Source organism: Centroberyx affinis, unplaced genomic scaffold (genome assembly GCF_046629955.1).
Source record: "Centroberyx affinis isolate AG114_WGS23_722 - 3 ecotype Tasmania unplaced genomic scaffold, CSIRO-AGI_Caff_v1 ptg005379l_1, whole genome shotgun sequence".
In the NCBI taxonomy this organism is placed as follows: domain Eukaryota; kingdom Metazoa; phylum Chordata; class Actinopteri; order Beryciformes; family Berycidae; genus Centroberyx; species Centroberyx affinis.
Window position 1 is genome coordinate 187312 of NW_027282687.1, and position 70971 is coordinate 258282.

A 70971-nucleotide genomic window follows, 5' to 3' on the forward strand; every position below is an offset into this window, starting at 1 on the left:
AACCTTGTGATCCTTTTCCAACAATGACAAAAGATCTTGTCATTAGGAGAAAAGATTGCTTTATTAGGAGAAAACCTCAATGAAATAAAAGGAGGGATGTTCTGCATATTTGGTGCAAGATGCATCATGTGCAGCAAGTGAAGGTCTTGGTGAAAGCTCTGGCCACAGATGAGAAGAACCTGATGACGGGATGTTTAGGCTTCTTTGGAAGCAGGGGAGACGAGTCATTCTCTGTGACGACCACTTCATTGCCAGAGACAGATTTCTCATGGCCACAGGTTGGAGCATCACTGCTGCATTTTCTGGCCTTCTTTGATTTGCAGCAAAGCTTCCTCAGTCTTCTCAGGAAACTGAAGGTTTTTCCTTCAGTCTTGGAGGAATCAGCTGTGGGAGAAGTATGCAACTGCAGCTGAGTTGTCAAGGCCTTGACAACAGCATTATCGAAGGCCAGATCCTGAGATGCCATGGCGGCCTGCAGCGCATTTGCAGAGCCAAACTCCTGACAAAGTTCATTGAAAGCAGCCTTGTAGATCTTTTTAATACCAGACGTGTGGCTGGGAACACTAATAATGTCATTCAATTCTGCCGCTGTCTTCTTTGACAGACGTTTGATTATTTCATCAAAGTCCACCTGGCAAAGTGATGCCTGGGCACTGCTAGTGATTTGCATTAGCAGCATCACAAGCAGACAAGTGACCAAGTGGTTGTGCCTGAATTCTGAATCAGCTGAGGCACCATCACATGCCACTTTAAATGGTGAATCCGAATTGGCAGCAAACTCTCCAGGCTGAGAACCTTGGACCCATGGACCAGATTCTGAGCTGTCAATTTCAGAACACTGTGGGAGTGGGTGTAATTCTTCAATGAGTGCCACTGCATCAGTGCTGTCAGAGCTGTCCTCCGAAGTTGCTGACAAGTTTTTTACTGGGTGTTGATTGTTCAGCACTTTTGAGAACAAATTGTCCATGGCAGTTAAGGCAGCAGACATCTGGTTGGCAAGGAGATCTGTGTCCACGACTGAGTATCGTACATCAGTGTCACTGTGGCTAGTTTGCTTCATTGAACTCATGGGGAACCAGATGGTCCCTTGATGCAAGAAACGCCTGACTTCATCCGCTGTCATTACATAAAGGATTTCAAGTGAAGAAAAGTTTGACTCGGTGGCTTTCTCTTTCGTCATGACCTTAAAAATTACACTGTCAGACAGACTCTCCCCAGACTTTCCCTTTAGTTTTGGGGGAATTTGGTAGGTCTCTCCACTTATCAAAAGAGTGTAGATGTTATCGGTGAGGTCCTGTGAAAGTCTGCTGAGCTCACCACTGTGGATGACATGCTCCAGCCTCCTGGAGAAAGATGAAGCACAGTATGTTTGTGCCCCCACCTTTCCATCCTCTGGCTGGAATATCTCCTCCACCAGAGTGTCAACACTGTCAATGATAGCCTGCATGTTGTCATTACTTGAGTGGGAAGACTGATCACTGACTGTAGTAGTGCTGACAGAAGCAGAAACCACACGTGGGGTCTTGGCATACACAGGTAAACCACCTGGTAAAAAGTCCAATGAATTCCATGAACTTTGAGAGCTCTGAAGGAGTGATACCGTGGGCCAAGAAGACATGGCTGACAGTGGTCTGTGTGACTCACTGGCAATGTCCTCTATACCTTCTTGTGATGTCAAGTTAACAATCACAATGGCATTTCTAAGGCCCATGTATGGCATATGACGCTTGCTCTGAAGTTCCTTCACCATCTGCAAGATGTAATTTTTGGCAAACTTGGAAAATCTGCTTTTACATGACAATGATAGCGCTGACTCTGCTTTGTCCTCGACATTCACATTGTCTTCAGTGTTGGCCTGCCAACACTGCTGTCGCGTGCAGCCACTCCTCGCTTTACCCACACATTTCTTCAATATGGTAGCAACATGAACTACCATATCCCGCAGAGCACTGGTGCAAGACATGCAGCCACTTACAAAAACCACGGGCACCTCAGTCTGCAAAACAGGGGTCTGGATGGCCACAGACAGGGCAGAGTTCACCTTCTGTGCCACCTCTTTCCCAACCAACTGGGTAAGTTCCACAGAGCTCACAGATCTCTGCACCCGGACTGCTAGAGCATCAGCAAAACATTCCCGAAGCGAATCTCCGAGGCTTTCATGAATGTGTGCGTCAGGCACGCTCAAGAAATCCATGACTGTCTGTGAAGCTACAGTCTGCCCAGAGAGAGAAGAGCTCTTAGACAGCGGGGAAATGTCACCATACTTCCCAATGTAACTGTAAGCCAAAGGCAATACAGCATCCAGGATAGACGTGGAGACCAACTGAACAATCTCCATGCACATGTTGCCCAGCACAGTCCTGATGACACAGTCAACAGTGCCAGCTGCCATCATTCTCCACTGCTCTGGAGTCAGTTTCTCTAAAAATTTGGTGACCAGAGGGCAGAGGGCCTCTGGTCTAATTATGGGGATTTCCATATGGAATAGCCTATAATATGTCTATGGATAATATGTCTGGGATCCTACTTGGTCTTGGGCTTTATCCTGCTGATTTTCCACAGCATCCAATGAAATCACTTCACTCCTAAGGTCGCTTGTAACTCGGTTCAGTCACTCGCTGAACGCACCTATGACTTTGCTGCATGCCTTTATTGTAGGCCCCGTGCCTACGTCAAAAACAACGAACCACGTCATAGTCCGTCTGGCCATAACAGGCAGGTTCAAACATTTCCCATTCAGGGAGAACCCGTCGGATGTCGCCACTAGACATTGGTGGCAATGAGCCAAAGTAGCGAGTTTTGCGGGTATTCCAGATTTTGAGTGATTTGATTACTTTCATCTCCGTAGTACATCATGGTGAATAATTATTTTAAGAAAAAGGTAGTATTTATTTTTTATTATATTTATTTTTATGGTTTTGTGAAGGGTAGTTGGCTAGCGTAACAAGTTACTGTACTCTCCCGTTCTGACTCCGACTGCTGACCGCATCGAGAGAAGCGGCTTTAACGTTACTAACTTAAGGTTACAGCTAATGTAGTCCAGTATAAAACACAGGCTGCCAAACAGATCACAAAATGACAGTAACCTACTTATCAAGAGTGTTAGCTAACACGCGGTAGGACAGAGTCACTTACTATGAACAAAGCTACAGGTGCTGGCTGTGTCAGATATCCATCAGTCATGTCCACAGATGATCGCTATTCACTCGTGTCATTGAAGGGTTGAAGGGTTTTTGTAGGCCACCACACTTCACTTAAGAAAAATGTTTGGTTGTCAGACTACAACATTTTGAAATGAGAAGAAAGATAACAACTTTGGCAGCAGCTGCTGGCGATTTGAAATAAAAAGGATCATCATCTTCCCGGACCTGTACGCGGAGAGAGAGAGTATGGAGCCTCAAGTTACGCTGCATGAACCTACGGAGCGGCTTCATTCATCCGTCTACGCTGGTCTTTACCTTCAAGGAGAGGAGGTAGGACCTTTACCATGATCCGGAATGAGCATATTAAAGCCAGCTCCACTCAGGCCAGCCAAGTACAGCCAACGAGTCTTAATTCAACATTGAGTAGCCTACGCATTCCAGAGCGACTAAAACGGTCTTATAGAGCCTACTGACTGCTACTTTCTTAAATCTTCTGTTGGAAATACAGGCCAATTAAAGACAAGGTCAATACTCATTAGGTTATATGAAGAATGGTGCAACATGTAAACCAATTGTGGGCTCATCTGCACCAAATAAAACTAACGGTGTTGCAATATTATTGTATAAGAAACTTAAAATTTTAATTCTGGGGCTTAGTGAGGCCAGTGAAGGTAGAATTGTAAATGTATCTATAATGGGCAGAATTTAGCCTTTATTAACACCTATTAACACCTAACACCCAAACATTTTTAAATGAAATCTTTTGAATCACTTAATATAATATTAGCAAATCTATTAGAATTCAGACTGATTATTGGGACGGACATGAATGCTGTTTTAAACCATTTACTAGAATAATCAAACAAATGTAATTCCAATACAAAGGCCACAAAGGCATTAAAACATCTTATGGAGCATTTCAATCTCTTTGATCCTTGGCGCTACTACAATCCAAAAGTCAGAGAATTCACTTTTTATTCTAATAGACACAATATATATTCAAGATATATATTCAACTTTGTATTATTGTCATCTAATTTACTACAATCACTAAAAAATTTTTTAAATCAAGCATATGAGTATAACTGACCAGTGGCGTGCACAAGGGGCAGGGGCAAAAAATGAAAAAGGGGAACCTCTTCTGCCCGCACCAACCTGAAGCCATCTGGGTTGGAGTGAATATTAATTTAGGCTGTATTAGGTCACACACAAACACACTCTCTCTCTCTCTCTCTCTCTCTCTCACTCACACACACACACACACACTTTACGCAAGAGTGTTTCTTTCAGTGGCATGGACACTTTCTGAGAAGGCACTTTTTGTTGTTAGGGCCGGCCTCATCTATTACTTTATATAATCTAATACACAAAGACAGATGTATTTCTTTGGAGTTTCTCTGCATTCCATTTGATGAACAAACCAAACCCTGCCTCCTTTCCAGGTTAACCCTGACACATCACATAAACACCAGTGAATAGGTTAAAATAACGGGGACGACTAATCAAATAAAAACTTGGACAACATAACAACTTTTACACTATGATTAATGTTTTATTTATGATTCTGAACTCACATTTAAATAAATTGTCATCAGGGATAATAAGACTATGCTGTTGACCATTTATTTAAAATATTTCACGGGTTTGAATTTGGGGGAAACTGGAAAAATAGGGGAAAAAATGTCTAAAAAAACGTTCCTGTATCAGACTGGATTCACAGCAAAATCTATTGACTATGTTTTTGAAAATATGAATGACCTCTGTGTGGTTGATGATGTCCCTCACAGTAGGAGCAGAGAGAGTCTGTCTTCACCTCAGCTGTTACAGAGCTTGTCTTTTACAGCTTAAGCTTTGAAAAAGAGCATCCCACTGAAGCAGCTGTAATAGGACTAGAGCTGCTAGCTGACACTTATTTGCCACAGTAACATTAGCTTCAACTCAAGCTATAGATGCCTAATTTAAACTTCAAAGCTAGCTATCAATAGCACCAAAACCATCAATAAAATGCAAGATTGATTATAAGATACAGCTAGAGAAAATAACACAGAGCTAGCTGGTAAACACTTTATTATTTGTTTTCATAATTACAGTGTTGAGGGAAACACAGCAGCAGTTTCACTGTATATAGATGCTGCCTGGATGTTGCAGGATGCAATTTATATTTATATCAACTTGTCAAGTTGATATAAAACTTGACAAGTTTTATAGCTGGCCCAGAGCTGGCCCAGAGCCACTAGATGGCAGTTTAATTTGGCTTTACTGCAGGATAATGATTTTTGTGAACAATTTGAAACAGAACTAAGAGAGTTTATTGAAATGAATAAAGGCTCAGTTGGATTATATGGGATGCCATAAAAGGATTTATTTAAAATAAAACGACTTCTTATGCTTCTAAACAGAATAAATAAATAAATTCTAAAGAAAATGCATGCTCTGGAGAACATAATATCTAATTTGGAACGCTCTCAGCAATGGCAACTTCTAAAAAATGTAATCTGAACTAACTATTTTAGTTTTCAAAAGAGTTTCAAATTCATAAGACAAGAGCAAACCAATACTCCAAAGACAATTGGCCAAGCCACCTCCTGGCTAAAAAAAATGTCTAAAAACAACCCACCAACAGACATACTAGCAATCTTAGCTGATACAGGAGAGCTTTTATCAGATCCTCAGTTAATAAATGATAGATTCACTGGTTTTAATAAAAAATTGTATACCTCAGAGAATAAAGCATCTACCAAAAGTATTGTTTCTTTTTTGAAAAAAGTCAATTTGCCGACACTACAGCCAGGGAAAATGGTGGAACAAAGTAAAATGAATAAGGGTAAGTCGCCTGGCTGTGATGGTATTCCTCCAGAGGTATATTTGAACTTCGGGAATGTGATCGGCCCCCCAATACTTGATATGCTTAACACATCCATAGAAAAAGGAGCATTTGGAAGAGATAAGAATACTGCTCTGATATCTGATATCATTGCTGCTTAAAAAAGACAAAGTTGCTACTCAGTGCTCCCATTATCGTCCAGTATCATTAACAGTATCAGTTAAGCTTTTCTTTTAAGTACTTGCATTACATTTAAAAAAACACATACACAAATTGGTCCACCCAGACCAGAGTGGATTTATTAAAAAATGATTTTCATCTGATAATATGCACCGGCTTTTACATGTGGGATCATCATCAGAGTAACAACAGGGGCAGTCTTATCGGTTGATGCTGAAAAAGCATTTGTTTTAAAATCTAAAATCCAAGTGATTCTTAAGATTAATTGCAAATTAGATTCCCCTAAAATACATGACTAATGTCACAGACCAGTCCCTTTAGGTATCAATATAGTGAACGGTAGTTCACCGGTGGGTGTGTGTGTGTTTGTGTGTATGTAGCCTATTTTTTCTTGGAAGGACCGACCAACTCCCGATCTTGGTCACCTGTCACACCAAATTTGCACCCATTGATTTAAGACTTGATTTGGGACTTGAACTGCCTGAGATCTATCACATGAATAGCATCTGAATTGTGTTTCAGGATGGACTTTCCCCAGAATCATGGAAATTGGAATGTATTACACTGCATTCAGTCATTTTGTGCAAAGATTACTTTGAGCAAGATGTTGTTGTTTATCTCTGATTCACCTTACATAGTCAGTCTTTGATCTCTGACTTACCTTGCCAACCAAATCTGTACAAATGTAAATTTATCTCTGGGCAATCCTGAGAGTCAATGCCTATCCCTCTTTTAGCTGTAATTCCTTTGATGCAAATCAAACAGAGAAAGAGACAGTCAAGCACAGAAGTAGATAAGATTTACGAGGTAGAAATACAGCAAATAGAAGTCAACTTTAGCAGACCTTACAAGAGCTTGGCTTGCTCCCTGTCCATAAAATAGTGACCCTTCTCACTACACGCAATTAGTGCCTGGAGCTCTGAGCTCAGGGGCTGACCAGTGTCGCCTCCGGACCGGCTCTGCCCCCTTCTTCTGCCCCCCTGTCGGCCTGTCTGGTGCTGGGGGGAGCTGGGTGCGGAGGGCAGCCTGGGGGTGCGGTGGCTTTATGGGCCCGCACCCTCCTTCTGACCTTCTGGGTGAGGTTTCGGCCTTCAGGGTAGCTGACGGTGGAGGTTGAGGGGGTGACACAGGGGTGAGAGCCAGGCAGACATCCCCCACACTGAGCTGGCGGCACTGCAGGCCACACAGATGGGCAGTTCTCTGAGGACAACAGGAGGACCAGCCTCGCCCACGCACAAAGAATGGATACTCCACATACACATCCACTAACTCCTGTGGGAGTGGGATACATAGAATTAGGCAGAGAAATGCAACTTACACAACTGCCCACTAGGTGGTAGTATTGTTCCAAAATGTACTTGTGCTACATTCAAGTCAAATGGGAATAACCTGTGGAACAATTGGAAGTGTTTACGCTTTCAGACTTTAAAACTTTTGAAACTCTCGAGGCGCCGTGATTGAGGTTTTTTCTTTGAAGCATTTAATAGACTTCTTAGACTTTCTGTAGACTTATAGGTTGTTCCTGATTAGCTTCTTCACACAAAACACACAAGCGCTTAGTGAGTGATTTGAGTTCATGTTTTACAGCATACCAAACATTGCAATGCCAGTTAACATATTGTTCCCTAAACTTGACTACAGGCATTTCCTTGTGTTTCATGGCAGAATTCAGAAAGTCTGAGAAATTGGGGTCTATTCCTTAACTCCAAGTTTCCACGTATTTAAAGCTGACGTGATCAGTATTAGAAACCTCTTATCTACGTCTTTCCCATATGGCATGAATGCAGCATTATGTAACTATCATGTAGGAAGTTAAATGACATGCTATTTGTGAAAGGTCTGCTGTGAATGGTGCATAAAACAGCATGATTTTCCCTCTCTTTCGCTCTCTCTCGATTCACCTGGGAGTGTTGGTCATGGAGCAGGATGAGGAGGCGTGAGAGGGAGGAGGAGGAGGCCGAAGGGGAGATGCTCTGCACTGTGCAGCAGCTCAGGCGGAGATCTGGGCAGGCAAGCGAGCCCAGCAGGAAATCCTCTGTCTGCAGGTCTTCCACCCTCCTCAGCCGTCCGTCTCTGAGCTCGATTAGAGAGCCTGCCACGAAGTGAGGGATCAGCCAGGGGAAATGGTCAGGAGAGGAGGAGGAGGAGGGGGAGGGGGAGGCAGAGGCAGAGGCAGAGGAGAGAACAGAAGATGCTGCCATGCCCTCTTTTATTCTCATGGAGGTGGAGTTATCACCAGGGGAAACTCTTAAGGAGGAATGGATTAAGGGTCTAGACAACGGATGCTTGACAGTCCTTGTGGTCTGGTGTTTGTACATCAACTCCTCTTGCGGCGTAAGCTCCTCCATGACTGGGTGAGATAGGCATGTGCTGGAGGAGGGAGGACTTGCCTTTATGCCTCTATGAGGATGCTCCATCTTTCTGTCTATTCTCTTCACATATGGTCCCTTACTCCTGCCATTGGTCTGCCTGTCTGCATTCAAACTCTCTTCCCTAAACATCGATGCCTCACACCTGTACCCTCCCCCCACCCCATGGAAACCCTCAGTGACGAGGGAGACGGGTCTGAATTTGGATGGGTGGTGTAGATGGGCGACTGGGTGGAGGCCGGGGTGGGCCATCTCCCTGCGGTGTCCAGAGAAGTGGCTGTGGTGGCGGTGGTGGTGGTGGTGTTGGTGGTGGTGGTGAGGAAGGTCCCATCCTGGGTGCAGGGGGCTGAACTCTCTCCACTCCGCCCAGCCATGGTGCTCCCTGAAGGGGGAGAGGATGTGAGGTTTGGTCCTGGTGGGTGCGTGCGTCTGGACCCAGGGCTGGTAGAGTGCGGGCACCCGCCTGGGTACGGGCTGGAAGGGGCCAGTGTGTGTCGTCTTCAACCCGCTGTGGCTTTTGTAAGGGTAGGGTGCCTTGAATGTTGCAGCTTCAGACGGTGGCTGTGGCGAGCCCAGTCTTTGGTCCCTCTTCTTGAGTGGGAGGCTGTCCCTGTCCGGGCCCAGGGCCGGCTTTGGCGTGATGCTCATTGGCTCGCTGTGCCTGTCACTCACACTGGCACTTCCTGCCCTCCTGTGGGAGTTGGGGAGAGGTTTTGCTCACGTGACACAGATTCCATTAATCTCTCACCAAGCATTGTGGATGGTAGGGTCAAAGCTCGTCACGATCTGAAAAGTAAGAGAAGTAAATATTTAGTGCACTTAGTAGATTCATGAGCGAGGCGTCAAGGTGGAGCAAACGTTTTTAAAAAAGATTTTTATTTCCTATTCAGACTCTCTGCTTTGTGTTTGCTCTGTTCCCACCAAAGCAGAAGCAGGACAGAACAGAATGGGAGTATCCAGACTTGCTCAAAAGACATATTCTCCTCTCCCTCTTTCTCTGTCTGTCTGTCTGTCACTTTCTCTCTAACATCTACATGATAAATGACAGAATTTTCCCCTCCCCCCTGAATCTGCCACCTGGTGAGATCACAGGCGATAAATATGCCCTTGACATCTCAACAATAACTTCACCATCGCTTCCAAATGAAAGCTTTCCAACCACCAATTGCTGTATTGAAGGGGTTCACAGTTTTGATGGACATCTACCGTCTCCCTTTTGGAAAAAGTTACTATGGTAACAAAGTTCTGTATAGTGTGGTTGAAGGAATGAGCATAGTGAAGGCAAAGGCAAAGTAAAGGGGGTTAGATTGTCTAGTCCAAATTTCTGTCCTGTGACGTTAATATCATGTTTCAATCAAGTTTACATATTTGAGAATAGTAATATTTTCCATGAAACAATGGAAAATGTGTGTATTCAGTGTTTAGTGGCTTGCTAAGTGGCTAAGTAGGTGAAAGATGTAGCTAAAACAGGCAAGCGCATATTTTTCTCATGGGACTGCAGTGATCTCCAACACCTCAAGCTATTGAAACTCTTATCATCCTCCATATGTATACACAGTAGTGAGCCTGTATATGTACACTGAAGGGATCTAAATATAAGTATCCTGTGGCCACACACATAAAAAAACACACACTAAGAAAAAAAACAGTTGCTTACCTATTCAAAGCTCCCCAGACTCTGCAGACTCATTATTTAGACAAAGTGATGCAGGGAGGTGAGAGCAGCGCAGAACTTTACAGCCTGTCAAATGCAAAGCTCATCTCAATGCCTGGTATTATGTCATCGTCATACCACTGCACTGAGCACCGCCGCTGAATGGACCTCTTTCACTCTTCCTGACAGACATGTCTCTGATACGAGCTGTTGCTCTATTGTGTGTGTGTATGTGTGTGTGTGTGTGTGTGGGGGGGGACAGACAACTCCCTCACACTGATAGACATTCCTGTGACAGCACTCACGATGATGCTGAGAGACATAAATAACAGAGATAAGTATTTGTCAGCTAAAAGTGTAAATGCAAATTAAATTACATCTAGGTCTGATAGTTGACTGTCAGTCGAAATACAGGCAGACAGGCATGGTGAGATAGACAGGTAGGCAGACAGGTCACGGGTTCACAGATCATGGGCCGAGCACTCAGGCTGAATCACCTTATGAGGTACTCAATTCACTACGCGCCACTAATCTATGGAAATGAAATGTATACACAATGCTGTTTAGTGTGTTTGGTGTCGTCATGATAATTACAATCTTCACTGAGGACAAGATTGTTTGCATATCACCAGCGGCAATAGAGCTCATATTCATCCTGATGTTTCTATCTATAGGCTTTTTGTGCAAATACCATAAAACTTAACCTCTGACACTGAGTCTCACAGACAACAAAGTGCTCTTCAAGCATGAATTCAGACTTGCCTTAATGCATGTACTCTAACTCTCTTTCATCTTTTGGTAGAGTGAAAGCCTTGTTCCTATCATCGTATGAATTCCACCATAGACAGGTACATGTTATGAATATCTCAGCAGTCACTCACTACACAAACAGTCAGTGAAAATACACTTATTTATATTAGCAGATGTATTGAACTGTAAACTAATTCTTAACAGAGTTACTGTTTGCTTCATATATGCAAGCGCATTTAGCATGGCGGACTTACAGGTTCCTCTTCCATCCATCCATCCATCCATCCATCCATCCATCTATCCATCCAGACATCCTCATACTCTGCACCCACACATACGTTCACAAAACAAAGACATCAGGCCAGCATCATTGCTCTACACACCTGTCTGGCTTGTGTCCTCCCTCCAGGCTGCAGGGTCCTCAGCAGGGCAGAAGGCAGAATGGAGGAGAGTGAATGGGAGCATCCAGACAAGCTCCATGGACTGTCTATCAGACACACTCTCCTCCTTTCTCTTCTCTTCTCTTCTCTTCTCTTCTCTTCTCTCTCTCTCTCTCTCTCTCTCTCTTCCCTCCTACTCGCTTTTACATTTTACACCCCCACTCTACTCAGTCAGTCCTCTTAACCTATCTCAGACAGATTTGATGTTTCTCTCTCTCTCTCTTTCTTCTTCTCTCTCAGTCTCCCACAGCTGATCTCGTTCACTCTGTGTGTGCTATTGAGTGCCACTCTCTGTGCGGCACTCTCGCCCTCTCTTCCACTTGTAATCACCCTCTTCTTCCTCTCTCCATATTCCACATGCTCTCGTCCTAGCTCTCTCTTGCTGGGTGTATAATTAGAAATGAGACTGCTGTGCAACTCCTCAGCTGATAGTAGGCGTATGACTGCCTGATGGCTTTGGCGCTTTGCCCGGGTGTAGTGAGGGCGGGAAACCATTGCTTTGGACCAGCCTGGATACACACAGAGAGTAAACCTTTCGGAACAAAAAGACACTAAGGAAGACACGCAGAAACATCGCTATCGCAGCGCATCAGCAGTCTGCCCAGGGTGTTAATTCTTACAGTTGTTTCTCACTTCCTGGTTTTCTAACACCGATCGCTACCTCGGATGGTAGATGCGGACTACCAATGATTCACTCTGAATGAGCTAGATGCCAAACAAAATGAAAGCCTTGGAATGGGTAACTGCTTTCGATTGAAGTGTTCAAAGGTCAACATTAAGTGCTAAAGCCAATCATCAGCAGAAGAAAACAGCCTTTTACGCTTGCGCAGATAGCAGATAAAAGATTTCCCCTCACCCACTCCCTACCTCTGCGCTGTCTATATGTTTGTCCTTACATTTCACCGCTCGCTCACCTCCTATTTTCATCTCAATTCAAAATGCGAGAAAGAGTACAAGAAAGAGATGTTGGCTTTTGCTTCGTGGCTGGCTCCGCAGCAGAGCAGCCTGGGTCTCTCAACTATTGATTCTGCAGGGCCTCAGCAGGTGCACCCCCAGTCATGGGAAATCCCACGCACAATTTAGATAGAGGTGAAGAAGACTTCTCACTTTGAGTCATATCATGTTTCCTCTGCCCACACTCCCACACTCTATCTCTCTCTCTCTCTCTGTCTCTCTCTCTCTCTCTCACTCTCTCTCTCTCTCTCTGTCTCTCTCTCTTACACACACACACACACACACAGACACACACACACACACACACACACACACACACACAGGTCAGGGCATGGGAAGACGTCGCGTAACAGTGTCTGCCACAACTAGCACATTTACACCGCCACAGCCAGTGACATTTACAAAGAGTGTTTTTATTGATAGACATCACCGGTCACTCCCACCACTTCCAAACTGCCATAGGTTACATTTGCAGCCTGTGGTTTTCAGCAGTTTCAGTCTGCAGTTTGGCACAGATGCCAAGTGTGACTTTTGATTGTGAAAGTTTCCATCCTTTTAGGCACGCAGACACAGAGGTGTAGCGGTGTGTTTGTTTTCTTCGGGAGTCCATCAGAGGTAATTGCTGATGGACTACAGGTCAGCTCTTGGTGATAATGTCAGCTGATTGTGGATCAGTCTCAAGACGGATGCTTGTGGATAGGGATCTGTTTGAAATACCAAATTGAAAAGCTTCCTTGTTCTAGCATCAAAAACTGATGTGTCTGAGAAAACCAAAGTACTGTTTTCATTGGCAGAAAATAAAAACACTGTTAGACTGACATTCAAAACAATAACATTCTTTTTTTCTTTTGCATGCACTGTTGAAAATACATATTGGAACTTGAAGGAAGGAGGAAGGAGATACTCTTCAAAAGCCTCTATCAAAAGCCTATGCGGTTTTCAGAAAGTGCAATGATGTAATGCTGCATGCAAATATTGTGTAATCAGCAAGTCTGGCATTTGGTGAAACAGAACTGGCATCTATCCACCACTAGATGGTGTCAAGCACACAGATATTACACCATGGCCTGCCAGTTTTCCTGGCTCCTCTTCCCATATGTATGTGTAATGCACTTCCTCTCACTATTTGAAAATTGTATTGTGAGCAAATATGACTCATCTTTATTGGAAAACAATAGCTCTAAAGTTACAGGACTATTACCACAGTGTTTGGGGAAAACACAAATGGATTTTTACCATCACAAATAACAGTTGCAGGCTATGAACTGAGGAGAGCCTTCTAGTGTTTGTGTGAGTGTTTGTGTGCATCTAGAAAGAACTCACAAATATTGAAAAAGGTGCTACTAATGTTTGGATGATGTTTCTATTTTCCACTAAAAATATTAACTCATCAATTCCAACTTGCAGCCTTTATATAATGAGATTTGAAGACATCATCTCAACATTTTACCCAAAGGATTCAGTTTTCATAATATGCCGTTGTAGGTCCTTTATTTTTAAAGGGTAGAAACCTTGGATGCAAAGGAAAGGTTTTTCCTTGTTATCATTCAATATTGATTCCCCACACACTATGCTGTCCTGGGATGTGCCACCTGTCTGTCCTGATAAAATATAGAATGAGGGAATGCCATTACTTGAATTATACATTAAGTGTCTGAATTCAGCATTTTTTCTCTGAGAGGAGTTAGCCTATGTGCTCTGTGAAGAGGAAACCTGAAAAAAAACAAAAAACATTTGATTTGTTCAATGCTATTCCAATAACGGCAGGGATATCCTGTGTCTTGTCATGCAGCTTTTTGGACATCAATTGACCCTGAAGGTGAAACACAAGAGTCTGCAATAAAAAGGAGAGAGGGAGAGAGAGAGAGAGAGAGAGAGAGAGAGAGAGAGAGAGAGACGGTGTATATGGGAGACAAAAATAACAAAGGCATGTGTCTGTCTTTCCTTGGTATTTTCCACTGGGTTACATAAAGTCCTCCCTTCCCTCTTCTCAATCCCTTCCTCGCTCACTCTCTGCTCCTCCCCCCTCCCCGTCAGTGGTCAGTTGGTACGCTCCACAAAGCCCTAAACTTGTTTCTCGCCTCATCCAAGTGGCTCAGCAGCCAGAGTCCACTGAGGGAAACAGGGAAAGGAGGGAGAGAGAGTGCAGTGTGGCAGTCAGCATCAATCAGTTTGGAGTCGACCTCGAGTCCGTCCGGGCAGAGGAGGCGGGAGATGATCTGTGGTGGATCCCGGCCTCTCTGCTGAACGTCCAGAGGGCTGACTGACCATTAGACACTGATCCCCTCTGTTCCTGGGTCTGTGTGAAGCTCCTCGTCTCCTCCGACTCTCCAGCAACATGAGCTCCTCAGCAGCCAACCTCCAAAACAAACGCCTACCCTGTGAGTAACACTCAGCCTGTCCTTTGTTCCTGCTTCACAACTGGAAAAAAAATGCTTTTACAGAAACTTGTCTTTTCGTTTTTGTGAATATTTTGAAATCTACCCACAGAAATACCACCGTCATGTACACATCTTTCACACCTACATGTAGAACAGGATGTTAGAGAGGAGAAACTTCCTCTCCATATTTGGCTGTCAGAAGTAATGTGCATGCATACACACACACAGATTGTGTGTGTTTAATGCCGAGAAACGCAAACCAAAGCCACAACCACAGTGTATTTGTGTGTGTATGCATGTGTACAATGTGTGTGCATGGCTCTCATAGTTTTGTGTCTCATTGTATGTGGGTGTGCATGTGTGTCTGTGTAGGGATCTAAACTCAGTTTTCTCTCCTTTTTATTTGCAGAATAGAGATTACTCACCTTTTAAGGTTGACATAAATCTGTGTAATATGAAATTCACAGTATACATCATAGTAAGTCGTATCAAACTGATGTTAGCTATGTGGAGATAGGGAATTTTAAGGAAACAAAAAGCCAAAAGATGAGTGCTTTTCTGACCATTTCATTGTTTTTTGTTTATATAGGTAGTTGTTGTTTGCCCTTCTTTTTATTTAGCACTACATCGCTGCTGGTGTGTGTATGAGTCAAATGATGTATATGGGACAGAGAGACAGAGTGTGGTTTGACAGCTCTGACTGTTGAGCCAAAGTGTTAAATAGCTGCCGTTGTTGATGTTCCCTGAAGTGACGCGGGCCGGTGGAAGTGCTGTGGCAGCCAAAATCAGACAGGAATGTTGAATCATCACCATGAGTAATGTTCACTAATACCAAATGAATGGGTCACACTCACACACAAACACTCATTCACACACACACTAATGCACACACACAGGGATGCATACACACACACACACACACACACAAACACACACACACACACTGAAGCAGGCCTGGATTGGGGCCACCACAGAGCACCAGACAAAGATCTCTTATTCCTAATGAGATTGCGCTCTGTAGATCTCATCGGTCCAGATTGACTGCAGCGGGGTCTGCAGGCTGTCCTAGAGACACACCAACCCAGATAGGACACACAGGCTGGAAATTGAATTAGTCCCGGTGAGATCAGTGTGTGATTTTGCGAGGCTCAACAGGATCAGACTGTGACTCGAGAGAAGACGTCTCCCATCTGTTGCTCTGCCCCGGCCTCCGCAGTCCAGCCTGCCGCTTCTTGATTGCGTGGGAATGTTGTGCCAGAGAGTGGCACACTGGTGTGTTGTGGAGTGAAGGATTGACCAGCTGTTGTCAGCGTGTTACGGAGTTCGATGGCAGGCAGGATCTCGGGAGGTGAAGGGGGCTCTTTGTATTCTCTGTGTATTCTTAGCTCTGTCCCCTCGGACACGACCCAGATAAGACTGAGGCGCGAGACGCTGTTTAACGAGTAAATTAGAGGGGTGAAATCCATATCATGCACTGCTTGTATCTTTAATTCTTCACACTCTGAGGGCAATATATGTATCTCTGTTATCTGCTTGCTGCTAGTGGCTGCCCGTTGGAGCTTGATTTTTTGTTTTGCACAAACCTGATGGGACACAAATGGAACCAAATTGGCTTGAGACTGAGGCTGAATTTCTCTTAATTATCCAGGTTTGGGTCACGCTTTGTGTTAAAAAATATTGCTGAAAAATGCAATCATTTTCAAGCTAAGACTGCAACATTATTAACAATGTTTGGCCTTTTTTTGGGTGTGGAGACGGCATTTTGATGGCATTCAGGCATACCAGAACAAGGACAGATATACATGATATACGCATCATAAAAAGTATTATTTACAGCAGAACATGACCAGCCGAAAGATATTGATCTGAGCTTACAACAATCACTGTTGTTGCTGTTTAGAATACCATGCCTTGTTAAGTTCTGTAAGAAACAGCAGAGATAGGATCATCGCTTACCACTGTGAGAAAAGCTCATTTGGTGCAAATCCACAGATTATTTGTATTACAAATAATGTCCCGTGGCATGTAAGTGTTTTAAGGTAATTGTGTGTGTGTGTGTGTGTGTGTGTGTCTGTGTGTGTGTGTGTGTGTGTGATTATAGCGTACTAAACAGCCTTGACTGAACTGCCTGAATGAGGTTCCCATCTATTCTTTGTCCAGCCCTCTAAGCTGTGTAGCCCTTGGGACACAGACCAGCTCCTCTCATTAGTTCCCTAACAAATCCATCTCCTCACTGTTCAACAGAATATTCTATGTACAGACAGAGCAACGCCTCCAGGCATAGGCCGACTGCCAAGGGGCCCTACACAGAAAAAACAGCGGCGATTCATCATGTGCACACATATCCCGAAAGTCTAAACAGTGTCGCACAAATTCACACGATTGGTCAGTTAATGAGTTGGAATTTGTCCACTGAGGCACTGATGTCATTGGGAGGATACTGATTCCATGTAGTGTAAATATAGCAAGTGATGAATACCAAAAAAAGAGCATGGGCTCAAGCCTGAAGGCATATGGCGAATAGGGGTTTCAGCAGCAGGGCTTTTGCTCAGCACAGGGATGAGGGCTTTTAGAGATTCAAATCTAAACCAAGTATTACAACCAGATAGGTAATGAACTCAAGGCCATGGAGAGAATTATTCTTGGAAAATCAATTGCACCAAAAGCTGGGGCAAAACAGAGTTCATATGTATTATGGTTGAAACGGGCTTTTAATCAACAACAACAATGAATCATGTATTCATTACAGCATGAATTGACACCTGTATAATAAACAAACCTCTATCACAGTCTGGATAGTCATTGCAAGAATACCACAGCAAACCCACAGGAATTTCATTTCAGTCTTGGTCGCTTGTATTGCACACCCGTTCTCTTAGACTAAACAAATGGAGCATTAAAACCAGAGGTATTGCGCTGAGTTTCGCCAAACATTCCAGTGGTTCTCCCAGCTGAATTGAGAATAGCATTGATCCTCCCTCACAAATATGGGGAAGGGCAGCAAAAGCCTTTCCAGGAGCGGCAGGGAGTGTTTTCAGCAAGGGGCTCACGAGTTATCATGTGGATATTGGGTGGGGAAAGTGAACGAGGTGAGGTGAGGTGAGCTGAGGTGCCCTTGAGCAAGGCACTGAACACCCAGCTGATTGTGGTTGCAGACTGTGTCGATGTGAAGCAGGGCGTTGCTGAAAAAGAGAGTGTGCACTCAGTCAACCTTCCTCCCCTGGACAGATAAAGGTTTTAGAATATGACTACGATTATGAATTCCATCATCAGACAAAACTACAAAGGGAGTGTCTGAGCTCAGCTCATATACGGTATGTCTCTCTCACATGCAATCCAGGAAACTGTCTTTTCCAAGGTGAACAAACAACAAACACTTGCCTGAAAAAAACTCTCTCAATCCTTTGCTTTGCTTGTACCTCATTATTAGACTTGTTGCCTCTGCTGATAAATATTCTAGGGAGACAGACATTTTTTTTTTTTTTTACTTTTGCTACTGTCTATAGCACTGTAGCTTTTTGCCCTTGCAGTCATTATTATTGGCCGTTTGTAATGCTTGAATAAAAGTTTAATCCCATTTTACAGTGCAGTCACTGTCATGTCATAAGGATAAGAGCATCTGCTAGAAAAGCATGTGCAGGCACAGTGTCGCCAACTGCTGAAGCCTGTTGTGTGTTGATTAGAGCTCATGACAGTCTGCTTGTGGGCTTTATAGAGGGCAGTGGGACAGGACATTGACCTACAAACAGTCCTATTGTCAGTCTGGGTTTAATCTGGGGGCTGGGGGGGGGCAGGAGGGGGTTAACAATGATGTCATTGTTGTGTTTACAGAGTCGGGTAAGTGATGATGGTGCTGGGCACTGCTTCACCCTGGTGAAAATAGGCAGACACACACACATGAAGACACACACGCACACACACACACACACACACACACAAAACACATCAACACTTGCCATAAATAATTCACTAAGCTCGCAATTGGAGCCCAGCGTAGATGGCAGCTTTTGGAGACAACACAGGGGAGTGAGAGAAAGCGAAAATAAAAGTGCGAGACTGAGCAACAGCGTACTTTCCAAAGATATTATTGTCCATTTTACAAGAGGGGGCACCTGACTGTTCTGCTCAGTTTATATTGGCATATTAATTTTTCTGCCTGTCCTTGAGAGGGCTGAGAAATAGACAGAATTCCTGCATGTCACACAACATTTTGGAAACTGCAATTACAAGTGTGTCTAGACACCAGGAAGCATAACTGTTCAAGTGCCTTTTATTTTAGCTGACCATGATGTGATGAAGGACTTTTTAACGTAAGTGATTCATTAGCATTGTTTTAAGGGTGTGTGCTAAGCTACTTTTGCATTTCTTGGCTGCACCGCATTTTATGGCTGCACCTCTGCTCCTGTTGTCAACAGGAGCAGAGAACAGGATGGTTCTTCTACCTGTAGCCAACCAGCCATTAGATCTGAGACACATCAGTTTTTTAACAGCCTTGGCAAACAGGCTGATCTGCTAATGGCCAGCTGTAGACTGTTAGCAGCCTGCTGCTGTTGTGGCTGACTTTATGCTGCGAGGCGCGGAAGAGACACTCAGTGAAAACAGCAAGACGTCTTCCTTCTCTAATGAGCACATACAGATTCCTGGCTCTCTAGACTCTCCATCTCTTCCATCCACACCATCATATTGATTGACTCTCTCTTTTTGGCTAACCTGTCTCCCTCATCTTACTCTAGATTTTTTGCTTGCATCATCCTCCTCCTCATTCCCTGTCTCTCCACTAGCGTTGCTTACCTTCCTGACCTTTTCTCCTCTGCTCCTTTCTGTGTTTTCAGCCGCTCACTCCCTTCTCCTGCACCACTCTCTCCCTCTCTCTCTCTGTTGTCGCAGCTGGGAGCCGGTCCATGTGAAACAAAATCTCTCTCCTCTGACCACCACAAAGTGTCTGGATGGAAAGGCCAGGCGGTCTAGTCGCCTCCCTTCAGCCCAAACAGTGTTACGTCAGTGGTTCAGGTCCGTCTGAGCGATCATCAGGAGTGCTGCCTGGTTCAGTGCCAGCAGGAGATCCATGCCTCCTATTTTCAATATCACACATGCACAGAGAGAGAGAGAGAGAGAGAGAGAGAGAGAGAGAGCACTAAACTGATACTGAGGGTCTGCGTTTGGGAAATGTTTACGCAGCAACCCACAGCCTTCATTAACAAAACACACACACACACACAGATGTGGTAGCAGTTCTTTACTGCTATTTATTTTTCTTTTTTCGATGTGTTCAACTCCCATTGTATTGAGACACTTATTGTTGCAATATTCTTGATGTGACAATCGTACCAATAAAACATATTGAATTGAATTGAATTAGATTAGATTAAATTAAATTAAGTGTGTAAGTATGTGGTGATAGTGTGTGATAGGGGGAGATCTAATATTACTACAGAAGATCTGGACAATTTTAACAGCCGCTGTCACTGCAGTGCCTGGTGTTTTGTCTTGAGTCCATTTGTTAAAATAGTGGCAGAGGTAAAACATGGCATGTCCTGGTAGTCTTCACCACCGGAGTAATTTAAACAGGGATTACTTCATACATTTGTATAGGGAAACCACTTTTCAGTAACAACCTCAGCTTGGTTGTGCAGAATCCCTCAAAGTGAGGGTCTGGCACACTAGTCTATAATCAAAGTGGAGGAGGAAATGATGGCTCCCACTGGGCTTTCTGTTTAACTAAAGGGATGGCAGCCAGAGCTTCTCCAGTCAACCAACAAATCTAAAAACAAGTGGATCATCTGGAGAGGCAATCTTCTCCGCTGTGTTCCCAAATGCCTTCTGTGTGTCCCAGCCTTCGCTCTTCCTGCCACAGGGGCATCTGCCTCTGAACTCATATTTTCATTTGGCGCAGTGGTGGGCTAATGGCACCCAGCCCTTGTATCCCTTCAATATAGCCCCTAAATCAATATCTTCCCTCCACTGTATAAGCAGTCGGCACTTTGAAACCAAACAGTGATTTCAGGGTCCTGTCCTTGCAAACGTGACAGTGAAAAGAGCCACAGAACAAACTAGTAATGCATGGCATGCAGAACAAAATGACAAGGACATTTCTGCAAACACCAGCATACATTCAGGGTAAATGGCTACAGAAAGTGAGCTGATTCGCCGTATTTTATGCTTTGTACACTGGAAAATGTGGCCTTTAGCAGACAGTGCACCACAGAATCCAGACTGAATACAGTAGAACATTATATTCATTCACTGCATCGTCATGTAAGGATGACTTATATCTGTGGGCAACTGTGATTGGTTTTCTGATGAAGTCTTTGTTATCATAACACAGTTTTCTAATTGTAACAAAATGAAAGGCCACTGAATGCAGGGTGGCAGAAGTGCCCATTTGCATCTATATTGTATATCTGATGTGATAGTTTTCCATCACTAAACCTTTCATCTAGTAATGCAGAGATCAAATAAAGGCTGGGGGTGCTATGAAACAGTGACAATCAAGTGATTCTGAAAAACAAAGAAAGAAAGAATAGAAATAGAAATAGAAATACATTTATTGTAACTACGACCGATATGATTTATGATTCCGCATACTGAACAATAATAATAATAGTACATGTTGACAATAACAACAACAAAAATGCTACTACTACTACTACTAATAATAATAATAATAACAATAATAATAAAAATCTGAATAATCATAATAATAAAAATGCTACTACAACTACTACTACTAATGTTTGCAAAGTTACAAAGCACTGCAAAGAAAAAGGAACTTAACAGAAATACAGTCTGTATATACCACAAGGGTTACACTGGTTTTAAATGGCGGGTAAGCTCTATTTCACAAATAAAAAGGTGAGTTTAGGTGAGTGCATCTAAAATGATTTCCTGTCACTGGCATCATGTCTAAGGAGTGCAGGCCAGTCCCGCTCCCTTACATCCCTGCTTTTGTCTGGCTCTGAATGGGCTCTTTCTGTCTCTGCCCCCAGAGCGGGGGATCTGGGTTTGTCTTTATGTGGGGAGGCAGAGCGGCACACAGACACGTCCGGCCCTCTCTCTCTCTGTCTGTCTGTCTCTATCTTTCTGTCTGTTCCAGTCATTCCGCACGTCCAGCTGGGACTGAGCCCTGATCTACGACCCCCTTCCTCAACTCCCACAGCACTCAGAGGAAGGAAGGAAGAGAGAGAGAAAGAAAGAAAGAAAGAAAGAAAGAAAGAAAGAAAGAAAGAAAGAAAGAAAGAAAGAGGTCAAGTCAAGGGTGAGAGAGAGAAAGGCAAGACTATGAAAAAGAGCAATAAAAAAATAAATTTCTTGCAGAATCTCAGGTCAAGCTCATAGACCGTTGGACAATGTGCCTCCATCTTGTTTATCCCCATCTTCTCCCAGCCTCCCTCCTTTCTCCTCCTCCTGAATAGACACTCTGTATAGGCTGCTGGCAGCCACATTGGACGCCTTGTGGTATGAAACTAAAGGGTTGGGGTTGGGGTGGGGATGTGACTGACCGGAAATGTGATCTCATCAGTACTGGACATTGTGACCCTGCTGTTTTGTGACCAAGTATTTTCCCTTGTGTCTGGTTGCACTAATCAGAGGTCACTGGGGTCATCTGCAGCTTAGGGAAGCCTTATTGATCAAGTTGATTCGATGGTAAAAGAACTGGATAGGGTAGCAAAATCAATTTGAGAATATACATCTTTAGCATCTTTAGCTGGGCCTCTAAGTAGAAGCAATCAATGCAGCAATCGATCAGTGTTCAATTGTGTGGAAAAAGCAATTCCATAAGGGTTAGAAAATGAGCAAGCTGACATTTGATTAAGGTTGTACTGTTATAAAACACATAGTTTTCTTTGAGACAACACCATTGCAACACCATTTTACTCCTATCTGCTCTCCCTTTGAGAGAAAAGGAAAGATAGCCATTCATCCACTACAAATCCTATGTTTTGTCTACCACAGTGTCCTAGTCCAGGGCCTGACCACAGAGACTTCTAACATGTTGTGATGCCTCCATAAAACTTGCATCTGAACACACATTTCAAACAGGCCAGCTCCAAATTGCTACTGACATCTAACTTGTCAGCGTGGCTCCCTTTGCTTCCTTATGAGTCTATAGACAATGGCATTTCAGATTGTGTAAGAGCGTAAGGAGAGGAAAGCCCCGCGCACACATACACACGCAGGCACACACTCACAAAAAGAAACTCATACACATACAGTATATAGACTCTAATGCCAACAATGTCAGCTCCTAGCTCACAGATCCCTCCAGCGAGAACTGCCGTATAGTATACTGACAAAAGATCATCACTTTCATGCCCATATTCCCCATGCTAATAAGTACAGCTAATCCTTTCCAAGATTCCAACTTGTAAAAGTTGTACCCTGCCTGAGTGCCTCAGTCAGCCTCCTTCCTTGCATAATCGTAACTTCATCACTCACATCGCACTTCCTGCAGGGGGCTTATAGTGACACCTTCCTCCTCTCTCCTTCAGGTTATGTAAAGAGCAGTGCTGGAAATGACTTAACCTTTCAGAAAAGACAAGCTGGAAATGACAATGGAAAAAAAAGTTTTGAAGGGACTGAAGAATGTTTGATCATTTGTTCAATTGATAAAATGATTGACAAAACTAATTGGTCAGTCTGTGCAGTACTGCTGATGACACACCAGGGTCTGCTGAAATGGAGCTTCAGAGTATTTGACTGGATAATATCATGTTGAAGAGGCTTATTATGATCAATGACAGTGTGTCCAATTATGAATTCAAACAAAATGTAATTCATGTACTCAAGGAAGTAAGCATTAACGTGAGGAAAAGCCCAAAGCACAGTGATGCCTAGTAACAGCAGGATTGCTGTGTTAAGGCAGATATTTTCAGCTCTTCACTTTTTGCTGTCACTTTGCTTCTGAACCTCGTAAGAGAATTTGTTTAGGGTGCTGGTGGTGATGTGTTTCCGTCTCTGCCTGTGCCCGCACACTGTACACCCACAGGTGCTGTCAGCCAGTCCTACCCAGGGGTTGAGCTCCCCCCCCGCCCCCTGTAGCTGTCTGCCTATCTGATCCCAGAGCCAGCTAGATCCCAGTGCCCAGGAGGCAGGCTGTCAACCCGGGGCAGAGCAGAGCCGCTGTGACAGGCGTGTGTCCTGCCGTCACCACAGACATGTGCCTGGGCAGGACTCATGGGGAGGGCCGGGGCTGACGCAGCACTCTACAGAAGGCAACCTGTGGCTGTTTTCAGGCCACCTCTGCACATTTTGGATTTTACAGTGGCAGCAATTTTGTCCAGATTGCTGTAGTTACCAAGTTGTGACTGTAGGTAACAGCGTTATTGAATTTTCCTTGTGAATTCATGCCATCGTCAGAACAATAAGGAATAGGAAGCGGTGAGGTTGTTAAAAAGGACTGTCTCACATCCTCTGGGAGAGCAGAGCATCCCTGGAATCCTAGCTATTTTCTTTTTGTGGTATTGTAAACATCCTGAGCTGAGTGTGTTTCCGTTCTCCACCTCTCACTGGTGTATTGAGCTGCTGTATAGGTAACCAGCAGGCCAGATAATCTTTACATTATTCCCAATTTAGACCAGGCTTAAAAGCCTCATCCAATTAGCTCAATTGCTGCCTGCAGCTTCTAATTATGCCTTGGAAGTCAGACTCTCGTCTGAAGAACACTCAATATATGGATTTTAGGTAGAGGAGGAAACAAAGTGGGAATGCACTTTTGTAGAACTGTGATCAAAGGCTGAATTATTTGTCAGTTCAACCTCAGTATATTTGCTGAAAGATATGCTTCATATAAACTGCATTAAACAAAGTGAGCTCATGCTAGTGTTCATTTGACATTTAGAGAACACTTGAGAGCTATAGTCTCTGTTTCGGGATGCAAATTAATGTACAATATGTATAAGACGTGAACTCACCCCAGAACGGCTAAAAAGAAATTAGTAATCTCAGGAATTACCGTGTATAATTGCAGTCACTTTTATTGAAACACAACAATTCATGGTATTGCTATTCAAGGTCCAGTCCATGAAAGGCAGTATAAGCTGTTGAGGCAGGCAGGGATCATGGTGGTATTGTTAGCTGTAAGTTAACTCTCTGTTTGTGTCTCCATAACACTCACAGACAGTAGGCGCTGCTAAGAGACTAGATGGCGCCTCTTCGAAAACACTCTCACTCACAGTCTCAGTTCAAGTACTGTCTCCTTCTCAATGGTAACCATAGTCGCTGATATTTGCAGTGTGTCAATTCACTGAGACCTGCTTTTTCCCTTCTCCTCCATCCCAGTCACACTCTGCACACTGCACCCACCCCTCCACTTGTACATGGGACATGCACTCTGCTTTATTACAATGGTGCTGATGAGGTGGAAAATGGGATTGCACGGTATCTTAAACAAGATTAACTTACTAAGAGAACTGACGGCTCGCCTTTGCAAAGCAATCTGTGGATCTGCAGTGATTAAGTAAGGTACAGGCTAGTACTGCGTGGATATTTGGACAGTTTGTTTTCATCAGCATCCTGACAGACAAACGAGGCTGCAGAGATCAGTGGAATGAATGCTAATCCGTGTTGTTGCAGGTTTGGTGGATTTTGGAGATGTAACAAAGAAAGTTATGCAAATAGATGTATGCGGCCATTTGTTAACGATATCATTCAATATATCAACAATATCTCATGTGACATTTCAATAGAGCAGCTCAGCAGAGTCAAGAAAAAAGAAAAACAACATGGGTTACGGATGCACCAACTCCTGCTTTCTCTCACTCATAGCTCAATGTCTCCCCCTTCTGGCTACAAAGTTTGGTCCCCAGTGTGTGTGTGTGTGTGTGTGTGTGTGTGTGTGTGTGTGTGTGTGTATGTGTGTGTGTAAAACACCATCAGAGCTACAAGTTAACCTCCTGTCCTGCTGTTGTGATTGCCAGCGGAGTCGGAGCACGGCCAGAGGGTGCCGGACATGGAGGCAGCGCAGCAGCTCAAGCTGAAAGAGAGGCAGCATTTCTTCGAGGAGGTCTTCCAGCACGACGTGGACGTCTACCTCTCCTCCGCACACCTCACCATCAGAGACTACAAGAGGCGTGAGTTCCACTGCTAGAATTCCTATATACACATACACGCACACATGCTTAGGTCCTCTCATAAACCTCCCTTCCCCCTGCAGCTCCCATCGGCAGCATCTCGTCCATGGAGGTGAACGTGGACATGCTGGACCAGATGGAGCTGATAGACATCCCCGACCAGGAGGCCTTGGACGTCTTCTTCAGCGCTGGGGGAGAAGAGGGGGTGCTGGCCTCACCAATGCCAGGTATAGATAATGGAAGAGGGATAGGGGTTAAGAGAGATGACCAGAGAGAGCAGTGAAATATAGCACAGCAGAAGTAATCAAAGCGGTTGAAAGGTACCAGTGTCGATCCAGCTTTACAGCAGCTGTATAAGAAACCAGTGTGTAAATCTGACCTGACCTCCCTGATGATGATGTGTTTTTAATCTCACTCATAGTCCAAGGAAACAACAACAACAACGAGGAAGTCATCAGCAACGGACTCTTTCGACATGTCCTCGAGGGTCTTGATGCCAAGTCCCGCATGTCCTCCACCTCTTCAAACTCCTCCTCCAATAGCCAGAACGCCAATGACAATGGGGGAGACACCCCCGTCGTCCAATCAGATGATGAGGAAACACACGCCAGCGCCGTCCTGCGGAGAGCCACGCCCCCCGGGAGAGAGAAGATGAAACCTCCATCGACATCGTAGGAGGCACTCCCGCTCCCTCAGATCTTCAACTCCAGCACAGTAGCAACACAGAGGCAGGGGGAGAGGAATGGACTTTGGGATGGGTGCTGCTGAAAGCAGCCTCTCGAACGCCAATGTCTTCCACACACTGGCTCTTATCACTGCTCTTGACCTTTCTTTTGATTTATTGGTTGTAGGGTGGATGCTGTGTGTGTTTTGGAGGTGGGGACATTGAGCTGTACATAGAGAGAAATCTTGTCCTGTTTCCGTTCTTGTTTTGGCATGTTTCATGTTTTAGAGGACACAAACTGTTCCCTGTTTCCTATTTCACAGGAGTTGTAATTGATGCGTAGTGAGGTCTCAGCATCGTAAGCATAACTTACCAAACTCTGTACAGTATTAACATGGCCCGGGAAGGTAAAATGTCAGAATGAAAATTGATCAGTGAATGAAGTATCAATTGTGGTAACTTTGATAATAAAGCATATCCCATTATTACACTTACTGGTTTTGAAAACAGCACATCAACCTGCAGATGCAATTTCTCACTTTTCTGTCTCTACTTTCAGCAACATTTCTAACAAGGTTTCTTTGAACAATAAAGGAAGAGAGAAAGACATGTGTTCTTCTTGTGTTCCTAGGATTGAGAAAAATTCTGAGAAAATTCAGGTTATTTTTAAGGCACGCTGATGTTTGTAGACAAGCACTTAGCTCATTTAAGTCAGCATTTAACAAGAATGCTTCAGGGAAAGGTTAAGCTCCTTGTTCAGTAGCTAAAACCAAAACCTGCAGGACAGGTTCGTGTAAAGACCCTCAAAGACCTTCAACTTGCAGGGTATTGAGCCCAAATGATGCATGTAGAATCACAGGAATCAAGTTAGACAGTATCTCCTCGTCAATCTGTTTTTAAGAATTAAGATTATTTTCACATAATACAAATTATGTCTCAGTATTTTTTTTTTAAATTTATTTGTTGGTTTATTTAACAGGGACAGTGCACATTAATAAACATTGCTGTAAATGCGCCAGAGTTAGCCAAGAGGCTATTTTTCATCTGTAGTCCCTGGACCGATGTTACAGGGTCACCCTAAAAACAGAATATAATATAACATAATGTAATATAAGTAACTATGAGGCAGAATGAAGTGAAATGCCCCTTAAGCAGTAGTGTGATCAAAAAATCACCTGATCACTGTAACCAGGAATGCAGCTCAACTGCTTACATAAACACACACTGACATACACACACCTGCACACACACTCACTCATAACCCATGATTATGTTCATGTATGTGGGTGTGTGAAGCGAAAAGGGGCAGGGTCTCTTCTCTCTTCGCTCATATGTCAGTAAGGCAAGTCATGGAACACACAGAGCGGGATTTACTGAACTAGCATGATGCTCTGCTTCTACCTCCTGGTATGTAGAAACACTGACTAAAAATATTTCCAAAATTACTTTCTTTTCAATTTTTATTAAATGTATGTCAATTTCTGATATAATCCAAGATAAGAGAACACAGGGTTCTTAGTTTTTCATTTTCTTCATTTTGGTGTGTAAAACAATATTACCTTAGAATATGGAATGCCATTGCTTTGTTTTGATGAATTTCTACAAAACTCCATTACAAGCACGTTTTGGGTTTTTGTCATTTGTCAGCAAATTGCTGGTCGAAGGATTTACAGTGATGATTCTACATCCCACAGCCTTGATGTGCGATGGTGAAGGTTGCCAGAAACAACATCTTGCCACATAAGTGCTCTAATCAGTCAGTAGTTAATTGGTTGTAATGCGTGTAATGTAATGTGAAACCAACCTGCTCAGTGCATATGCCTACCAGGAAAATGGTCTGTGTGGTCAAACGAGAGGTGCAAAATACAATATTTCAGAAATTCAAGTGTGTACACTCCACTCCAAGAACCGGTTCACCAGCTATACACAGTACAATGAGCAAATTCAACTGCAGAGATGCTCAAATGACATAAATCATGCGCTGCTGGCTATTGCTGAAACAACCGTCCTTACTTTGCATACTATTTACGAGTTGTTATGGGTTGTGTATGTGGTTTCTCTTGTGGTTGGCTGGCTGTTCATCTTTCAGGTGTCTAGTCTGTCTAGTGTGACCTGCTCGGAGCTGCTGAGCCGTCAGAGGAGGTCTTGGATTATTGACTCCTTTAGTATTGAGGAGGGGCATCCGGGGCCCTTCCCATATGTGTTGGGCAAGGTGAGTAAACCAATGAACAAGGTATTCAGCTGTCCAAAGTCCCCATTAACAATGAACAGTTTCAGCCAAAAATGCTATGCATCCATTTTTGAAACAGCTCAAATGCATTAATTGATATTTGTTTACAAAAAAAAGGCAGATTTCTGTCTGAAAAAAATTATATTATGTCAGCAAAGCTCTTAAGATTGCCAATACTTTAATTAGTTGTCTCTAGCTTTATGTGCTTTACTTTCATACCAGCAATCATTTTGTTAAAAGTGACTGTCACTCCTATTTTTTTTGTAGTGAAACTCTTCTAAATAATAAAGAAGAATTTCAGATCCCCAAAGGCTGACTATAAAGTGTGTGGTGGTTGTATTGTAGATTGATATCGAGCGGAAGTATCGCATATATTTTGATCTGTATGGGGAAGGAGTGGATGAGGAGCCAAAGGGAGTCCTGTCCGTACATAGAGAAACTGGCATTTTGTCCGTCCACAAGGCTGTGGACTATGAGGAGAAGACATTACTCAAGGTTAGACATGCACATATTACATACCAACATCCAGTGACATCAGACAATTTCTTATCTAACTCTGCTGTAAAATTGTATTTATACATTGTGACTAACTTCAAGTGAATCATTTCATCCCACAGCTGAAATTTGAGGCCAGAAAGAAAGATTTATCAGTGGACACTAAATTAGGGGTTGAGATTAACATACTGGACATCAACGACAACCCACCACACTTCCAGAGAGATCTGTTTGAAATCAGCATTGAAGAGGAACAGGCACAAGGTAAAGAATATGCTACAGACGTAAAAGGACTCTGGTGAAGTGACATGGTGCTGTACTGAACAGCAGTCTAAAGGGTTTTGTCATTTCCCAACAGGCTCCTTTCTCCTGACTGTGGTAGCCTATGACAGAGACAAGAAAGGGACAGCAAACTCAACCTTCCACTATGAAATCAAATCAGTGTCTCCAAACCCACCAGATACTGAATTCTTCATTGATGAGTTTGGGATGATTTCATTCAAGGATGTTTGGATTATGAGGCAAGAGCTCCTTTTCTTAATATATCAAAATCTCAAAATCACTGGAATAGTTGGAATAATGGAGCAGTAAATACATTGTCTGTTGTGTTGTGACCTCACCTCACATGAGAATATATGAAGATATGTGACATCTGCATTTGACATTAGAGCTATGTCTGGCATTCATGCAGTAAAACTGCCATGCATGCTTTGAGTTTTAAATCCTTTGTGTGTCACAAAAACTTTAAAACAAACTAAAATGAGAATGGGTGAGGTTGACCTTGAGAATTTTTTAAGAATCAGGCACACATCAGAACAGATGTGCGCCTAGGAGCAATTTTAACATGAACTTAACACTTTTCATTTAGCAGCTATATCTCACTGACAGCATATTTACTGCAAAAATGACATAATATCCATCATATCTTTATTTGTCGCAGAAAATGGGGTATGCCTCTTAAACCGAAACAATAGCTTTGCGCAATATGCAAAATCATTCTGCTACTTCACTGAGAAAAGGACGTAGGGAACTTTTATAAATATGTAAATTCAACATTTCTAGCTCAGTATGTGCAATCCTGCTCTGTATACAAAGCAGGACACCATTCATCTACCCATTCTAACCTATCTTCATTTGCATCATTCACTTGTATTCAGGTGGGTGAAGCGTATACAGTGTTGGTGGAGGCCAAGGATCACGGTGAAGTAGTCAGCCTGTCCAGTTCAACCACCGTTCTCATCCACGTCCAGGATGGGAACAACCACCTGCCAACTATCAGCGGACAAACAGTAGGCAGTCCTCTGGGTTAACAACTGGTGAACAGAGTCACTGTGATTTCTGCAGATCATGACGTTTGTTATGCTGATTTACAGTACACACAGCATTTCAAGAAATCACATAAAGTATGAAAACATGACATCAAATGAGACAAATGAGACAGACAGCTTTATTTTTCTGATTGATGCCCATTCATTTTGTGACCACCTTCCCCTTAAATTCATGTAAAAAAACAGAAATTTGCTGTGCGGTGATATACAGATGTGTGTGCAGAATTATTGACCGCCCTTGGGATTGTTGTTAGATTGTTAATAGATTTCTAAATGCCTCCTTTTGACGTCTGCACCCTGGATTCATACAACAGGGCTCTGGCAAAGTGAAAGAAGGGGAGACTGGCTCTTTTCCTCTCCGGCTGCATGTCACAGACCGGGACAGTCCCAACAGCCCAGCATGGAGAGCCAAATACACCATCCACGGTGACGAGGGAGGGCACTTCAAGATAGACACAGACCCAGACACCAATGACGGAATCCTGACAGTAGTAAAAGTGGGTGTTGTTTGACTACATGCTTTACATTTCACTGACACCCACCTATGGTCTGACACACCATAATTACAAACTGTTTTTTTACTTGTAGTACAGTATGTTGGGACATTTTCAAATGCTGTACTGTTATTGAATTAGAAAAGGTCTTTTTTAATCATAAATATATCAAGAATAAAAAAAAAGGCTCTCTATGTTTTCTGTACTGTTTAATTTCAGCCTTTGGACTTTGAGGAGGGAGCAGAGAGGCAGCTGTCCGTCTCGGTGGAAAATGAGATGCCGCACTTTTCCTGTCAGGTGAAGGAGAAGACCTCCACTGGCCTCTGGACGGTTGACACCAGCGGAGGTGAAGTTGGTTCAGGTCAGCCTCATTCTGTGAATGTCCTCATTCAAGTGGAGGATGTCAATGACCCACCGGCGTTCAGTGTGACTGTCAAAGAGGCCATGTTGGAGGAGAATGCCCCCATTGGAACCTGGGTAGAGGCAGTGACCGCTGCTGATCCCGACTCCAGTCATGCAAGAGATTTTGTGTAAGTGCGATGGGAATATTGGAGGATTCTTTCCAATATTTAAGCAAAGTTCGTAGAGTTTGATGTCTCATTTGGAGCCTCTTACGTTCAAAATGGCTACAGATTTATTTTATGATTAGACATTTATTGGGACATAAAGCCCATTGCATTTTTCCACAGGTACATGGTAGGACATGATCCTGATGGCTGGGTGACAGTAGATCCACAGACAGGCCACATCACTACAGCCAATATACCGGACAGAGAATCTCCCCATGTGGTTAACAGTGTCTACACCATCTTACTGCATGCAGTGGATAATGGTAAAACTAAAAGCAATGCTGGCTGACACGGACGTAGACCCTATATTTCATATTTTCATGACCATGGAAAGGTTGCAATCAAATTTCCACTGCTTTTGTGACACTACTTCTTTGTCTTGGACAGGAGAGCCACCTATGACCGGCACAGCCACACTGCTGATCCATGTGAAAGACCAGAATGACAACGTGCCACAGCTGACAGTGAACCACATGGACATGTGTGTGTCTGATGACCCCACCAGCACCAACATCACAGCCTTTGACCTGGACGACGAGCCCTTCGGAGGGCCTTTCAGATTTGAGCTGCTGGGGGATATCAAAGAAAAATGGAAACTGGATTCTTCATATGGTAGCAACAGCAATCTCCCGTATTTAGTTCTGAACTGAGAAGCTAGAAATATCTGAAACAATATTTCAGAATCATTAAGCAAACAACCATTTCGTTAATTTTCCCATTAATTCTCACAGGTTACATGGTGGAGCTGGTGAAGGAGCCTAGTGTGTATGCCGGCCCACACACAGTGGAGCTGAAGATCTCTGACATGCAAGGCCAGTTTGCCGTTTGCAACCTCAGTGTGACTGTGTGCGACTGCTCCGTTACACCCAACTGCCGGAGCAGCAGGGCCACTGTCACGCAAGTCGGCTACGGAGCTATGGGCATTGTGTTCGCCTCGCTGTTTATACTACTGTGTAAGAAACTCTGACTCACTGCCTTTACGTTAGCAGAACTGGAACATACTATATATTTATTTGTTCCATTTCGCTCAAGGGAAAACTTATTTGCATCCTTATTTATCCAGGCAAGTTGACTTAGGACAGATTCTTATTCACAGCTGACCAAGGGAAATATTTGTGGGACAAGGGCTGTTGACATACACATCTAGGAGAGGGTCGGTACAGCCACAGTCAAACCCCAACCTCAAAGCCTCCAGACTGTCTGGGGATTCAAATCTTCCTGTCACAAATTTGCCACTCTAACCATTAGGCTACTGCTGTTAGAGAACAAGAGTATGGTATTTTTTCATTTGTGTCCCACTGACAGTTCTCCTGCTGTTGGCCATCATCATCTCCTGTAAAGAGGAGTTTGCTGCTTTGGAGAGTGACAATGCCTCTGGAGAAACCCTGCTCACATCAAACATTGAGAAACCAGGAACAGACTGCAAGGTTAGTCCTCAGAAAAGTTTGCAAACAAAGCAGTATTTTTCCAGATTTACCCCCATACAAATATCAGTAACAGTTTCCTGTTTTTTATTCAAGGTATCTGATATACTACAAACATTGTCCACTGACAAGGAGCACAAGGATCTATCTGATTGGTGCAGACTGGGTGAATCAATACAGCAAACACACCATTCAGCAAAGGTAGGTATTGACGGGTGTTAACTCAGTTGTCAGGGGTAAATGAAAGTGATATGGACATCCACCACTTTCACTGGAGCTGGACAAGGACTGAACACACTTTACAAAGTCCAACTTGGTCAAACAGCTGCTCGCTCCCATAAAAAACTGGAGCAGGAATGTTGTGTGGACCAACTTTGAAGTTTGCAGTTGTTGAGCACAGTCTCTTCTTTCATTCATTTTGACAGGTTATGGAGCAAACCTTCACTTACCAAGATGGCATAGATTATACAAGGGAAAGCCTTGCCTATCAGTTCAATGGCAACTCTTGGAACACGGTAATATGCATGTCTCATTACTACTTTTTAAATAAAAGGCCTGGTCAGTGAGAGATCAAATAACTACTTGACAGTCCAAATATTCACTTTCATTTTTGCTCATCTCATACTCTCACTTTTCTCCAATCTTAGATGACCTCACAGTCTGTTATAGGCAGTGGATACCACCACAACCACCAGGTACAGTCACAGTTGTATAGTTTGTGCTCATTGTCAGTATAAGACATTGGTAGAAGGAAGTTAATTTGGTCTCAATGTGAACTTTGTGTCATGTACAGGTTCAGGACAGGAGAACAATGCATTCCCTGTACAACAAGAGCTCAAGCTATGTGTCAGACGCTGCTCTCCTGGCCCTGCTCCATCGGGTGTGTAGTGTGCATACAGTGTCTCTTTCATGGTTAGGGGCGGGGCTGTGACTTGTCAGAATGTGGTCTATTCCAGTGGTTCTCAACGTGGGGTCCGGGGACCACCAGGGTCCTTGAGGGGGATCCAGGGGGTCCCAAGCAAATTGATGAAATGTTCATCTTCTGCATTATTTCATTTACAAGAAGTTAACACAATTACAGGATGTAGAAGAATGACTGTTTTATTCTCAGATTTGGGTTGAGAGACAAAATCTCAAAATTGGAAATCTCAGAATTTGGGGTCCTTAATATGAAAAAGGTTGAGAGTCACTGGTCTATTCTACTGCACAAAGCACTACAAATGCATGTTGGAGCCTGCTGCAGCAGAATAAACAATGTATTCTAAGGTTTGACTTTGACTTCCCCCCACCCCCCTTCCAGAGACTGTCCTCTCTCCAGGCCATAGAGGAGGATCTGGGGGAGTATCCGCCTCACCCCTATGTGGATGAGGGGGACTCCGACATCCTCTCCGAACTGGGGCGCATCTCCATTTCCGATGACAGTTTGGACCAGAGAGCCCTGCAGGACCTGGGCCCCAAGTTCATCCAGCTGGCTTCCATTTGCAAACCACCACATATATAAAACTGAAAACACATTCTTAGGTAGCCAGCTTCTGCTGTGTGATATGCCATTTGTTCTGGGAGTGGGTGAAAGAACTAGAAGTTATCTTTTCTAAGTATGCAGAGTGTAATTTTGTTCCAAGTTGTGATATTGTTGGATGATCCAAATCCTTGTTTCTATGTAAAAAAGCTTTAAAATGTTGTAGGTTAAGAATGTTTTGGGGAATTTGTGATATCAATAAAGTATGCCAGTCTAACAAATCATTTCTCATGTAATTTATTAGTTATTGTTACAGAACAAGTTTCCCCATAATGTCAATTTACCAAGAGGGAAAAAAAGTACAACTGTAACTCATGTTCATCCAACTTGTGGGAAATGGTCCTTCAAGAGCATTTTGAAGGGGGGGGGGTAACAGTTTGACAATCAAGTAGACGTGCCATCTAATTCATTTACAAAGAAGTTAGTTGTAAAAAAAAAAAAAAAAAAATACAAAATTAAATTGCATGCCTGCTGGCTTGTTCATTCAAGAGACAAAACCAAATTGCATGCTTCCAAATTGACTACCAATGAGTAAATTCTTATTCCTAGAGCACAGCGTCTGGATTCAAAAATTGAGAATTGCATATAAAGGTCTAAAGTACAATATTCCCAACAATACATTTGGGATGATAATAAAAAAAAAAAAAGAAAGCATCTCTGCTTCTTAGTGCTTCAGGGGGGAAATTAAGGAGGGTATTCTTCTTAAATAAATCTGAAAATGATACTACTCATTGTCTATTTACAGAAAAGGTTAACAAAAAAAAAGCCTTCACACCCTCCCACTACCCATTTTAGGGAGGGCTCGCTGGTCAGTGTTGCTCTGCCCTCTGCGTGTGCGATAGCCTCTGAAGCCCCTGCCCCTCAGGAAGCGGCCTGGCACGCCGAATGTTTCCATGTTCAACTTTTTCTCCTCCGCCCAGGTGGTTCTCCTGAGAATAGGGGGGAAAGAAATTTAGCTGCGAATGATAAAACCCTGCAGTAAAACAATCAAACACAAAGTTAATCTAAATCATGAATGGGCAAAGAGTGCATAGTCACCTGGGCTTAAGGTCTGATGGGATGTTGTCAAAGAAGCATTTTGCCTTGTCGTAATACTTTTCTCTGAGAGTTTCCTCCTCCGTACCCTCGCTGTTCTGGGTTTCCACCCCAGCACTCACCTTCTCCTCTGTATCTGCAGCAGGTTTAAAAACAAAAAAAAACAAAACACCTTGACGTCTGCTTGCCGTCATTGAACATGACAGTTGATATCCTTTGATAGTCAAGATACCTTCAGTCTCCTTTGTCAGATCATCTTTGTTGAACTGAGCGTTTGCAGTTTCAAAGTCAAAATCGGACTCAAACTGCAAGGTTGTAGCCTTTGAGTTTTCCACCAGCAGCTGGCCTCTGCTACGGTTCCTGGACCTGCGACTGCCTGCAGGCGAGCACCGGAATCAGTCATTAGACACTGGAACTAGACAGACCATTGTAACGTTTAGTTTACAAACCACAGTTTTCATTCGATACCTTGTTTTCGTCTTGGTCTCTGGTTCTCCTCGTTGCCTTGACCTTGAACCTTGGCTGTGCTGCGCTGAGGCGTTGCCTGACCTAAACAGGAGTAAATTACACGTTCAAGATGGTTTTCAAATCAGTTTACGGGAGAGACAATGGAAGCTCATAGAGATAGAAGATGAGCGACTCCTCTCAGGCCAAAAGCATGTATGTATTGAACTGGTGAGAACACATTGTTTTAAGACCTACTGTCTTCGTGCTGACAGTACGAGTATCATTCTTCCTTTGAGCCTGGGAACCGTCCCGGCCAGAGCGCTGGGTTGGACGAACAGGCTGTCTGCTCTGCTGCTGGGATGACGACGGTCCCCTTTTCTGGCCAGCATTGGCCAATGGCACCGTCTGGACAGCCTGCTCTACCATGGGACCTCTTCTGGCTGGGATACCCTGAAGTCCCGCTCCTTAGGGAATGGGAACAAGCATGACGGGGCTTAATCAGATGTGGATACACTTGAGACGCAACGACAGAAATCTGATGGGTGTTGGCAGAAAACCTAAATCTAGTGTCATTGAGAGATCTACTGTGTCCGAGAGCTTTACTGTACCTAGGCCCAGTGCTGCAGCATACTGCTGGTTGAGTAGAGAGCTAGCAGCCAGCTGGCTGTAGGACGGCATCATGTCTCTGTACGGACTCCAGCGTGGGTGGTACGCAGCAGACGAGCTGCCGATAGATGACTGCAAAATCAAAGATACAGAGCTTATCAGTTCTGGATATTATGACTTACTTTTCATACTGTACAACTCAAGGAAATGACTACAGAGCCATCAGGTCCTTCAGCGCTTCACAGCCTACCTGTAAAATAGCAGGGTCATGAGGCAATCCATGGTGTGGCTTCGGTGGCTCGGACACAGTGATATCCTTGATGTCACTTCCTCTGAAAATTATGTACTCGTAAATTTCATCTTTGGGTGGCACTGGTCTGTCTGTATGTCGGCCCTCTGTCCCATATGATTTAACTGTTGGGGGAAAAAACACAGACACACAAAAAAGAAAACAGGATTCATCTATAATTCTGTAGCATACTATAGATCATGGCTGCTTACAATAATAGTAGTCAGAAGGGAAGAAACACAGTGAAGGCCTACCTAGTCCTTGTTAGGCCCTCACCATGCAAAATACCAACCTACCTTTGGCTAAAGCAACCGTGGACTTGTCCGTGTCCACAGAGGACAAAATCCCCTCATAACGAATTTGTGCTTTGGAAATCAAACTTATTTTACTACCAATATAAGGGGTTCCTCCTCCAGCACTCATGTTCGGTCCTATTGCAGGATATTCCTTATTTTAATAAGCACCAGCTAGCGTTCACCTACAGCCAACACCAGACATTAACTAAAGTGCAGGCGCATAATCAGTGGGCAGCTGTGCCCTTTATAAGATTGCCGGTGACACACCTCCTACCTTCGGGGTCACGTTAGGCTGCACGCGGGACTGGGTTCGCTCCTTTAGTATACAGGCGTACACCGGAGGCAAATAGCAGGGCGGCGGAGTCTGCACTCATTTTAAAAGTGGAAGCTCGTTCATACTAACACACATACAGCAAGGTAGCCTAAAACAATGGCTCCCAAACCGGGGTCCGGGGACTTCAGGTCCTTGAAAGGATTTGTAGCAGCTGCCCAGCAAAATGAGGAATTATATAATTTCACTATTATTTAACTCCCCACAGAATGACAATGCATGCACTTTTTTCATCGCAGGTTTAACTACTCCTGTTATCCCCCCACCAAATAAATATGTAGCTAATTCATATCTAATAAAAAAAACCTTCTCAGATGTTCCTTTTGGACAAAATCTTAACAAATGGGAGTCCGTGGTCTAATAATCTGGGGGTCCATGTCATCAAAACATCTGAAACTTTTGTTGCTAGACATGCAGTGGAGGGTAAACCCACCTCAACTCCGTTTACCCACCTTTAGGAGTAAACTACATAAATGTTTATGATACGAATGTTATGAACATATGCTTTTAAGGGAATAAAAAAACAAATTTATGTTTTTTTCCCTGGAAATATAATTGTTTTTTGTTTCTATGGTGTTAGTGTTCATAATGAAAACTGACTGAAGAGCAGTTTACCCACCTTTTATATTTATTACATAAGTGCTTTTGCCATTCTACACTGCAAACAAAAAGTGATAAACAAAGTAGACCAAATAGCTGTTATGTTGAAATAAAGCCTTGAAGCGGTACTTGACCAATTGTACATAAGATTTTGTATTGACACACGTGTGCGCGCAAACACATACAGACACACACAAACGCGCGCGCGCTAAGGTAGTATTAGCCTTTTTCTTGTTGACATGGAGTTGTTCAACTTTTGAGAGAAAATTTCATAAATGTAACAATTTGTTGATTTTTGCACATTTTACACGTGCATGTGTGTTTATCCACACTAAGCCCCATGTGTCGTTGACAGCATGATACAATATTATCTCTCAAAACGGTGGGTGTGGCGCCCTCAAACGCCTCTTTACAGCAGCAACTCCACTTGCTGGGCAAAACACTGCAGCCATCTTGCACAAGACATCGAGGGTGATAAAACTCTGAAATTTGCTTTATTAGTTTGTTGCAAACCACATTCTTACATAACTAAATGTCATGTGACGCTATTCCGCAATAGAAGAGCTATCATGAGAGCGTAAACTCGCCGGTGACAATGTAAAATTTGATGAAAAGCATTTCCCTCTGACATCTCAAGCCCGATGTCGTTCGGTCTCCTACATCCCCTGGAATGACAGCTGAAGCCATTGGTACCGCCCTTTAGAATCTGGAAACAGCCAATCACAGCTCGTCGGAATCCCTGCACGATGACGTTTCGTTCGTTGTGCGCAGGCGCACGTCAATTGGTAAGTACCTCACTTCTCACAAGCTCGCAGGAGTGTGAAGATGGCGGTAAGCTCCGGTCCGCTGGACGAGCTTTTCTTGAACACAGAGGTGAATAAAGCGGTAGTTTGTCATCCTGTCCGGTCTCTAGAGTCACAAGTGTCGTTCCCGTGTCTCAGCAACCCCTGGGTTAGGCACGAGGCAGCCGGTAATCATATGGCTAGTTCCGGGACAAGGGGGTAGCGCGAGCTAATGTCCAGCTGGGACTTGGTCAAGACGGTTGCCAAAGCAGGTACGCTGTAACTACTAATGTTGTTTTGCTCTTTGTCTCTCCAAGTATACACGAAAAGCAAGCACCGGAGCTGACAGAGAACACCAGTAGATGTGTCAGAGTTTTGCCCCATCACATCCAAGCTTGTTTCCGCTCCTAAACAAGTTGAAGTGCAGGGGGGCTCTCATCATAACGAGATCCCCATGGTTCAGCTATGGACGCATCGTCGGCCAGCTCGGACTCAACTACTGGACACGGCCGAGGCAAAACACTTGTTGTCAATGCCGGTGTAACTCTCCCTAATCACCAAGCGAAAGTAGGCTCATTCTCAGTTCAGACTTTGAATGGAAGCCAAACTATGAACTCTCACAATTCAGGAAGCGCTGCCCCTCTCATGGGGACGACAGTGACAAGTGGCACTAGTAACAGCAGCAATACTGCGATATCTGTCACAGCTGTCAACAGTGGACCAGTGTTGTCAAAAGGGCTGGCCAATGCGATTATGCCCCCCTCCTCCAACAGTGTAATTCAGACGCCTTTCATTAACCCACAGAGTGTTGTCGCTTCAACTCAGCCTGTGAGCCAGGCAGCAGGACCCACGGTGACTCTCGTCAGGCCGTCTATGCAAAACGTGGGGTCGGGTGTAACTTTGAATGGGAACAATAATACGGGACCGGCTTTAGTTGCCAGTACAGCAGGTCAGCCAGGTATTGGCATACAAACTCCGCTTGTGAACAATAGTCAGCCGTCCAACCCAGTGTTTGTCAGCGCAGGGTCGCACATAATCAAGGCAGAGGCACCCAAAACAATCATACAGGCAGCACCACAACAGGCTCTCACCCCGGGCGGTGTCAGCGCTCCGAGGACTTCGACTCCGGCGACGGTAGCTGCCGGTCCGGGCGGGATCCGACCCCTGGCGCCACAGATGCTGGCCCCGAGGCTCCCCTCGGCCCCTCCGGGACAGCCCAATATACATAACATCCAGCTCCCCCAAGGTAAGTGAACTGATAACCTTTTACTTCATCATTTCATGTTCAGAGAGATTTAATATCGCATTTGATAGAGACCGAATTGGTGATTTTCATTGCAATCTATCTTTAGCCCCATCATCACCCCATCTCAGCACCCATCTATTGTAGTCATAACAATCAAAGAGCTGTTCTCCTGCTAAGCTGCTGTTTTTGCTTCATTCCCTTGAAGTAGCCTCACATTCAGCACCACATAATGGAAAAGTCATTGTTCTGTGTAAGAAAAGTATGGCGTACAGTACATTATTATGGTAAACTCTTGTTAAACTCAGTGACAGAATAGGCTGCATCATTATCCAAAAGCTCCTGTTGTTATGCACATTGCTTGACAGTGGTTGGTTCAGGACCTTGCATAGTGTTTCAGCTCTGCATTATTTCATTTTTTTTTAGAAGGACATCATTTTTGACACCAGCTCCAGTCAGCAATTTCTGTTGATAGTCTAATTATATTCCTATGCCCAAGTTTTATCATGAATCTTTTGAATTGCTTCAGGAATGGTGCTAGTACGCAGTGAGAATGGGCAGCTGCTGATGATTCCCCAGCAGGCTCTGGCCCAGATGCAGGCCCAGGCGCAGGGAGCCATGGCCCCTCGGCCTGCCACACCAACAAACATATCCTCTGGCCAGGTAAGATCAGTAGCCTAGCTAGCGTGGCCCTTTGGTCCAGAACCATCAGTCCTCAGTTCAGGCTCACCAGCATTCATCTTGCCTTATTCCCTACAGCAAAATATTAGATGAGATATAGCTCTTTATTTCTGAATGTAGTTATAATCAGTAAATGTGTTCTCTAGTCTACTAAATCTGGGTGTTGCACATCATACCATGCCTTGTTCCCCCTCTAAGGCCCCTGGGAACCCTATCATCAGCAGACAAGTGGCCCCCAGCACCATCATCAGACAGGGCTCCCCAGCCCCGACGTCAGTCTCTGCCACCACCACTCTTCACAGGCCTCCTGTTCTACAGGTGACCCCACTGTTTGTGTCATAATTTCTGATAATATTCATTTTGCCTTATTGTCCTTTGTTTTCGGACTCACCCTCTCTCTCATTCACTCATTATTATGTCCAGTAGTTTTAGTGAACATCAGGGTTAGGTAGGACCCACAGCATTTGACCACCAGTCATTTGATAGGTATTATATGCACTGGGAGCTCAACTAAACCCCTTTCACACTGGATTAGTAACAAGGGAAATACGCTGGTCGACGTCAGTGTGAAAGGTTCCACCCTAAGTAGGTCAAATCCTGCTAAACGACCCTGGTCAGTATCAGGTGAGAGCTGGGTCAAACTCTGCTGCGCTTGGTGTGAAAGCTCAGTGCTTAACCGATGTCACTCCATGTCTGGAGCACCATGTCGCCAGCCATGTTGACCACAGAATGTAAACACACCTGCTTTGATGACATTGTAAAGTGACAGCCAATCAGACATTCCTGTGTATGAGGCTTGGTGTGAAGTACCTCCTACACTTGGTGGATCTTGGTCAGAATACCATAATACTACCAGGTCAAGTGTTAAAGGGGCACTAGAAGGATCCCATAAGGGCATGTTCCCTGTATGAACAGGGTTTTAAGGAATTATCCATGCGTATAAAGATATAATGTAGAAATGCCAGTAGCTAGAAGGCTCAGGAGTTGCTGGACTCCTGCATGGCTAGACTCAATTTTTGCAGTACAGGATGTCTCATCTTATAAGGGGTTAATGGATGGGGAGGAAAGACAGTGAGCCTAAATGTGCAATTCCATGGATTGCTATGCTATTTAATGCACAAGCAACCCATTTCTCCTTCCTATGTAGTTTTCTATTTGACAACAGCGTGTAGGCCGTCAGTGGAAAAAAAAATCCTTTCCATTTCATTTAATACAACACATTGGTGTCAGACTGTCAAGCTTTTTTTATTCGTTTCAATTTCTGCTTGTCAGTCAGTTTTTAAATTTTCAAACATTTAGACAGCATTAATTACACTGCACTACATGCATCTGTTTCTGTGAGGGCTAGATGGACATTTTCAAGAGGAGATGCCAAGTCTACATATGCAGTTCGATGACTTCACCTCACACACTCATGCAAAATATGAGACCACGATCAAATCTTTACGTAAATAGAATAATTTCTACTATATCTTGAAAGCTTGTTGTAATTATTGTTACTAGTTACACATTGCTAACCAGGTTAAAGTTGACTTGTCAGGTAAGTTTATTTAAGATCCACAATGACACAAGTAGTTTATGTGAGTGCAGATGAGAACAGAGGCGCAGGATTCACAATATAAAAGTTAGTCCTATTTTCACTGTGTTCCTTACTAGTTGTGTCAGTGTGGTTCAAATAACATAACAGCCTTGCAGTTTCACACGTTCAAGCATCTTGCACAAACAGAATTTGTCTGAATTGTCACACATCTAGACACATTGCATATATATATATTATTGTTTTGTCAGCCTGTGTACCTATATGGGTTTTTGGGTGGGTCAGGCAACAGTGGTGATGCCGACAAGAGCAGGTGGAGATCAGACAGGAGTGGGCGGGAAATCTGGCTCATGCAGACCTCTTCCTCTAGCAACCAGTTCATGCCACTAATTGAAATGGGCTATTTTTAAAAAGTAATATCCTCTGTATTGTGTCCTGTATTTAAACAAGTTGGAAACATCTCTAAAATACTTACTTGTGCTGTCATTTGAAGAACAGGCCATGAAGCATTTAGATAATATAAATGGCAAATTAAGATGATTATCTCTCTCTTTCCAGAGCTCAGTGGGGGCCGCAGTGCAAGGCATGACCCCCAGGACAGTCAGCCAATCAGCTGGGACCACGGTTACCTCAGTAACAGTGAGCAATGTGAGTTAACCCCCATGGATCAGATAGGGCTGGGCATCTTCAGGAAGCTAGTAGCATTTATAACACTCTCACTAGATGGATAGATAGATAGATAGATAGAGACTTCGAGATAGAAGACAAAAGCACACCGGACAATACAAGAGGGCCAAGGGGGCTTTGATGTATAGCATGTCTACATAAGCTTATCTACCTGCAAGACTTGACTTTATCGCACAATCTGAATTTGTTCTGTACTTCTGGTAGGAGACCATGGAGAATGTGAAGAAATGCAGGAACTTTCTATCTACATTGATCAAGCTAGCGTCTACCGGGAAGCAGTCTTCGGAGACAGCGGCCAGTGTGAGAGAGCTGGTCAAGGACCTGCTGGTGAGTGAGCCGTCCATACAGCAGGCACAGTCTTCCTGACGCTGACTTGTCAATTGCCTCATTACTGATGAATGAAAGCTATAAAGCTATGAAAGAAAATTGATTTAGAAAGAAAAATCCTCCACATCTGTCAAAGGTGGACAACATCAACTATTAATCATTTCTACCAGCAAATATAATAGCTCTCACTCGCAGCTCTTTATGCTTTTGATTGTACTAGGAAGGCAAACTGGAAGCCGAGGACTTCACCAGCAGATTGTACAAAGAGCTCAACTCCTCACCACAACCTTACCTTGTGCCTTTCCTCAAGGTAAGGAAGCACATTTTCTACAGTGTTTTTCACTGGTATAACTTTATAGCAGTAGAGTCCAGTAGAATGTGTGGTTTTATATGTATATTTTCATGGACCTCAGGAAACACCACCTCAATACCTCCAGTGTTGGTAAAAGTTGGCCTCATTTTTCAGATTTGCATCTCTCCCTTTTATTTTTTACCTTTAGATAGAATAAATATTTTAGATGCCCTGCATTTTACGTAATTATATTAACTTTTGGAAATAGCATCAGAGCCGAGACCAAACTAGCTTGTTGTTATCAGTAGCTCCAACTAATTTGTGGGACAAATTGTGGAATGATAACACTAGCTTATTCCACACAGACTATTTTCAGGAGGATACTCTTTCACAGCTGAATGGTTTGAAGTAACCATGCAGGACATCAGCGATTGGTGCCGCGTAAAGCGGGAATTCATATCTAAACAAACCCAACTTCTCAGGTGAAAGTGAGCGTAGGCATTGATTTGAAAAAGCAGAACATTTGTCAGTCAGGAACTACTTTTCATTCACAAATAAAATATATATTGTAAGCTTTTATACTACTATTTTATGCGTACATCTTCAACCCATAAATCTCCTCCATTTCTAAAAGTTTGGATTTGATATTGTAAATGATGAGCGATATCATGAGTGGGATTGAATGGTGTCTACAAGGTAGGGAACACTCATTTTAGCTGATTGTGTGACTTTCACCAACACCGGAAGAATCCTTTAAAATGACATTTGTAATGTTTGTCCACCTGTCTGTCCTTCAGAGAAGCCTCCCAGCCCTGAGGCAGCTCACTCCAGACTCAGCAGCCTTCATCCAGCAGAGTCAGCTCCCCCAGCTGGCCTCTGGTCCAGCCTCCACCGCCTCACCCACCCCCACCACGGTGGTCCTGGGCAGCCCAGGCCCTCGCCTCGCTGCCCCACTCACCAGGCCCCAGCTTCAGCCAGGCGTCAGCAAACCAGGACCAAGTCCCTCACTGGTAAACTGACCACTAAATTGCAACTTGGATCATTGTGAGAGATCTTGGTCACAACTTTGAGTTGAATTAAATGTGATGCTCAAACCATCAATGCTCAAACCACAGGGTTCCCTTGGGCCCTTAAAAAGTCATAAAAAGTATTAAAATATCTTAAATCCAGTTATTAGTGGTCTTATTTTTTCACCCTGTTATGGCAGTGTTTCCCCTATACTATGTATTCTACCATGGCTGACCGCCACAGTAAAATTATGACCCGCCGCACCAAAAATATTTTAAAAATATTTTTATTTTTTGCCAAACCTGGTCTCTAGGTAGGCTAGATTGTGCAGTCAAGACCGTGAGGCAAGTGGCTGGCAGCGTGTGCTGCACCACACAGGCGCACCTCCCCCACCCCCCTTCACGGTGTGGGTCCGCATCTCACAACACCCAAGTTTTAAAAAAAATATATAGGGGAAACACTGATCCAGAACAATGTTTATAGTACAAAATGCATCATATCTGCTTTGCTTAAAGCAATTGGACTTCATGTCCCTTAACAATTAATTTCAAGTTGTCCTTTTTCTTATAGCGTCCTTTTATTTTATTTTGGTTTTTAAATTGGTCTTAAATTCAATCCCAGTAGGCATTAAAAAGGTCTTAAAAAGTCTTAAGCTTGGCTTCCTGCAACCTGCAGTAACCCTGAAACCATTTCCACACCCCGAATTTACACAGTAAAAAAACAGCAATACCTGACACTGTGGTGCCGTTCTCAGTGATAACAACATAATCTTCCCTTTGAAACTTTACCCTTTCAGGTTCGTCAGCCTCAGCAGCAGGGAGCAATGTTGAGACCTCAGGTTACCTTGGCGACAACCCCTATGGTGACCATCAGGAATCAGGCTCCTGGCCGCATCATGATGGGACAGCCACAGGTCCAACAGCTTAAACAGCTGCAAGCAGGTGAGGGTGTGAATCTACTAACCCCTGTGTGTGTGTGTGTGTGTGTGTGTGTGTGGTTGGTGACCAATAGTATTTAATGTGATGGGGTGTAGTTCATCAACCTGTCTCTTTCTCTCTCTCCCAGTTCCTGTGGTGAGGCCGGGGATGCCGCCTGCTTCTAAACAAGTCCCCGCTGCAGCCTTGTCTCTTGCTCAAAAGAACAAGCTGAAAGAGGCGGGTGGCACTTTCAAGTAAGAGCAGCAATAACAATTAAAGATAGAATTCAGAATCCATTTGACTATCTAAATGTTGTTTATAATCAGATCATCGTTGTTTAAATAAGGTAAACATGCCATCTTCGAATGATGCTGTTATGAATGATGCTGTCCCCCTCTGGGATAATCAGTGACATATGTCCCCTTGTTTTGACCTGTAGCGCCCCCCTTGGGACAATCAGTGTAATTTTGAAAATACCAGAATAGAGTGGTGAGATCCATAATTTCAATTCAATTCAATTTCAAGTTTCAAGTTTAGGGATTCAGCCTTTATGGATTCACCGTCATCAATCTAGTTGTTTTTTGGGAGTTGGCTGACTGTGTCTCTGTGTCCAGGGATGATGACGACATCAACGACGTGGCCTCCATGGCCGGAGTCAACCTGTCGGAGGAAAGCGCCCGTATCCTGGCAACCAATTCGGAGCTGGTGGGAGCGGTGACGCGTTCCTGTAAGGATGAGGCTTTCCTCTCCTTCTCCATGCTGCAGAGGAGAATGCTGGAGATAGGTGAGGAACACACTGTTACACTAATATCCATCCATTCATATATCCATCCATCCATTCATCCCTCTCCCAAAGCCCTACAGTGTCTCTCTACACGTCTCTCCTTCCAGGCAGGAGGTTCGGGGTGACAGAGCTGGGTGCGGAGGTGGTAACCTACGTCTCCCACGCCACTCAGCAGCGGCTCCAGAGCCTGCTGGAAAAGGTTTCCCAAGTGGCCCAGCAGAAGAACTTCAATTTCAAGGTTTGTTTACAGCCTCACTATGGACAGACCCACACTACAAGAATTTTATTTTACACCTGATATAGATTTAGCATTAACTAGGCTGTAGCAGACAAATATCAACATCAGGATTTTCAGAAATTTATAGAGACTGTGACTCTAAAAGTTATTGTGTGTTTAGAAGCATTGTGTTCAGCAGCCAAATCTGGACAAAAACTTGAAGTGTTTTGAGTCTGTATACCTGCAATAATCCATCATGTGCTGTAGCTACCATGTTCTTGATTCCCCTCTGTCTTTGCTGGAATAGCATTGTAACACCGCCCTCTGTTGGCAGGAGGAAGGCCGTCATGAGCAGAGCAGTGACGTGCGTACCCAGCTTAAGTTCTTTGAGCAGCTGGACCAGTTGGAGAAACAGAGGAAGGAGGAGCAGGAGAGAGAGATCCTCCTGAAGGCAGCTAAGGTACAGCATTACCATAAGCTTCATCTCTCCTGACAGACATCCTCATTTAAATACGTTGCTCCGTGGAAATATGGGGAGTCCATATGTAGAGGAAAAAAGAAGAAAAAATACAAGACACTCTCCTCTGTATAAAAACTTTATACATACAGTATATTATTTAATATATTAAAATATAATATATCATTAGAGGAAAAGAGGAAAAGAGAAGAAAAAATCCAAGGCACTGTTTTTATACAGAAGTGAGTGCCTTGGATTTTTTCTTCTTTTTTCCTTGCCTAATACTATATTTGACTTTCAATATTAAACATCTTATATTAAAAAAAAAATGGGAGATGGAGCTGGTGGCTCAGTGTGTAAAGGCCCATAACATATGCAACTGACCTTGTGGATGCAAATCTGACTCATAACCTTGTCTCATGTCAATTCTTTAACCCGTCTTTCTCAGAATGTCACACACCACTGCATACTGTCTAATAAAGCGGACTTGCTTCAGAGTAGAGAAGAAATAAGAATAAAATGCTCACCTCAGGCATATGATAGACATTTTGCTTTAGTGTTTGCTTAATAGCTTCTCCAACTTGTTTGCATCCAGCCAGGACAAGATCAGTGTTATGTAGGGAAATTAAGAAATTGAGATTTCCCATAAAACTTCCATCAAACACCTGGTCTCAATAACAACATAGTGCAGTAGTCTTATAATTGCCAGGGAGGTCTTAACGTTTTGACAGATAAATGCCTTTCTGTAATAAATGTCTGGTTAAAAGATTCTTTGTTTTTTGAAACAACAGCTTGCGCAACCATCGAAACATGCATCGCATTGCCTTGATATTATTATTGCATCCTGCAGGCAAAAGCGCTGGATATCTTTCAAGTTTAAATAAATATTTTACCATAAATTTGTGTTCATACAGTACCATCTGTTATTCAGTTTTAATGTCTAGATCAAGTAAAGCCCTGTTTACAATAATAGCCGGTGTCTCATAAATGCTGTTTTGCCTGGGCAATAGTTGATGTTTTGGTATTCTACAGCTTGTGTTCTCCAGAGCCACGTTCATATTCTATAAAGTTTGACAAAGGTGTCCTGAGATTGATTTTGACTTGCCCCCAATTTGATGTATTGATGTTGGAAGTTACCAAACAACTTCTAACAAATCTAGTGTGTGATATGTCAAATGATACTTGAGAAGAATTAGTAACACCAATTGAAATTCCAAGAACAAACTGACATAAAGAATAAAATAATGGATTGATTTATAACCATTTTGTAATAACAAATCATATTGGCACAGAAATATTGCAAGATAACTATGCAACCTGCAAACAGCTTTCCAGCAAGCATTGGTCAAAAAGTTGTCAATTTCAAAATGTACTGTAAACCTGATGATGTGACTGAAATCACTGGAATGTCAATTGGTATGGGACTAGAATTGTCAGAGGACCCCAGTCTTTGCCAAAACCTGTATTTGTTGTGGAACTTTTACTTTACAAATTCTGAAAGGTTTGAACCAATTATTTCAAATGCCTCACTAAACTGGGCTCTAGTCTTGCTTCTGTCCTCAACATCAATAACTAACTCGTCTTTCTCTTGGCCTTGCAGTCTCGAGCTCGGCAAGAGGACCCAGAGCAGCTGCGTCTGAAACAGAAGGCCAAAGAGGTAGGATCAAAGTGGATGGACCATCAGTGTCTGTTTCAGTGTGTTTGTGTATTTGATTGTCATGTTGGTATGTGTGTGTGTTGTCCAGATGCAGCAGCAGGAACTGGCTCAGATGAGACAGAGGGAGGCCAACCTGACGGCTCTGGCAGCCATCGGCCCCAGGAAGAAGAGGAAGATTCTGGATTCTCCATCTTCTGCTGCTGCAGCCGAGGTAACAGAAGCTACAGCACCTCACCTGCAAAAAGTAACAAGGAGATGTCTACACCCAAGATTCTTAGCGTGCCATGCAGAAGTAAATAATCCATGGGACCAGTTTTACTAGCGTTGAAGTGGTAGCTTAACTGAAAGCAGTGGCACAACTGTGGTCAAGATTTAACAATCTTTTATTCAAATTGTAGAAAAACAAGATGTCAGGCACTTATGAGAATTGGAGGGGTGGGTGCGAATAACTGGCACAAAAGCACAGACCTATGCCACAGAGAGGAGGCAGCAGCAAGACAATATAGCCTACTGATGGGGATCATTTTGACAACAAAATAGGATATTGATGAATATTATAACAAAAAGAGACGTTATTCACCAGTTTCCTCACTTTTGTTGCCAGTTACTTTTCCGTCTCACCAAACTGGTTCCTTCCCCTGACCGCCACAGTTAGCAGGGGGTCTACAGTGGGCTCAGACAGGCATTAAACTGCTAGGAGTTTCCATCGGCTTGGAGGGTTGGGTCATCAGGAATTGCCAGGGCATGTCACAGGCTATTGAGGCTAGGCTGGCTAAGTGGAAGTGGCTGCTTCCTCAACTGTCATATAGGGGGAGGGTGTTGATTATTAACAACCTGGCAGCATCCTCCCTGTGGCATTGATTGGTAGTTCTCAGTCCTCTTCTTAGCTGAGATCTAGAGGAAGCTGGTAGACTTTTTTTTCAGGAGCCCTCAGCATCACTGGCTGAGGGCTCCCTGTGAGGGGTGCTACAGGTAGAGGGAACTCCTGGTTTCCCTGCAGAGGAGGACTTGCAGGAAGGGAGGGGGGGGTTGCTGTCTTTTACCACTCCAAGTCTGGGACAGTTTGCACAGGCAGGTAGTAAAGCCCTATATGCAGTCTGTGTGAAGGTCAGGAACATCAGGGCCTTGCAGAATGTCAGGGAGCACCAGTGGCAGGAGGGTGCTGGGTGACCAGAGCACTGCAGGGTGCAGATGGAGGGTGCTGTACAAGCTGCCACTCCCTGGAAGGTCAGATGTACGAGATACAATTCGTTCCCTCGATTTCGTTAAACTGTGTATTTTAGGAAAAAAATGCAACTTAAAAGGTACCTTTTAGGTATTGCAGATAGGCCTAGTAAGGATTTGGTATGCTAATATCCATTGTCTGTTTACACTGAATAGGCATATCCCCCAAATATTGCAACATATTTAGCCACTTAACCTTCAGGCCATGTAAACACAATCAGGTGGCTGCAACACCCAGGACAGCGCCACATTTAAACATAATCACCAATATGTGCACTGACTCTTTATAAGCTCATGAAGAGCACATCTATTATGTATCGAGAGCACGATATCACTATTTCGAGGGCACGTTTTGGCAATTTGTGCGAAAAGAGAAAACAAGAGCTTGAATTGCATATCGTGCGCACGTTACAGTAAATCGTGGCCACGACATAAATCATTTTTCTCCAGATGGCCACTCCCAGGCTCCGTACAGATGACGTGCAGTGGAGGGTCCTGGTGACCAACAGCTTTTTAGCATTAACGGATGAAGGGATCAGGAATGAATGTCCTTTTTGCTTCACACCAGAAACTGTTAGACATTGTGATTGTCATCATATTGCAAATTTTCTGTCTGTGCCAACCACGACTTGGTTATTTGGGGGAGAAGTTCAGCAGTGTTTGCAGTGCATTGCAGCAGATTGCAGTGTTTATTTTGGGGCCTTTATATTCTGTCTGTAAAAACAAAAATTGTAAGTATCCTGCTGAATTTCCTGTGTGGTCAGGCGAAGTTGGCCATCTGGTTAACCTGTAGATTAAGGTTAGGGGCAGGGTTTCCGGTGCCGGTCCACGTGTCCTGGAAGATTTCAATGTCCCGGACAAATGGGAGAAATTCCGGTCAAATATTATCTGTGTTTATTGAGCTTAAAAACAATTGATAGGCAGGCTATATAAAGAATGACATCATCAAGGCATGTAGGTTTATAATATTTTTTATTGAAAAGTAGGCTACTTTTGCTTATACATTATATTCCAAATAAAATAAGTCCCGTCAATAGACTCACATGCATAACGCTATCTCTCTCAAAAACACACACACGTTACCATGCAAAATAGAAAAATAGGATCCTCTACTATGAAAATTTGCACTTTACTTTCCAGACATGTAATTTGTTGCCAAATAGCCATATGCTTTCACCATTACGCAATGTCAAATGCCAAAAACTACGTGTCCCTCTCACCATTACGCAGTGCCAAATGCGCAACGTGCATGTCTCGTTAACCATCCTCACACATTGCTAAATACGCAACCTACAACCAAGAAAAATAACACAGTAAAGATGTAAAAATCACAGCCCAGCAGAAAATCATGAAAATAAACTGCAAGGGCATCTTATCTTCACCCGACACACAACGTAGTGTGTGTCGGGTGAGTGCAATATTTATTATTACTTTACTGAAAGAGACTTAAAGCTACTCAAAGCTACTCGTTGGAGCAGGTTGGGAGATAGACTGGGAGTAGAACTCAACCTGTTGCTGTAACTCAGTCTCAGTAAAACAAGGAGCACAATGTTCCAATAATTGTGCTTGGAGGGAATTATTTTCACCGGACATTATGACCGGAGAGATTTAAATATGTCGGACTTCAGCAGATTTTCCCGGTAAAGAACCGGTAATTACCGGATAACGGAAACCCAGGTTAGGGGTGCATCCTACAGACCCTGTGGCCATGTTCAGGGGGATGGTCTCTGCGTGCCTCAGGGTGGAGTATGCTTACTATTCTTTGAGGAATGAGGCTGTGACTTTCAGGAATGTCTGAGGGCTTTGGGGGGGCCATATGTGATGTGGGAGAAGAAGCGCTGATTGTCTTTAATATCTGATGGTCGGTATGTGTCTTTTTTGTGCTGGTAGAGCTGCTATATAATATCTTGCTGTTGGTTTGCAATTGCTGTTGTTATTGCTATGATTTTTGTTGTTTTGTGTGTGTGTGTGTGTGTGTGTGTGTGTCTGGGGGTGTGTGTGTGGGAGTTTTGGTGTGCTGGTATGTGTGCGTTGGCTGGGCAGGGGCTGTGCTGCTGTGTGTTTTTAACTGTCTTTTAATAAGATGTTTCATTAATGAACATTAAAAGTCAGCAGTCTCTCCCTCCCTCTCTCTTTCCCTCCCTCTCTCTCTCTCTCTCCTCATCCCCCCTCCTCTCTCTCTCTCTCTCTCTCTCTCTCTCAGGCCAGTTCCTCTCTGTCTGGTGGTGCTGGTTCATCCGGGTCCAGGCCCACGCGGCAGCGCATCACACGTGTCAACCTCAGGGACCTGCTCTTCTGTCTGGAGAACGAGAGATTTACCAGTCACTCCCACTTCCTCTACAAGGGCTTCCTCAAATAGGCTTGATGTCACAGAGGAGAGAAGGAGGAGAGGGAAGAGGGGTAAAATGAAGTGCGTGGAGAGACCAATCACTCCCACAGCAGATAGAGCGTAAGAGACTCTTACAAATGAAGAGGAGCGGGGCAGTGACTTGACACATTTCAAGGTTTTCCAGGTATAACTGATATGGTAGCCATTTGGGTGGCTCTTCATGGGAGGGCTCTCTAGTTCCAAAAGGCTTCCAAAGTGGACTTTGGTTGTGCAGTCCCTCTGCTTTTCTTCCCTGGCTCTCTACCTCCCTCCTCAAATAATGCCTAACTGTTTTCCTTCAGAGCAGTCATGGACTAACACCCCTTTTATTTACTTTGTAAAACTTCTTTTAGCATCCCCTTTTCAAGAAAGTGTAAAAAAAAATGATTATATGTTTTTATGAGGAAGGGTTTTGTATGAACAAATGACTTACTGTACAAGTATACACTGTAACACAATACAGTCAATTTTATTTTCTGATTCTGTTTGTATGTGAATTAGTTTTTAAAGAAATGAAAATCAACAGATTTGTTTTAATAGACCACCAACTAATTTTTTGGTTATTCAACGATGATTTATTTTTTATTTCTCAACTGAATTAGTTTGAACTCCAAACTGTGTAATCTACTGAGTTGCCTTCCTAACTACAAAAGAAGCCATATAGCCATCCCTGAGCAATTAACCTAGCTGTTGACTCATGAAGCAGTAGCTTGCTCTACATCTGTCTGTCATCTCCATTACTTTGCTTGATTTCAGAATTCAGCATATTTATTTACTAAACTCAAGTTTAAATTAATTTGTTTAGTTATTTATTTGATTTCATGTGTGACACCGCATCTGTTTCATGTAGCTGAAATTGAAACTTCAATGTTCATTTATTCACATAGGAATTTTTTTTAAATCAATTATTTGACATTTATTGATTTTTAGAACAGGTCTGAGATTTCTGTAAGCCTGTACTGCTATACCAAAAGTACATCTACCTGAAAATATTTTTCTAGCTGCCCACCAACATACATTTTTACTCTTTGATTGTTGACTGGCAATGTCCCTCAATCATTTCTTTATGTCATATTTTGGTGCGCTATTGGACAGCCTTTAGCATTTTGGTATCTACGACTTCAGAAACTGGAGTTTCTCTTTCTTCCTGTATATTTGTAAATGTTACACCTAAAGTTTTACACACGGTTTTGTATAGAATTGAAAGAATTTACCCATACAGTGAAAGTAAAAACACAAATTTTCTCTATTGAAAAGTTTGAATAAATAATGATTTTACAGGAATTGATTTTGTTGGGTGCATAGTTTTCATTGTGTGCAGAGCAATGTTTCTCATTATAATGCACTAGGGGGCAGCACCACTTCACCAAAACATCTGGATGTGTGCTGCATGTGGTCTCAGGGATACTGAGGCTTCGTACATTAAAGAGTTGTGCAGGTGAATTCCATCGGAGCCCACTCCAACCCAGTCTGTACATGGATAATGTAACTTAATCTACTAACATCTGTATAGCCACATGTAGTATACAGCGTGTTCCCCCAGCTCCACATACAGTACATAGCGTCTATTGAGCACAACTCCCCTGAGCAGAAGACACAACTCCCAACACAAATCATAACACACACACATACACAGTCTGCTACCAGTCTGTCCTGTTCTGTGCTGTGCTGTCTTGTTTTAGTCCGTCTCCATTATCATCCCAACACACGGAGCATTGGCAACAGCTGCCACATCAGATGCTTACATTCACAACAAGCATTGGGTGGAAATAATTAGGCCATTCTGCCACTGGGACAGTAGCCTGATGTTACAATGATTGGGAGCAGCTTTCCTGTGCATGCCGAACAAAGAGGAACAATAAGTGGATATTTGCAGCCATCGGAGGGGATCTGCCAAATTTCAACTTCCCACAATGGAAATACATCTGGGATCCACTAGGTGGCAATAGCTCTTCCCCTTAAATTTGATCACATTACAGGATTCTCAGGCAACTGAAATAGACTACCAATGGAAATTAGAGTCTTTATAGTAGATTACCTGGTTATAGTTGGCTGACTTTAGTTCATGTATTGCATTGTGTGCCCTGCTAAATCAATTAGTGAGACCTTGGTGCTCGATGTCTTTCACCCACTTGTACTATTTAGAGTCCCACCTGTCAGATACTCCTATTAGCATTTAGCAATGTTTTCCGTTTTACTTGACAGTCCAGGTTGCCAGTGAATCCACAGCGGTGTGCTGCTGTGAGAGAGCAGAGCCCGATCAGAGCTGGGCTTTCAATGATGAATACAGAAAACAAGCTGAGACTTGTACTGTCTTGACAGTTGTTCATGGCATCTCTGTCTGCTGGTAGTGGTGAATCAGGTAAGGCCTTGCCCCTTGTGCCTCAGCCCAATCCAATATTTTTCCTGGTAATCCCCCTTCCACTCCTCAACACCGCTGCTCTTTCGGAGTTAAGTCCACATAAGCTCCCACTTGAGTGCCAGAGGCAGAGCGACAACAGGGATGGTGCGGTTGCCTAGCGACATCTCAGTCATTGCACCTGAGGGTGTTGGGTAAACACCTTGAGCCTGCCAGAGGGAAGAAGAGGGAGAGCTAACAGCACTCTGTTTCCTTCCATGACAGTTATTAAAGGAGGTTGCTATTAATTTGTTAAATTCATTGTTGTCGTTTTCTTTTTTGCCCCTGGGTGAGATGATGAGATAGAGTGTGTGTGTGTGTGTGTGTGTGTGTGTGTGTGTAGGCACGCTCATGCCTGTGAATATTTGACTATGTGTATGTAGTTAGCTATGTGTGCCTTTGTCTGATTCCAAGATGGGATTTGACTGAGCTGATAGTATTTCACAGCAGGGAGTCCCACTTGCACTTTTGTGATAAGTCTCAAGTCAAGTCCAAATTTCTTTCCTTGTTTACGCTCTCAGAGGGGCTCAGTTTTAATGATGGTTAGAGGCTGATGAAAGCTGACTCAGTCCCCATTACTTACGTGAAATGGAAGGTTATGAAATTCTTTATTAAGGTAAGACCCCAATAGCTAGATGAATAAGAAGGTTATTATTTTTTTTATTGAGTCAAAGATTAGTTTGCAGACCGATGAATGCAAAATTTGATTCTTAATCCTGCCATATTCATGGTGTGAGACAAATGCAATACTAAAAGTCAGTTCATTAATTTTATCCTTTTCAACGCCTCCTTGGATAATGTTGATTAAGCTTTAAGCTTATGAATAAAACTCTCTCCTTGGAGGGACATGAGAATGTAATTTGAATGAACTCATGTAGCATACTTTGATTCACTCGCTGCACTTTATAATCCATTAGGACGCACAAATTCAGTAGCCTATAACCACTTTTATCCTCAAATGAAAGAGATTTCTTCTCAACCTCTCCCGAGGAATGAGGCGCTCAAATATAACACGGAGCACAGATTCATTAGTTTACACCTCCTCACACCTCCGTTTACTATGCGTTTCTGCCCTTGCTCCACCTGGGTTAATGCTGACTTTTCGGACTCCTTTGTCAAGGGGTCGGCCGGGGCGGCCTGCTTTGGCCTGGAGATGCTATAATAAGGCCAGTGTTTATGACCGGTGCTGGAAATGGGTTCATAAGCGTGGCTGAACCTGTGAAGTATTGACGCGGGGGTTAATAGCCTGTTGGCCTCTTTAATGGAGCTGATGCAGGCCAAGCCCAGGCAGCAGCAGGACACCACAGGCAGGTCAGCCCACAGGAGAGGCAGCACCAAGGAAAAGCCAATCTCCTTTTACAAAGTCATTTCCCATATGAGGTGGGACAGCCACAAATATGTGTTGAGTGTACACAAAGAAATGTGTGACATGCATTTGAACGCACGCGCACGCGCACGCGCACGCGCACGCGCACACGCACACGCACACGCACACGCGCACACACACACGCACACACACACACACACACACACACACACACACACACACACAAACTGTGCCTTTCAGCAAGGCAGTTACACTGAATCTGTGTCTCAGATTAATTACTGATACATCTAATATCTCTAGGGGGTGCAAAGTAATATACTAATATAATTATAATTAATATAATACTTCCATGGTGGAAAGCACGGAAGTGACGTCAGCAAGGGATGGTAAAACTGCTGGATTGTATGGACATTATGTTATTTTTTAGCAGTCTATGCTGTGTTGCTATTTTGAGTTTTTGTATCTTTCTACTAATCTAGTAATCTCCCTACTGTGTAATCCTACATTTATATTGTTTTATGTTTTGCTTGCCTTGGATGTTAAGTGTCTTTGAGTGTCCATAGCATACAACTTTTGGTTAATTAATTAGTTAAAACTAAAAGTTGTTACATTATTAGTTAATTATTATTATGTACACATTATTCATTAATCATTCTTTTTAAAGAATCACAGCGTTTTCTTAGATGTAGCTGTAAGCCCAAAAAGTCTGTGAAGCCAGAGTTGCAGAGTGATTGCTGTAACTGGAGAAATATGGTGAAGAAATTACATTGAAACATTAACGCTGGGAAAAAATGACAAACGTTTAAGATTGTGTTGGACTCGGCATAAATAGGTTTGATCAGTAAAACTCTCCTTTATTACTGGTTAATTAGGGGCCGGCCAGCAGCTCTGCTGCCGGTCCCTCTTGTATTTTTGCCAGTTTCTTCTACTTCTTCTTCCTCAGAGGAAAACTGCCTTTCCATGCATGAAAATGCACAAAACTTTGCACATAGGTTCTGTCCCATGCCAAACTTCCTCAACTGGCATTTGAATTATTTGAATTCTGTCTTCCTGTCAGCTATTGCTGTCAATGGATAGTCAAAAGTGCATCTCTAAACATCATTTTTTCAATCATGGAGCATTCAATCCTTGTAAAACTTAATTACTATTAATTATTAAATTAATTTCGCTACATCTGGCCGACACCGTCCATGACTGCTTGCAGTCCTAGTTTATTTTTACTATACAGTGTAAACGGTTAATAAATTATAAAAGGGCACATGTGGGTCAACGGGAATTAAAGCTAGACTGATGTGGGGGGGGATTGACCAAAATGTTACACAGTGTCAACTTGAGACGCGAGAGTCGAACGTTTCTCCACACAATACACAAACATCGATACTTTTTGTAGGTGTTTTAGGTCCAGACGACATTTCGGCTAATCTCTATAAACAGATATCTGCATATGAGATGTTGTCTCTCAACTCCAATTCGCGTCTCAAGTTGCTAATCGGTCTGTAAACAATGACCGGCGCACAGAAGAGGAAGTCTTGGCCCGGATGTCCGCTGGCAACACCGGAAACCCCGAAATATTGGCTGTTGCCCTCAAAGTCTAATCGTCGTCAGACCTATAGACGATGGGTTCCGAGATTGGAAAATGAGAGACATAGAGTTTGAAGCCCGAATGGTGCTCAACTCACCTGAAGCCAACAGTCCTTGTTTTCAGTAAGTCACATTTAAAAGATAAGATGAAACTTGAATGTTTCCAGTGGGGAAATTGGGGCTTTGCAGCAGCCAATAGTAATAAGATATGTTAAAGAAAATGTGTATTTCAACTCATTTTGAGTGCCTCTTATCGACAGAGACCCTCAGATCATCTGGCTGGCTGAGGAAGCCACCAGGAGCCTGATGGAGAAACAGCCCAGCTCCAGCCTCCTCGGCCCAGAGGAAGTGACGATTCTGGTTGTGCCCAAAGTGCTGCAGGGCTTCTGGATTCATCCGGCGAGCCTCTCGTGTGTCATGCCCTCAATGCAGCTCAGCGACCTGGCTGTCGGACTCACCAAGGCCGTTCAGGACAAGCTCTCCGCCTCTCTGACCTCCATGAACTGTCAAGCTGCCTTCTCCTGTTCCATCCGGGATGAGAAGGTCCTTTCTATCCAGGAGAAGGTGAGAGAGAAGTTCACTCCTGCCACAGAAACACACAGAGGTAAGAAGACCTGTGCACAAGTATGATAGAGTAGCAGCATAAGATACTGTGGATAAAAAAAACAACAACAATATAATTTTCCAAAATTAAAACGGTTTCTCTCCCTCTTCAGATGGAACTAGATGATTCCACTCAGCCAGCTGTAGTGGATGGAGCCATGAACTCCACCCCCCTTGATAGAGATTTGAGCCTAGAAAAGGACACAAGCCTCCCTACTGAAGGTCCTGTGGTTCCTCTGAGCCTCCCTGCTGAAGCTCCTCTGGTTCCTCTGACCCTCCCTGCTGAAGGTCCTGTGGTCCCTCAGAGCCTCCCTGCTGAAGCTCCTCTGGTTCCTCTGACCCTCCCTACTGAAGCTCCTGTGGTTCCTCTGAGGATCCCTAGTGAAGGTCCCGCGGTTCCTCTGAGCCTCCCAACTGAAGCTCCTGTGGTTCCTCTGAGGATCCCTAGTGAAGGTCCCGCGGTTCCTCTGAGCCTCCCAACTGAAGCTCCTCTGGTTCCTCTGACCCTCCCTGCTGAAGGTCCCGTGGTTCCTCTGAGCCTCCCTGCTGAAGCTCCTGTGGTTCCTCTGAGGATCCCTACTGAAGGTCCTGTGGTTCCTCTGAGCATCCCAACTGAAGCTCCTCTGGTTCCTCTGACTCTCCCTACTGAATCTACTCTGGTTCCTCTGAGCCTCCCAACTGAAGCTCCTCCGGTTCCTCTGACCCTCCCTACTGAAGCTCCTGCCATTACTGCAGTCCAGGAAGGCTTGAGCAGCAACCTGGTCAGCACTGAGGAGGTGGAACAATGCTCTGACACCTCAGGTAGAAGTTCTTCATCAGGTCTGTTCACAATGTAGCTAATACTTCCACCAAGATGAACTGAGGCATTGACTTTGCTCTTTTACTTTTCAGAGATAAAAAAGAAGAAGAGCCAAGAAGAGAGTCCGATGTTTCTTCCGCCGGCTGTTTAAAACACTCTGCAGCTGCTGCTGTGCAGCCGAGGGAACAGAGAAGGACTGAAATTCCCTCTGCAAAAAATAAATTCAGTCATGCATTGCAATTAGTCCATGTCAGTCATTTTTTTTTCATTTATTGTGAATTGATGCAATGCAAAATGAAGACATCATACAGGAATTGCATTTTGTTATCATGTGAAGACCATGTAACTCCAACTTTGCTGATTTTCATGTTGTAACTTCAGTTGAAGGATTACATGCTGCTCTATGGGTTGAACAAATTCTATGGCTCTTGGTACTTATGAAAGACTTTCAAAACCCTTTTGAAATTTGAAAAATGCATGATGGTGAAGCTATAAAACAAGCCTGTCTTAGTTCCTGAAAAGTTTATATTTTGGAGATACGTTTTCACATGACAAGCAATATTTTAAATGCATTATTTGAATCCAGTAAATTCCACATGAGATGTTTGCAGAGGTTTAACATGACCGAAGAACATTTAAGGATACCGAAAGCATCGTCACCGCCACACAATCCAGGAGGCAACTGTTACTGCAGAGACTGAACCCAGTAGTTGTTTGGCTGTTTTTAGTTGGACTTGCAGTCAGTAAGGCCCTAACTGCCAGTTTGTGAACATGTCCAAAGCTGTCAAATATCAGGAGCATTATCTTACCAATATAACCTAGGTCAAGGTAATTTTATCTAAGAAGGCTAAACGGATGGTCTGTCTCAAAAATGAACACAAGCCATTCCAACACACACACACACACACACACACACACACACACACACACACACACACACACACACACACACACACACACACACACACACACACACACACACTCTGCAGACTCAATGCATTTGTTTTCATATAACACAAAATCATATTTTTATGTCATTAAATGGTGCTAGTATACTTTTAGAAGGCAAAGACACAAAGAAACATTTGGCAAATATAAATGATAATGCATTGCTTTCCTTCTATTTGACAAACACCTTTAGACCTAAAAATTCACCTTGCCTTGAAGCACTTTTACCCTGTGTAAGGTTCAGCAAAAAAACAAATGAATTATGCATGAAGAGTGTTATGAGTCTCTTTGATGGGGAATACCATGAAGCATATGTAAATGTGTCCTGTTGAGGTGGAACGAGGAGTTTGTACACACACACACACACACACACACACACACACACACTTAAAACACAGACCAAAGTCACCAGGCGGCGACTAATCCGTCAGGCACATGCCAAGAGAGGTGGACATTCTTCTCTATCATGTTATTGTTATATCATCATTACACTTACAAGCTTAATGCTGGTACACACGTGTGGTGGCCAATTATTTATTTATACTAATGACCCTGCTATAGATCAATTATTCATGGTCTGCCTTCCTGGAGTGATGCTGACGAAGGGAAATGGAAGTAGATGGAAGGGGAGATGGGGATGGAAGTTGGACTGTACCCTAAAGGACACCGCAGACTGTGAGGGAATCGTCTCGCACCCTTTAGAGATGTGGCTGCTGCCCTGGGGAAGCCACTTAGCCTGTGGGTTAGGGGAGCAATTACATCTAGTTGATTAGAGCAATGGCTGGGCTGAGAAATGCGCTGCTCATATTTCCAGCTGTGCTCTAGCATGCAGTGGCACACAGCATCGGTCCGTATAGGGGCGATGCAGCGGAGGCAGCCTGAGTTTCATGTACTTGTTGAGGGGGCAGGGACAGAATTAATTTCATGGTGATTATGTATAGTTCTTTCTGACATGAGGATTATGGGAGTTAAGTGTTAAGACTCATAGTTAGATGGTTAAGTACTTACTTTGAGTTGCATTTACACAATAATAGAACTATTACTTCCTTTTATTAATTAGATTCTGCTCAATAAAGAACAGAAATGTTGTGTATAAAATGATTTTCTCAAGTGCTGTAAGCCATGATGAAGTTTGATAGCACACAGGTGTAGAGGACTGAAGTGTCTCACCCTCGACTGGCTGACCTGGATTTGCCTCTGGATGAGCATCATATCACGGCGACAGCATGGTGGTGAAAAGTGGTTTTAAAAACTCTCTCTCCACTGGGCCAATCGCCTGCATCATGAATGGCCAGAGCTGTTTAACAGTGGATACTCTCTCCCCCACTCCCAGCGGTAATGTCAAATTGATTCTGCTGCTTTGATCTCATTTTAGACCCAGTCTTAAAATAGCAGGAGATCCAGAGCTGTGTCAGCGGAAAAGCAGCCAGCAAAGCCTGTTGGTCCTGGGCAGCGCCTTGCCCGAAAAGCAGCAACCCCATCAGCTCTAAACAGTTGATTACCCAGCCGGCATCGCAACCAAAATCCGCTGGTCCGAGTCATTTTCAGATTGAATTGTTCCCAGCACCGGCCCAAGAGACTCGCTATCTTTATGGAGAGGAAATGAAAAGAGCCGGGCCTGAACACGTTTGAAGAGGAGAACTTTATTTACAACACACAAGGCACTGGCTGCAAGCCAGCAGCAAAGCTCTCGGTCTGTGTACGGCGTTTATCAAGGGGGCAACTCCAGTTTGCTTTGCTCTCTCAGTCTTTCTATCTGCCATAGGGAGGCCAAGTGAACGGCCTCTAAGCCCATCAAAGAAACCTTCCATGAAGTTAATCTCCTTATCATGACTGGCTACGACTGAGATGACTTTTTACCAACTTCATTATTATTCCAGAGCAATGGAACCCACTGCTTATGGCTCTCTTATTAATGTGGTTCCACAATTTCACTGGGCCCATGGAGGCCTTCATTATTGTATTGAAGGTTAGCTTATATTATTGGATGTTCTCATTACAGGGATATTCCAACAGAGATTAACAGGGGAATCAAAGCGGCCCTCATTAACTAGCCCAGCACGCTCACAGTTAATCAGCTCTGCTCATCTCTACCTGCCTTCTTTCTCTCTCCATCACGCTCTCTCTCTCTCTCTCTCTTTCTGCTCTCTTATTTGGCCAGGTTGGGCAACACAAGCCGATACCTTGCTCCATTTCCCTTTCCCCCTTTTACTCTTCTTTTTTCTACCAGGGTTTTCTAAATGTTATGCGTTGCCCCTGCTGTGCATGAGTTTCCCCCTCCCCCCTCCCTCTGCTGACCCTCCGTTTCCGCCTTCTAATCAGTTCTCCACATGGCCTATACTTGCATCCACCTCATTTTTCTCTCTCTCTCTCCCTGTCTCACTCTCTGCTTTCTCTCAGAGTGTCTCATTAAAGGCGCTCCATCTAATGAGATTACGCCGTGGGGATTAATGGTGTGGCTAATTGATAGACACACAGCCGGAGAGGATTAAATCCCTTTAAATCCCCAGTGCGTTTTTTGGCGCCTCAGCTGACTAATTGAAATCACACGAATGGACACAAATACACTTCCTGACCCCTAGTAGGCTAGTATGCTGCTCCACTCTACTCCTTCTTCTTCTGTGATGGAGGAGATGCAGGAAAGGATGAAAGGAGGGAGTCTCATGAGGAAATGAGGTCATATCTAAACAATACGGTCAAAGGTTAAATGCTCAAATCCAAAGGGAAGCTTATCCACTTCATGACCCTTTCTAACATGTAGCCTTAGGGAAGCGGGGGAAAATACATTGTTCCACTGTTAAAAATAAAGGAGATGCAGTCATTCAATTTTGTGGTGACATTGGACAAAGGTGGTGAATTTAAGTCTAAGCTACTTGAGATAAGGCTGTAATGAATAATGATACCCAGTAGCACTAGTTAGAGCTCCAACGAGTGACATAATGTTTTTTAATGGCTACTACTGAACCAACCATATCATACAGTACAGCATACACCAGAAAAGGATGCAGATAGTCAACATTCAAAAAAAGTGGCACATTTTCAAAACATGTCTTGTTTATTTTCTAAAGCACATATCCAGTATCTAGATGAATGAAGAAAAGAATCCCGATACACTGAATAATAGAACAACTATCAGCAGGCATGGCTATTGAACCTTCCACTGTCCCAAGGCCAGAGACCGGCAGGAGAAACGCGTTTGTCAAAGACAATAGAGAGCGAAAGGGGAAGGCTGTGTTTCATATATAAAAAACAGGAGTATAACAAAGCTTCTTTAAAATTTTAGAAAACAATCGGCCAAATGAAAAAATAAAGAAAAAAAACTATAAGCAGGCATCTTGAGCAAAATGGAAATATACGCTTAAACAGAAGACATAAAGAAACAGAACATCCACATATTGAAAATGAACGGGCCAAAAAATATCCCTCAGCCCATTGAAGAGCTAGAGAAAGAGAGCAGCAACTTTTCATTAATCATTAATACTTCAAAAATAGGTATCTTACAGTATTTTTATTTTCTCAGTGTCTTTATACAGAGTATATTTATATAGTTTCCGCTGACTATTTTCACATTCTCACCACATAGTAACAAGTGCGTTGAGTAAAACATTTTGAAAAAAAAAAGAAAGAAAAAAAAAAATCATGCACCTCTTAATAGTTTCGTTGGCCTATAAAAAACGGGAATGTTCAAGGCGAGAAAAATCCTTTCAGTACCTCTCCGATGCCTTCGTTCAAAGTCATTTCAAGTCTTACATGGTCACACTACTCAGATCATGCCTATATAAGCTTTACACTGTGGAGAAAGCAACACAAAACCATACAGGGCAGGCAAGCGTCTCAACATAAAGGCTCCTGAACTCACGAGTCCACAGAGGAAAGGCAGGCATTCTCCACGAAGTTAGAAAACCCCCTGCACGTATAAAAACGCTCACGCACAATATCAGCGTGTAGCCGAAGTTGCGGTGACCCGGCGATGCTTGTGAAGGTCCAAACACAGCAGGTCCTTGGAACAGAGGGGTTGCTTCGCCCCAAAAACAACTCCCGCTGGCTTCTTTTTTCGGCCAGGGAGCAGAATTCATTGGGTTATCAGATCCTAACAGTTTGCCCTGGTTGTGTCCTGCCCTCCTGTGACTGGCTGCTGGGGTTATTCATCTGCACCACTGTGAAGGGGAGAGGAGAAGTGATAGGCAGGGTTGGGAGGGGGGGGGGGCGATGAGGGAACGTGCCGCCCGAAACTGCACGAATGGCAACCGACCCTGAGATAGCAGGAGTCTGATACAAAAACACACCACAAAAGGCACTTTATAAAATGACAGTGCTTCTGTTCTAAGGAAATTCAAGTTGACAGAGTGAAAAGAGAGAGTCAGAGAGCGTCTTCCCGAAAAAGAACATTCTCTTCAGTGTGTGAGACCAAAGCAAAAAGATGGGTTTGTTCCAGTAATCGATCAATCAAAGCACAAATTCACTACTTGCGTCTCTCACGGCCGCCTTGATTTGTCCCCAGAGAGCTCCGGGTCCGGCGTGGTGAGAAAAGAAACAAAACGGACAAAAAAAAATCACACTGAAAAAACTCGCCACTAAAAAATATAAAGCCAGAATACAGTTGCAGTTGCAGCAGAACTCGCGGTTGAGGGCTCGGTTGCTGTCAACAAACTAACACAGCCCCGTGGAAGGGTCCGGTCCTCACATGTCTACCACCGGAGCCTGTGTCGGGTTCTTGGGCCCCCGTCCGCGGTTTCGAGGAGCATCCGTCCGAGACAACCCCGCCTCTCCAGACCCCCCCCCCCGCCGCAGCCCAGCCCAGCCCAGCCCAGCCCCCCCCCGTCCTCTCTCAGTCGTCGTCCCCTCCTCCGTAGAGGTCGGCCAGCTTCTTGAAGCGAGGGCCCCAGTCGTTGAGGTAGTCGTAGTCCTGGTCCCCTGAGCTGGTGGAGTTGAGCGAGCTGACGGAGCCGGCGGTGGAGCCGCTGCCCTCGTAGTCGAACACCAGCAGGGAGTCATAGGGAGGGGCGGTGGGGTCATTGTCTGCCGCCCGCAGACCCTGGAGAGAGAAGCAGAGAGAGAGAAAGATCCTCAATTCCCACTCTGAGTTGCGGTATTTGCTGTTCTATGAGAAGGGTTAGACCGAGATGTCAGGCCAATGTTGGCCTTTTCATAAAAATTGGATATCGGCCAGTCAGTGCCGTCCCCAGCCGATATTATGGAGGTGAGGATGTGTTTTACTCAGCAGTTTCAGGGATGGCATTCTGTAAAGCCTGCAATGAAACCTGAGAGAAATTTGCCGGTCTTAAGGAGCTGCTAATCAACCTAAAACTATTTAATTTGTACTGGCAGTTTCAGAAGATTCTGGGACAATTCTTTTGGGAAATTTCTGGCATGAAAATGATCAAATTTAAAGATATTGAATGTCAACACAATATCAACTATTGGCTGCTTCAATCCAAGAATATGGGTATCTGCATCAGCCTTCAAAAACCCATATCGGTCGAACCCTACCTATGGGTTGCATCAATGGGATAACATGAACAGCGCACTCAGTCTGCGTCAAACATTGCTACAATGTGTTGTAACTGGAATCAGCTCACAAAAGACTTGGCCAAAAACCTGCATTTCTCTGAATCGACTTATTTCTCCATTCAATCTTTGCATTGGGGAACATACGTCGTTAATGAAGTCTCCTATGTCTCCGGGGTGGGGCAGGCTGGGCCTGACGGGGTACTGGGACTCGGCGATCACAGGCCTCTCGTCCACCCTGCGCACCCCCGCCGGCTTATTGATGATGTGGTCCAGAGACTCCGGCTGCTGCAGCTGGCTCAGGTCATAGTCCTGGGTGGAGGAGGAGGGGGCAGGAGAAAGCTGAGAGTCAGTTTATGTGTTTATCTGATTATCATCATCATGCTCATCATCACAACCTTTTAACCTGTTTTAACCTGCTAATATACATGTATGGTGAGTGTACAAACCTTAGAGGTCATGTGCTAATGTTCCAGGATTTTGTTTTCTACTTTTGCCACATCTGATATAATCTATACATCTGATATAATTTATTTTACTGATGATTGTATAAATATGGTACATGGATTAATTGTCCTCTGCTGCATGAAGAAACATTTCTGGGAAAAAGCAGCTGTAATGGCCAGTGGTTATCAGTGTTTCAGTCTTGTTGTTAAGCAATATATTTTTCACAATTTTCACTCACTTTCACTGAGTAGTCATGAATTCCAGGCCACTCGCATGATGAGAAGGTAAGCATTACTTTTAAACGCAAAGATGGGAGTTTTGTGGCCTAGTGAAAAATAACTTTTATATTTCTCAGTGGTGCCACTGCTCATTAACTGTTTTGTAGCTTTTTGCTGATATTGTACATATTTACAAGCCTTAGCATTTTGGATAATGCAAAAATCAGCTTAATGCGAGGTCTTCAGGGTGTGTAGACCATATGCCTCCAAGGCTGCTTTGCACACAAGCTTACACCTTTGACTTTTGTATTGTCATTAGCATATGAATAATTGTGGTAAATATTACGGTCAACTGGGTGTGTGGAGCCACATGGAATCCAGCCATGAAACCAAAAAATCCAAATGAAATGGAAAAACACTCCCTGTGATGGCGTTATGAGTATATATCATATAAATGACATATGTATTTCAGTAGTACCTGGTCCTCCTCTCCCCCTCCCTCCTCGTCGTACTTGAGGATGTTGTCTCTGACGTCGTCCTCAGGGTCGATCAGCAGGGGCTTTGCCTGCCGCTCCTTCTCCCTGCGCTTCATCCACACCACAAACAGCAGCACCATGCCTGCAAGACACGCAGCAGCAACACATTAGGCAGTGCTCATAGACAGTTGTCATAAGGTACTGTCGTTAGTGCACAGTGTTTGTTTGATACTGTATTTAATATTAAACATGTTCAAAAGTGCATGGTGTGCAGTCTTAATACATCTTCAAAAGCTGCGACTGCGATCCAACACGTCTCCTCTGGAGTGCCTTTTTAATATTGATGAATATGATGAATATTGATATGATGAGCCAATATTGAGTGTGTGTATTGTGCGCGTGTTTGCATTCCATTTTGCCGTACTCACTGAGCAGTATGATGATGCAGATGAGTATAGCGATGATGGCCCCGGTGCCCAGGCCGGCGGCGGCTACAGCCCCCGTGGTGCTGCAGTCCCCGTTCTCGTCGCAGGGACACACCTTGACCCTGATCACCGAGCGGTTGGACAGAGGAGGGTTCCCCGAGTCGGACACGATGACGGGGATGTCGTACACCGCCGCCTCCAGGTAGGGGATCTTCAGCCTCAGCTGGGCATAGTCACCTGGAGAGAGTGAGAGAGAGAGAGAGAGAGGATTGTGGGTAGGGGGTGGAGAGACATATCAGAGAGAGAGCAAAAAGAATGGGGGAGGGAGGGGAGGGGGGGCAGAGTGGGAGGGAAGAAGACATGAGGGTGGAGAGAGAAAGAAAAAGAAGAAGAAGAAGAAGGGGAAAATTAGATTAGACAGTACGCTGTAGAGAAATTATATTTTGTTTACTGCATGATTTCACGCCCTCATGTACGTAGGTAGGAGTGAATGACATCCTAAATGAAAACAGCTGTGACAAGAAGCCAAACATACTGCAATCATTCTGTATTCGAGGAGGCACTCAAGATAAAAACAGAGCATATAACCTTCAGCATCTATCACTCAGTCAAGCTAAGGCAAGAACCTCTGTGGGAGAAGAATCCAGGTATGTGATCAGATTTGTCCTCAAGACAACTGCTGTGATACATCCATCTGGGTGGATTAGTTGACAGATCGGTGGCTCAGGGGACAGAGAGATGAATGGATCTCATTTGTCACGAGCGACAGATCGTACGTCAACACCGGATGGTAGCCGGCTCTCTCTCTGTGAGCTTTGTGAGACATTTTGCTAAACTGGGACTTCTCTCACAGCTTAGAGCAATCCTTTGTTTTCGCTTGATGTCGGCAGTCCCATCTGTGGCCATTTTGCAGCGGGCATTTTGTATCCCTCCCACCGAGCATAGAGTTTAATTCAGCTGGGGATGCCGAATGCCGCAAGGTAAAGTGACCAAAATGAGGTGAATCCGTGTAAATCTAGTCAGAATAATGTACAACATCTCAGCCCAAACCAAACCAAACCAAACCAAACCAAACCAACCAAAATCTGGGTCTGGTCTTACCACTGAGACGAGAAATGGTCCAGTTGCGTCGGACGCTGGTGGGAAAGGAGGGCAGCTCAAAGACAAAGGGCCCTACGTTGGGGTCGGCGTCGGCGTCCGAGGCGGTGATGTTGACCCTGGAGTTGGGCCGGGCGCGCTCACAGACCTGGGCCTCCCGGGGCATCAGCACCGGCGCGTTGTCGTTCACGTCGATCAGGTAGATCTGGAGGGTTCCCGTCCCGCTGGCCTGCGGGGAGCCTGAGGGGAGGCGATGGGAAAGAGAGGAGTAGAAGAAGCGAGGAAGGAAGCAGGAGGGAAAGAGAATGGGGGGAAGATCAAAGGAGGGAGGGCATTAAAAGTTAGAGAGGAGAGGGTGCGATAGTGGTAGAGGGAGAGGTGAACAGCGGTTAGGCAGAGGAATAAAGACAAAGCGACGGGGGATGGAGCAAGAAGAAAGAATGGGGAGATGAAAGAGAAAGCAATGAGAAAACTACAGAAAACAACAAAACAATCCTTCCATTTGAATTGCAGTTTTTCCAGCTGATTCATGTTCAGAACTGAGAAAACAGAGACATGCAGGCTAAGTGAGTGGAGAGACAAACGCGAGGAAAGAGAATTTGTTTACGGAGGGGTTGAAAATGGAAGGACAATACTGTATACATTTGTACTGGAGCTCCCAGACAAAACAGCCAGAACAAATGAAAGGACGCATGAATATTTTACTCCCTGTGTTTAGAACTTCCTGCTTTCAAAGAGGCTGAGGCAAGACTCAGATTGGAAGGGACAACTCTCACACAAAGATTGTTATTATCTGCACTCTGCAAAACCCTGTGAGAAATTACTCAAACTCTAAACCTCACTACATCCAGCACTACAAGCTCAACATAACTTATTCAGTATTTCTTACAGCTATCATCAGCCAGACCAGCCCAGAAGCATCAGGTTGAGAGACAGATTTGTACTCTTTTATGCATCATCAACAGCCAAAACCTCTATTGTACTTTAGTTGGCACAGAAATGCTGCTTTTCTGTTGCTGCTGCTGTACAAGACGGTGCTAATGGTCGATCAGTGGTGAATTAATGGTCGATGATGCTAAGATGGTGAATAAGCATCTCAATATTTTTTAACTGCGATGCTTGTTTTTACAAAAGTAACGTGAACTTGAACTTGCTTGTCTCAAGAGGGTGCCACACAACAAGAGTCATTTTTTGGAGAGCTTGGGTTCTAGGGTGAGACAAATACATTTGGCTTTGACTGAAAATGATTACAAACATCTAATTTAAAGTCAGTACCCAACACTGTTTTCCTTGTGGTCACAGGGAAAGTGATCTCATGTCACCAATGGTAGTGGCGGATCCAAAGGGCCACAATGTGGGCACAATGTGCCTTGTACAAAAACAAATTGGAGACTTTCTTTCATTTTAAACTGCTTGTACTCACTGGGATGTGGTTCAAATTACTGAAGTGAAGATGTGGGCAGAGTTAAAATGATCAAAAGACTCCACAGTCCTTTAAAAGAAACAGGGCATGATTGGAGTTAGATTTTTTTCCACAGTAGCTGGGGAAAAAAGTGAAATGTTCCGCACCAAATAAAATCAATGGATGTGCTCAGGTAATTATTACTATCACCAGACCTCCTTCGGTGATACTATTGCTGAGAGCGCTTATCATAACATAAGCTAAACTGTGGCTGAAAAAGTGTCTACACTGCTCTGTTAAACAAACAGACTCTGCGATGATATATTGTAGCCTTGACATTCACACACACACAAAGCCTGTCAGAGGCCTGGGCTAAATTACTGATGCGGTGCAGCATAGATGGAGTATACTCCACTAGCTCATCAGTGTTGTGTTTCAACTTTGTTTTCCATCAGACAGTAACTTGGTGCATCAACTATGTAAAGGTCTATTGCCCCGGGCCCCAAGGCCCATCGACCGACTTGTCGGTTATGATTGGCTGGGTGCTTTGTTGCTTCTCCTGCTTCGCTTGAGTAGAATAAGTAAAGAGAATTTCAATCAAAGTGGAATATATCCCCTTGTTGACACTAGGCTCCTGAATCAATAGGCAGTCAACACTTTGTTGAGCTTAAGTTGGTGTGCTTCAGGGCAACATTGTAGTTTTACCCCACAAACCAATCCCTCATTTCTCACTGGTGTAAAAACACCTGGGTCCCTCCTACTAACACAGAGAGCAAGCACCTCTATTTGTAGTGCTTTAGCTCTTTAGCTCCACAGATTGCTGCAGCAGCTGTGGCTGCACTCAAGACCTTCAGTGACAGATACTATTCTTATTCTTTTCTGCCAGACACAAGGGACACATGGAAGGTTGATGCATATTTACACATACCATGCATGCATGCACACACCCTCCCTCTCATTTTTGCTCTTTCACTCACTCATAAATACACGCACATACACAACCAACCTACAATACACTATTCAGATCAACACAACACACACACTCATCCTGACTTACCAGACTTACCATTGTCGAAGGCCAGGAATGTGGCCTCATACACGTTGTTCTTGACATACATGGACTCTCGGTCCAGCAGGGCCATGGTGGTGATCTGACCATTGGTCCTGTTGATCCTCAGCCAGTTAGCTGGGTCTGACAGCTTGGAGTACCTGTACACACACACACACACATCCACATACAGAGAGAGAGAGAGAGAGAGAGAGAGAGAGAGAGAGAGAGAGAGAGAGAGAGAGAGAGAGAGAGAGAGAGAGAGAGAATAAGACAGAACCAAAAGCAATCAACTGAAGCATACTAAGCATATTCCACATATTACCTTTTACAGGCGACTGACTGATACTTGAATTCCAGCAGCTCTGACTGACTCTTTTATCTGTTGAACCGATGCATCCATTATCAGGTCGAATGTTCA

At 43.8% G+C, this 70971-nt stretch overlaps 4 protein-coding genes and 1 pseudogene across 6 annotated transcripts in view; 3 read left to right on the forward strand and 2 right to left on the reverse strand.

Annotated features, from left to right (window-relative positions):
- Window positions 1-14362: 14362 nt before the first annotated feature.
- Window positions 14363-27020, forward strand: LOC139667243 (dysbindin-like). Of its 2 annotated transcripts, none has more exons than XM_071546688.1 (4): window positions 14363-14695; window positions 25612-25764; window positions 25848-25991; window positions 26186-27020. In XM_071546688.1, the coding sequence occupies exons 1-4, from the start codon at window positions 14653-14655 to the stop codon at window positions 26437-26439; spliced, it is 594 nt and encodes a 197-aa protein (XP_071402789.1). In that variant the 5' UTR covers window positions 14363-14652; the 3' UTR covers window positions 26440-27020. The 2 variants fall into 2 exon arrangements, with proteins under 2 accessions (XP_071402789.1, XP_071402790.1); XM_071546689.1 differs by lacking the exon at window positions 14363-14695 and adding an exon at window positions 21934-21950.
- Window positions 27021-27811: 791 nt separating this feature from the next.
- LOC139667226 (cadherin-like protein 26) lies at window positions 27812-34469 on the forward strand (annotated as a pseudogene).
- Window positions 34470-34857: 388 nt separating this feature from the next.
- Window positions 34858-37288, reverse strand: LOC139667239 (protein LSM14 homolog B-like). The gene is made up of 8 exons (XM_071546685.1): window positions 37161-37288; window positions 36826-36989; window positions 36584-36707; window positions 36240-36433; window positions 35991-36066; window positions 35737-35898; window positions 35526-35670; window positions 34858-35416 (listed from the first exon to the last, which is right to left on the reverse strand). Exons 1-8 carry the CDS (start codon window positions 37285-37287, stop codon window positions 35257-35259), a joined length of 1152 nt encoding a protein of 383 aa, XP_071402786.1. The 5' UTR covers window position 37288; the 3' UTR covers window positions 34858-35256.
- Window positions 37289-39112: 1824 nt separating this feature from the next.
- taf4a (TAF4A RNA polymerase II, TATA box binding protein (TBP)-associated factor) lies at window positions 39113-53501 on the forward strand. Of its 2 annotated transcripts, XM_071546668.1 has the most exons (16): window positions 39113-40119; window positions 40646-40779; window positions 40996-41115; window positions 42893-42982; window positions 43226-43348; window positions 43569-43658; window positions 44438-44650; window positions 45445-45589; window positions 45714-45819; window positions 46180-46349; window positions 46457-46587; window positions 46901-47026; window positions 48624-48680; window positions 48769-48891; window positions 49490-49498; window positions 52108-53501. In XM_071546668.1, the coding sequence occupies exons 1-16, from the start codon at window positions 39339-39341 to the stop codon at window positions 52261-52263; spliced, it is 2574 nt and encodes an 857-aa protein (XP_071402769.1). In that variant the 5' UTR covers window positions 39113-39338; the 3' UTR covers window positions 52264-53501. The 2 variants fall into 2 exon arrangements, with proteins under 2 accessions (XP_071402769.1, XP_071402768.1); XM_071546667.1 differs by lacking the exon at window positions 49490-49498.
- Window positions 53502-64756: 11255 nt separating this feature from the next.
- The window catches only part of LOC139667227 (cadherin-4-like), a 29620-nt gene continuing 23405 nt past the window's right edge, over window positions 64757-70971 (reverse strand). Inside the window, exons 7-12 of the mRNA XM_071546658.1 lie at window positions 70569-70711; window positions 68104-68340; window positions 67006-67239; window positions 66580-66719; window positions 65584-65748; window positions 64757-64963 (exon numbers count right to left, since the gene is read on the reverse strand). Coding sequence (XP_071402759.1) covers window positions 64757-64963; window positions 65584-65748; window positions 66580-66719; window positions 67006-67239; window positions 68104-68340; window positions 70569-70711 — 1126 coding nt within the window. The remainder of the gene's footprint in view (window positions 64964-65583; window positions 65749-66579; window positions 66720-67005; window positions 67240-68103; window positions 68341-70568; window positions 70712-70971) is intronic.

What these genes read in the sequence shown, in the direction of transcription:
- LOC139667243 (XM_071546688.1), top strand. Translation starts at nt 14,653, where the DNA reads ATGAGCTCCTCAGCAGCCAACCTCCAAAACAAACGCCTACCCT. An exon ending in CATCAGAGACTACAAGAGGC is followed by an intron (nt 25,765 to 25,847) that starts GTGAGTTCCACT and finishes TTCCCCCTGCAG; the next exon opens with CTCCCATCGGCAGCATCTCG. An exon ending in GCTGGCCTCACCAATGCCAG is followed by an intron (nt 25,992 to 26,185) that starts GTATAGATAATG and finishes TCTCACTCATAG; the next exon opens with TCCAAGGAAACAACAACAAC.
- LOC139667239 (XM_071546685.1), bottom strand. Translation starts at nt 37,287, where the DNA reads ATGAGTGCTGGAGGAGGAACCCCTTATATTGGTAGTAAAATAAGTTTG. An exon ending in CACGGTTGCTTTAGCCAAAG is followed by an intron (nt 36,990 to 37,160) that starts GTAGGTTGGTAT and finishes TTCCCCCAACAG; the next exon opens with TTAAATCATATGGGACAGAG. An exon ending in AGGTATCTTGACTATCAAAG is followed by an intron (nt 35,671 to 35,736) that starts GATATCAACTGT and finishes TTTTTGTTTTTA; the next exon opens with AACCTGCTGCAGATACAGAG.
- taf4a (XM_071546668.1), top strand. Translation starts at nt 39,339, where the DNA reads ATGGACGCATCGTCGGCCAGCTCGGACTCAACTACTGGACACGGCCGA. An exon ending in AGCTGGTCAAGGACCTGCTG is followed by an intron (nt 43,349 to 43,568) that starts GTGAGTGAGCCG and finishes TGATTGTACTAG; the next exon opens with GAAGGCAAACTGGAAGCCGA. An exon ending in GAGGCGGGTGGCACTTTCAA is followed by an intron (nt 45,820 to 46,179) that starts GTAAGAGCAGCA and finishes CTCTGTGTCCAG; the next exon opens with GGATGATGACGACATCAACG.